At 38.7% G+C, this 72,089-nt stretch overlaps 3 protein-coding genes across 3 annotated transcripts; all 3 read right to left on the bottom strand.

Annotated features, from left to right (window-relative positions):
• Positions 1-6,438: 6,438 nt before the first annotated feature.
• LOC104214715 (protein PAM71, chloroplastic) lies at positions 6,439-14,557 on the bottom strand. The gene is made up of 12 exons (XM_009764429.2): positions 14,316-14,557; positions 13,018-13,075; positions 12,057-12,347; positions 11,272-11,325; positions 11,046-11,107; positions 10,718-10,786; positions 9,624-9,675; positions 9,455-9,529; positions 8,739-8,868; positions 8,409-8,479; positions 7,872-7,919; positions 6,439-6,693 (listed from the first exon to the last, which is right to left on the bottom strand). The coding sequence occupies exons 1-12, from the start codon at positions 14,417-14,419 to the stop codon at positions 6,622-6,624; spliced, it is 1,086 nt and encodes a 361-aa protein (XP_009762731.1). The 5' UTR covers positions 14,420-14,557; the 3' UTR covers positions 6,439-6,621.
• An 802-nt stretch (positions 14,558-15,359) lies between these two features.
• On the bottom strand, positions 15,360-16,174 carry LOC104214714 (dirigent protein-like). Its single transcript, XM_009764428.1, has one exon. It carries the CDS (start codon positions 16,130-16,132, stop codon positions 15,572-15,574), a length of 561 nt encoding a protein of 186 aa, XP_009762730.1. The 5' UTR covers positions 16,133-16,174; the 3' UTR covers positions 15,360-15,571.
• A 24,067-nt stretch (positions 16,175-40,241) lies between these two features.
• Positions 40,242-41,139, bottom strand: LOC104229941 (dirigent protein-like). Its single transcript, XM_009782674.2, has one exon. It carries the CDS (start codon positions 41,055-41,057, stop codon positions 40,482-40,484), a length of 576 nt encoding a protein of 191 aa, XP_009780976.1. The 5' UTR covers positions 41,058-41,139; the 3' UTR covers positions 40,242-40,481.
• Positions 41,140-72,089: the final 30,950 nt, after the last annotated feature.

Below are 72,089 nucleotides of genomic sequence, written 5' to 3' on the forward strand. Positions count from 1 at the left end.
ATATTTCCTACCCTGAACCAAAAGCCTTCACTATGTCTCCACAAAAGCCCTATATGATCTTGAGTTGGATGAAACTTTCATGAGTGGTGAGTTACATAAGGGGCAAGCATATGGTACTTAGAGCCGGACTTGTAACTTTTTCTTGAGAGAGATGAGTGTATTTATATTAACCTCGTTCTGAGTGCCACTATCCTAAAGGTGAGGTTTGCTTAGGGAGAGTTGAGGATGTGTGAGCTTGGGTTCCACAACGACCAAAGTAATAGAAAGAGTTTCTTTGATGTGTTGAGTCAACTCTAGATACTCTTGTGTCGCACAAAATCCATGGTGTTTAAAAGAGTGAATGTTGTTAATGATTCATTTGAATTGAGGACAATTGTTAGTCCCAATTGATGCTAGATGAGGTCACTTTAGGTCGACTGAATTTTCTTGGATTGACTCTTAAAGGGTGGGTCTTATTTTGTTTGCTTGAGGACAAGCAAAAGCTTAAGTTTGGGGGAGTTGATAAGTAGGGATTATGATGCATTTTACACTCCTTCTTGCTTAAATTTTGATTAGAAATGTGTACAAAATAATCCCAAAGGCTCACAAGTTGTATTTGATTGCAGGTTTGATCAACAGAGTGACAAGGTGTCAAAAACCAGCTCAAAAAGGAGTAAAACTTGCACAAGTACCAAGACCAAGACCAAGCTCAGTCAAACAGGGCCAATGTGGCCGCACACCATTTTGTGCGGTCCGCAAAGATGAAGATCAGAGAGTATGCCTCTCAGTTAGCCAAGCAATGTCGCCGCAAAGGACTTTGTGCGGTCCGCATTGATTCTACTACGGCCGCACTCGATTTCGTGCGGTCCGCAGAGCCAAAGTATAGAGAGGTAACATTTTGGGAAACCTGGTCAATGCGGTCCGCGGTCCATTCTGTGCATTTTGTGCGGTCTGTGGTGGCCAACTTCAGAGAGCAAAATAGTCAAGCCAATAGCCTTAGTGCGGCCGCACTTGATTTTGTGCGGTCCGCACTAGACCCGCAGGGATATTTTTGTCCAGAATTTTCAGCCTAGTATAAATAGCTTTTTTCCCATTTTTAGGTCATCAGATAGATTTTGGGACAGAGCTGCGGTCGTGACTTCTTCTCTTTTACCATTTTGAGTAATTTTAGCTTAGTTTCAACATTGAATCTTCAAGTTTTATTTAGTAATTAATTATTATGGGCGTTTCTTCATCTATTTCTTTGTTTTCTTCGATAATTAGGAGTAGCTAGACCCATTAGCTAGGGTTGTGGCTCAACCTAGTGTGAGTAATTGGTGGGTCTTGTGTTTTGATGCTTGATTGTCTATGGGTGTTTGGTATTTGGACTAATTTAGGGTTTTAATGTTGACTTAGTGGTTGCAAACACTAGTTTATGCCTAGTAGACTTTGGCTCTTCTTGAGAAAGAGAGCCTAAGTCCATGAAATTGGTCCAATAAGGAATTGGGGCGTATTCAAGAGATTGATAGCCCAAATTAAAGGGTTAAACCTAGAGATAGTAATACCCGACTTGAACCTCAATTGCTTGTACAAATTTGCATACCCAATTGATCTTGAGAAAGTCAATTCGGGCAAAATCACTCGAACTACCGAGAGATATAGAGTTAGTAAAATCGTGCAATGGTTATATCATATTCCCTAAATGTGACAATCTAGCCTTAGACTCAAGAATCCGTCAATTAACAACCTAGGAGAAAGTCACTATCCTAGTACCTTTTATCTATTTGATCAACTCTCAATAGTTTAATCTTAGCTTTACTTAGCTTGATTTAGCATCGTAGTAATATAAAATTAGAAGTAAAACCAAAACAAACAATGTTTAGAAGTGCAATTAGGAACAATTACACAACTCCCGTTTAGATAGAAACTCAACTCCAATATCTAGCTCCCTGTGGAAATCGATCCCGACTTTCTCGAGTAAAAGCTGCTTCGACCCCTCTTGCTACTTCATAGTAATACAGGGTTGGCCTTGATCAGCCAGCTATATAACATGTATATATAGCTACGTTTTTTTTATAGGTCAAAACCCTTTTCCAAAACCTGTTAGGTTTTCTTCTTCCATTAAGGAAAGGTTTCCTTTATTTCCTATTTTTTAGGCACAATATGGACCACAAAATTTATTTAACAAGGCTTCCTATTATGGAATTAATTTCAAAATTTTAAAATTAATTTCTACCATAATAAATTACAAATTATTCTACTAAAAATCGTAATTGCACTCCTTAGTTTAGTTTCGAAATTCTTGCATAACACCTTATTTAATTCCCCATGTTAAGATTCAGATGTTAACCAATCAAATTAAATTACTGACAATTTAATTTATTGATTACTTCCTTTAGACTTTCACTTAACTTATTTCATGTGTTGGATATAAAATCCACCAGCTGGGTTTACACATGAAAACTTATAAGCGTTCATAGAGGAGTATCATCAATCTCAAAAAACCGAGACATGGATTCTATCAACTAATTATTACTTCGCCAATGTATATCATTATTGTCCAACTTACCAGGCTTATTGACCCACGGAAGAATCTCGCATTTTAATAAATCAAAACAATAAATAATATACACAACTAATAATAATTATATCAAGATTAAGAGTATAAGTACATTGAATGGACTAGAGAAATTATTTTATTAAGTCAGTATAAAATACCTATCTCTACTTGATCCGTTCAATACATACAAAATGTACTAGCACAAGAAGTTGGAATTAGACCATTCCCATAATCAAGATAAATTATATTTAATCTTGTGCTACAACCATTCCAATGGCTTGTCCAATTTCATCATTAGGTTGTGAACATAAACTTTATGACTTATAAGAACCGATGATTTAATCTTTCGTGTATAAGATAAACTCTATACACTAAATTATTTATTATACAACCAATGGACACACAAACAAATACATGATCTATTTAAAATAAAGTTTTATTGAATTAAATAAATAAATAAACAATTATTACATAAAAAATACTGTAACAATATGCATAATTTATAGTATATCCTAACACATATATATTGATATATGTATACATATTTTTAATTGAAAGGAATGAATTCGGTTAAACCAGCAAAACTCGTTCTAAGTCAACCCTGTCTATAGAAATTACTTGTAGTTTCAATTTTTATTTTATTATTTTGATTTTAAAAAAAAAATCATTAAGGGTTGTGAGAGCAGTGGGAAACAGCTAAGCATATATTCCGTGTTTGTATGTTTAAAATATTTGTGGGCATGAAAGCTTTTTCTTGATCTTTTAATTTTGTCTATTCCTTCTTTTGCAACCTTTGATTTTCTTTTTCTAAATCTAGGATGAGAATTGGACAGGTTCCTTTTATGCTTTTTTATTACTATATATTTTCTTTGGGTTTTCAAACAAGAATATGCCATTAAGATTCTATGCTATAGAATGCACGTGTTCTTTTATCAAGTGCATGAGCCCATTTTCTTCAAACTTTCTGTGCTCCATTATTTCTTAATAATAGTGGTATATGGGCGCGGCGGAATGAATTCTTCTATCGTGTTATATTTTTTCTGGCAGAATCTCCAATTCATCGTACTAGAGTGGTTCGAAAAGAGTGATTAGGCCTAAATTATTGTTATTTTACAATACTTATAGACAAAGTGCTTCGTTTCAGATTAATTCTTAATAAAGGAGTTCTAGAGTCTAACTTTATCCTTTCTTTTATTTGTCGGGACCGTTATGAGCGTGGAAACCGATTTCGGCAAGATGATGAAGTCAATTTGTGCACATTTTAACTATTTTATCAAATACGGGCTATCTCCCATCATTGAATAACTCTTCTCAACAATTTTGGACAAATACGAAAAAATCGCTTAACCTTTTTTTATTTTATTTTACTGCTATTTTGAACTCTGAGCTACATTGATTTGCCACACTCCATTATTATGTACCAAAGTATTTGCTTATTTTTTCATAGTGTACAATGAAAATGAAATTTTTCTTTGATTACTGTGACGGCCAAAAGAAAAAATGTGACTTTACATTGTGCTGATAAGAAGAAAACAATATATATAATATGAGCTTATGCGGCATACTGATTTCTACTCAGCTTTGTGTGAGAAATAACACTATAATTACCAATTCTTGTTTGAACCAATAATTTTTATAGTTTAATGAATTTGTTTATAAGAATTTAAAGGTCGGCAGCCCGGTGCATTAAGCTCCCGCTATACACGGGGTCCGAAGAAGGGCCGGATCACAGGGTCTATTATACGCAACCTTACCCTGTATTTCTGCAAGAGGCTGTTTTCACGGCTTACACTCGTGACCTCCTGATCACATGACAACAACTTTACCAGTTACGCCAAGACTCCCCTTCAAGAATTTAAAGATCGAGTCCATCAAATTTAAACTTAAAACCACCTATGAACGTGTGGTATAAAAGGTAATACTTAAAGTTTTGCCTTAGTGGACAAGGGTATTAAGCTTGTGACCAAGCTCATCATTTTTTAAAATTTCAAATTGGGACAAAAAAAAAAGGTTTTAGGTCCTTCTTGGCGAATTAAATATATCGTTTATATAAAATTCTCTTTACTAAGATGATCTAACATCAAACGACTGTGGTGACGACTATTATCACAGTGACTATCAAGGTGTCAGGTGTATCGTCACCCTTAGTAAGAGATTTCGAGTTCAAATTGTGAGAGTAAAATATTTTTAGTAGAGAACGCTTCATCTTTTTGTCATGTTGTGTTCATACTATTATACTATTTTTCTTTGTGCCGGACCTTATCTACTGATTATTGTTAGTGCTTTGCATCTTTTCTCTGGTTCTTATTTTGCTGTCATTATTTCTATTGTTTTCTGTCGATAATACTGTATATTGTCTATCTTTTCGTGTTCTTGAACCGAGGGTCTTCCGAAAACAGCCTCTCTACTCCCTCGGGGTAGGGTAATGTTTGCGTATACTCTACCCTCCCCAGACCCCACTTGTAGGATTTTACTGGGTTGTTGTTGTTGTTGTTTGTTTGTTTGTTAACGCTTCATCTTTTAATAGCCTTACACACTAAATTCAGATTAGTCGGGGCTCCAAAACGGATACCAGATAGCGGACGGAAAAGCAAAAAAACAAAAAAGAAAAAAAAAACTGTAGTCATAGTGAGTGCAATTGTATTCTGGACCTATTGAAGTAAAGTAAAGCTATGTCCACCAATGGTGTTGGTAGCTGTACGTTATGCTAATGGGATTAAAAGAAAGTTATTTCAATAGAAAAAGTTAAAGAGGGAGAAAGATATTAGTACAACATTGTAGGAACTTAGAATGGTATGTCTTGTCTCTATATTTAGATTCGACTTTTGGGTTGTGTGTAAAGGCATATATTATATTTCAGACATGAAAAAACATTGTGGTTTATTAATGGATGTTAAAGGCTGAAAAGCTATTGGGTTTTAAATTCCTCTTTAACTCTAAACCATGATTCCCATCTTTGACACTTGTACTACACATTCAAAGGCTGTAAAGCTTCCTGGTAATGAAATAAGATAATTGCAAGTTGCACATATTATTTATGGATTTCATATAAATATACTGACAGTGTAAAAAAAAATTGATGGTATAAGCTCTGCGTACACACAACCGTCCCCAGACTCAATGGTGTGAGATAATACTGAGCCGATGGCCTATTGGAAACAACCTCTCTATCCTCACAAGGCAGGGATAAGGTCTGCGTACACTACCCTCCCCATATCCCACGGTATGGGATAATACTGGGTATGTTGTTATTGTAAATTCAATTTATAACCGAGTACATCAGTAATTACTTAATTTCTCTGTTGTTATAGGTCAACGTAATTTGATGGTGTTAAAATCTACACTACTCGTGTATAGAACCTAAACTCTGTAGTAGTCTTTGGTCCAGAGTTGGTAAAATCATATTTTTCTTTAAGGGTCGTTTGGTAGGATGTACAAGGGAAAATAGTACATGCATTAGCTTCGGTATTACTAATCCTTTATTTGGTAGTGTTTTTCTATTCTTATAGATAGCAATCTATGGCTCTAGTAATATTGTGGTCTTTAATACACAGAATAAGCATGTATATATATAAAAAAAAAAAAGAGAACTGCCTTTTCAAAATAAAAAAAAATCCAAATCCATATTCCTTTCCAATGTTTTTGTAGGATATTTTTGTAAACAAATAAAAAATTATGCAATGCATATTATTTTTAATAATTAGTAATTTTTTTAAAAAAAATTATGCAATGCATATTATTTTTAATACACCAAACCAAACAATCAATAAGAAATAATCCCAACATAACTAATCTCAGCATTGCTAATACAACCTATTCAATCCTATTCTTATACACCCTACCAAACGGCCCCTAAGTTTTTTATTTAGTTCTGCTGGAGGAGGGGGGGGGGGTTGGAGTAAGTTGACTAACAGAAAGAGTAATAAAGAAATGTTAGTTTCTTCTTTTGGACAAAGAAACACAAGTTATCAAACAATTATCCTAGCTAGAATGCTCTGATTTTCAAGATTTCTCCAACTGGTTGTAGCTATGGAAGTAAAATCAGGTCTAAATAACAAGTACAATTTTGCTACAAAAAAATATAACATGAAATAATTGTAGTTTCAACTCACTATCTCAATAACTGTCACTGCTGCAAATACTAGGAAGAGAGTACCACCTATGTATGCAATGGCCTGAAACAAGAGATTTGTTCTTTAACATGTGCAGAAAACATCAAACATATCAAATCTTAAACTTAGAATCTTTAGGTGCATTTGGAAGTGATACAACAGAAGTCGTTTTCACGGAAAATAATTTTCATGAGAAAGTCATAATTTCTCGAATTGGATAACTAGAAAATATTTTCCAAGTTTTCTATCAAAAGGGGGTTAAGAGCGATCGTCATTTTCCTTAGATTATCTTAACTTTTAACTTCATATTACTTGCTCTAGTTAGCAGTTCGACATTACTATGAATCTTTTGTACTCAAAACATTCATTGAAGCACTCTTGAATTTGCTAAATATTAGTATCAATCTTTAGCATATGTTTTCTTTAGAATTTTTTTCCATCCACCAACCAAAAATTAGAAAGCATTTTCCATAGACAGTGGCTTCCGTCATGCCAAACACACTAGCAATGTATAGAGTCAAAGTTTCTCTTTTCTCTCCTTTTCCGAGTAATAACATTATAAACAGCAGTGACGAAGATAGGAATTTTTCCAAGGGTATTCAAATTTAAAATAAGTGAAAAAAAATTCCAACAAAGGATGTTCAATATTTGTTATATAACCATGTGGCTTCGCCACTGATAAACAGGACGCGAATTGCTAAGGAAGGCATTTTTCATGACGGACCATTAAGTTGGACTTCTGCAGTCAACTGGAAGAATATAACTAATGCAGGTTGGTAATAGGATGACCAAGACAAGAAGTTGGCTTAAGCAGTGTTTGTTGCGTAAGCAGGAGATTATTTATAACTGGAAAGATCTGGTTTGCAGATTTGACATAAAATACAGCTACTGTTTTATTAATTATGTAGTAAATTATTCCAAAAACAACTCATTATATAATATTAGTATATGAACTCTCTTGGGTTTTAACAAAGGTTGTGCAAGTGGCAGAGGTTGTTAGTCAATATAAGTACAATAACAACACTGGAATTGAATCATTTGATATTATTTAAATGCTTAAAAAGAAATAAACAGACAGCATCATTGTGTACTTTTTCGGGTCAGCAATTTGAGAAGGAACATATTCTTGTTATAGTGGATTCCAGAGGAGAAATCTATAGGGTAAATTCGTTTCGAGCAGAAGATTCAGGGGATCAAATAAATGTGCCTTGTATTTAACTTATCAGATAGAGTGATCTCACCTTCTCAGACAAGAATGACCCCAGTAATGAACCTCCTAGAACAGCCAACTGCAGAGAAAATTTTACCACCAATCAATTTCCGATGCGTATAAAAATGCATTACAGACCAATACCAAAAGTAAGAAAAAGAACTAATGCACCAAATATCGATATGGTTACATTTCATTAGGAATCAGACCATGGTACTCTTATTTCCCGAAAAGGTCGAACTAATATGCTGAAGGTATCAAGTTAAAGGCCTTTTTTTCCTTTTCTTTTTTTAAAAAGTGCCGCCCGGTGCACAAAGCATCTTGCGTTCACGCAGGATCCGAGGAAGGGCCGCACCCTAATGGGGTGTGATGTATGCATCCTACCCTGAAGCAAACATCAGCGGCTTTTAATAATAATAAATATTTAGCATATCATGATGACATTTCCCTTGAAATGTTATACATAAATGATTTTCAGGTTGCTATTATTTGCAAAAGAAATCGCATTGTAGCTTGTACGTGATGGCTGCAAGCAGCAATAGTGTTTACACTAAAGGTTTGTATTTACCAAAGTTGCAACTCCATGACCGGCTAATGCGCCACCAATGACTCCAAGAGGTGAAGATGCAGCAGCAAGAGCTAAAAGTAGAATACTGTGTTAGTACTTAAACCGTATGTGAATTCATTTACCCAGACTAGGCCTCGACGATAAATTTATCCAAACAAAGATTGAGATTTATAAAAGGATTTTGGGCTTGCTTATTTAGCTTTCTGTGAATGTTTGCAGATTGTAATACCTCTGGCTGTTTGTAAAAGAATAGACTCCTGTACGAGTTGATTCATAATACGAACAAATAGTAAAAACAATAGTTTCTGCATCGACCTGAGTATGACTAACCTATTGTAGAAAAAAATGATTTGTCACCCCACTCAGCAACAAAGACCAACGCAAATGTGCTAACTATAGTGTTTGCAGCAGCCAATATTCCGGCACCATTTCCTGAAAATTCAGAAACTGCCAGCTCCGCCTGGTCTCAAAAACAAAGAGGCCCACAATTAGAATAAGCTCATTGCAGATGCCAGCAACGGTTTAAATAGCAGTAGACATCTTATAATAAAGCGTTGATCTCTTGATCCTCATAATTTTATGTAAATTTTAACCTTATAGATCCTCGGTAACTGTTTTAAGCAGTAGGTAAGTGCTTCAGAAATTGACTTGTTTTGAGTCCAAGAAAGTGAAATCGAAAATTATAGACGAAGGTTCCATTTTTTCAGCAAATATGTTGTTCCATGGATAAAAACATTCTATTAGACAGAAGAAAACCATAAACAATCTGTTATCTTGTGATAGATACGAAGTTCCAAAAATACGAAGAAATAGTTCCTATTTCATCTCTGCTTGATCATGAACCAAAAGTTCAAGTTTTTAAAGCTTTCTAGTGGAGACAAAAACACGAGAAACAAAAGAAGTTATTATAAGTGCTCATAGTGCTGATTTTAGCCTATAAGATATAAGATACTAAGTCAAAGATTATCATACATTTGCACTAATTCTATTTGTCATCTTAAAATTAGAACAGTACTTAATAGCAGAAGGGATGCTGATTGGATTACCTCTTTCTGTTCCTCTTCGGCTTTCATGCCATCGCTGGAGGAGGCATCAAGCAAGGTTGACACTCCAAAATAAACCTGTAACAAAATTGAATACGGGTCGGACACGTCAAATTTACATTGCACGTGGGTGCAAGTATTATCATGGCTTAAATTTCAGATTATGTGTTACCAGAAGGCAAACTGCAGCAATATCATCCACTGGCAAATCATTTTCACCAAACCTGCAGTTACGCAGCTGCATTAGGGTATAACAGATGAACCACCAATGATATTTCCTTTATTTGAAGATATGGAAGATGCTAACAAAGTCAATTAAATAAAATAGAGTGATCCAGCTATATTACCATGCTTCTTACAGCTGAATATCAATGAAAACTAAAGGTAGAGGAAAACACTATATCATGAAGGTTATTACACTTCCCAACGTAAAGAAAAAATGATCGAGATCCTCAACAATATCACAGCTACGTATCTTTTTTCCTTGCTCTAAAAGTGAAAAGAACATCTTATAATCTGTTATACCATCCAAAAACATAGGAGAAGTAGTATTTGCGGAAAAAGATTAGGTTGTGCCAGGGCCTATAGTAAGGGGTCCTTTCTTGCTCATTACGTTAAGACGGTTGCTGAACTTACCTTTCACACATTAATGAAAATGAGAATGAAAATCTATAGCAGTCTCCTTCGATTAAAAAAGTCTGATATAAGGATGGCTTGTAGGTTGAGATAATGGGCGGGAAATGTCAAACACAAATGAAGTTGATACGCCAGAAAACATAATAGTTTGGATAAACATGCAGAAGGACAAACCTCCTCACAGGCAGAAAGGTGGTTTCAGTCCAGTGGACGCAACCTAAGGTAAACAATTTGAACATAATTTACGGCAACATCATGGGCCTTTAACAGATCGGTTCCATTCTATAGTTACAGATATTGATTTATACTAATTTTGGTACATATTATCTAACTTCTGAAGTAGAGTGTAAAGTGTTCTGCTTGCTCAGATATCTAACAGAAAAATGAATTGGACAAAAACAACAAAAAAGACTTTTGGTTAAATCTACTCACATGATAAGGTTAGGGAGTTTGTAGCAGCATTAAACCAGAAAAACATTGTAAGTTATTTGCTTCTATAAGAACTAAGAAAGGAAAAAGTTTGAATCCTCCTGGTATGCATTGTCTGAAAATATTTCTCACAATTGCATCTTTAGAAGTTTATCTGTAATACTTAAAATGCATAATCATACGGAGAGAAAGGTTGTTAACCTGAAAGGAAGAACGTCATCGACATAGTGGAAAGTTCGTCCGAGAACCACTGATATGATCGTCATTACCCTGCAATGACACAGACACTATTAATATAAAGAGAATGAATTCCAGTTTTGTTTGCTTAGAGTGGTTAGATGGGTTTCTAAATAGAACATCTTCCAGGATATTAAAAAAGTTGTGCGGGATATGATAAGTTCAACATCAAAACACTTGTTTATTACATATTCTAGTTAGTGAGAATAACCAAACTACTGCGTTAAACTTAAATAATTGAGAACAAATGATAAAAACCATCTATATTACATGGTGCAGAAAGATAACGTACCCAAGTGCACCAAAAGTCCCCAAAAAAGTGACGGCAGCAGAGTTCCTAGCTGCTAAAAGAGCCTGCTCATATAAATGAATATTCAAATTAGTTGTGAGGGTATAATATAACAAATTAGAAGGAGCCTCTCTTTGATGACGCACATGTAAAAGCCTTTATATCATTATTTTATTCAGCCAGTAATGTCTCATCTACATATAGTTTTTGAATGATAAAGTCCCCTTACAGCAATAAAGAAGGTTTTGTCCCCAAGCTCTGAGAAAAATATCAACAAGAATGCCTGCAAAATTGGAACAAAGAAAAGTAGGTTTAATTACTCTCCGGTGGAACACTTTTCCTTCACAATCTCAAATAGAGTATAATATGGCGAGGGGAGGAGAAAAAGTGCAAAACAGATGATTGGTGATGCAGCTGGAAAAAGCAAGCAAAGTTTGAGAGAATTAAAGGTAAGGCTCTTCCTAATCACATTCACGTGCTATGTGCCAAAAACAACTGATGGAATACTTGTCCGAATGTATAAAACCAAAGAAGATAAAAGAGAAATAATATTCTGGTGAACACCTTTGCAATCAGGAACACATTAAACATGATATTTTCAACCATGGTTAAACCTCACTATATCAGAATACTCCAAATGCATATATTTCAATATAAGGCCAGATATCCTAGCAACAAAATTCTGGTCCTCCTTTCCGTTTGCAAAGAATCAAGTATCTGAATAACTCTGAAAGCAGTTCTAAAACAGTTCATATACGACACAATGGCGCCAGTCATTTTTTATTTATAGGAGCAAAAGAAGGAATAAGTCTCTCTTTGTTGGATACATGATGTACATTTGTGCTATGTGTTCCATGAAGGAGAATAGAATAGTTGGCAAGATACAAAAGACAACAGATGATGCATGAAATGCTTTCATTGTTATTTCGTTTCATCTATTATTTCCTTTTTCAGGATAAGGTAAAAACAGCAGCAAGATTTTAGAAATGGAAGTTGCTGGGAGATTTTCCTAACTGAAGCAAAACCTGTGCTTAAATCTCCGAGGTCCCCGAAGAAAGGAAACGACTGCAAGCCAGTGGCAACCTCTGAAACAGCACTTGCTTGTTGTGTGAACAAAAGAGTGAAAAGCCCAGAAATGACAACAGATTTCAGATTATTGATCTGTGGCATGTCTAAAACTTGAAGAACAGAAGTGTTTTCTTTTTTCCTCTTCGACAATGCTGATCTGTTTGTACTACTGCATTCTTCGGAACGACAAGCCGACCTTGCTATGTAGCAGCTTTTGTAATTCCTAGTCCTGACCACCTGAGAAGTATCCAGAATATCGGATCATGTATCTTCAAAGTGAGACTTACAACCTTTAACTACGACATAATGAAATGATCAGTCCACACAGAAGTTCTTATACAACAACGATAACCTGACTAATCACAAGGAACTAATGGAAGTGATCTGATTATATATCTCGTTGACTTAGATAAACAATTGATGGTTAAAGCAGTATGGGTGTTAAATCTGGGTCTATAATCTATGTGTACAACAACAACAACAACATACCCAGTATAATCCCACAAGTGGGGTCTGGGGAGGGTAATGTGTATGCAGACCTTACCCCTACCTTGGGAGATAGAGAGGCTATTTCTGATAGACCCTCGGCTCAAGAGAAGGTGGGTCTATAATCTATGAGTAAATATCAGAAATGGAATTTGGCTTATATGAAATGCTTTCCAGGGAAATGCATATCATAATTCTCTGCACAACTGGGGCTGAAATTTCAGTATCTCAACCTCCCATGTTTAGTTCTTTGAAGCCTTCTCCCACACATTACAATATCCCCTTATACTAATTTGATTTGCAGCTGATTTTTCACCCCTTACAACACAACAATTAATTAGGCTGAAACAATTCACCTTACAACCATGTTGGTTTTACGGAACGAAATATGAAACAATTCAATATGAAGAAAAGAAAAAACCTTGGACAAGTCCTCAAACCATCCATGATGGACGCTAAGGGAATGCCGCCTAGAAAACCTGTAAACAACCCAATCAATAGAAAAATAGAGTACAATCGTTAGATATCATAATTCCAAAACAGAATGTTGAATGTCCAAAAAAAATATAAATGCCCCGTTTAAACTCTAGATGAGGTGGTTTGCACAATTTTACATGGTACGTAGATGCTCATTGTTCAAGTTTTACTGCCACCTATTTACAAAGATATTTTTCACATCTTCTTCAAATCACATCATAGACAGAAAGCGATAGGTGATATCTTCTCATCTACATAAGCCTTGAAGTGGATAAGCGGGGATTCAGACAAGCAATATCTACCTATAGTCACAATTCGACTTGTAAAATAGCTTGGGTTTAGGCTATGGAATTCTTAGTTTTTACTACCTGTTGTCACAATTCGACTTGTAGAATAGTTTGGGTCTAGGGGCTGTGGGATTCTTAGGTTTTTCTTCCTATCCTCAAAATTGATGTTCACTTTACAATGTACTTCAAGCATTGTGGGCCTATTGTATGTATACACATTTTTTCGAAAGATATTATTTACATATGTAAATTTAATTAAATTTTCCAGTGAAGCAGAGACATACGATACCACCATTCGGTTGTAAGTGTTTTTGCCACTGGTTATGGCAGGCAGACATACAGGATTTAAATTTAAAGATGTTTAGCATCTAACGTATTGTACTGTTAAAATTTAATATGGATTAAAACATAATATTTATTGAGATTTTAGTAGGTTTTTACATACAATAGACCCTTGTGGTCCGGTCCTTCCCTGGACCCCGTGCATAGCGGAAGCTTAGTGCACCGGGTTGCCCTTTTTTAGTAGGTTTTTACGTAGAAATCTATATTCCGCGTCCAAGAACTACGAGATCATCCCTTTCATTCTGGGGTGACGGAGGGATCGTACCATTCGAGCCATTTTTTTCTTGACTCGAAATTCAAAGTTATGGGTTCAATTGAACCCGTAGTCGAAAGCCTACATCTGCCCCGGCGAGCAGAGTACGCATGTAAGCTGGACCGGACACATTGTTTATACGAGGCAGGTTGCATAAATCAAGACAGAGAAAAGGATTAACAAAAAGGCTAATAGCCTGTCCACAATTAAAATTGTGCGGACAACCTTCTAAATGCTGACCATAAACAAGAACACAACAACTTCAGATAATCAAGAAAAGAAAATATAACTTAAGACAGTAACAATTCATGCCCAATTTTAACAAAAGAATAAAAGGGTAGCTAAAGAAATCAAATTTACCTGGAAATAGCAATTAGAGGGGAGTTAGCAGAGGAGAAATTAGGGAAAGTAGCAGAAGACCTAAACAAAAAGCTGCTCTCAGAAGAGAGCGCTAGGCTTTGCATTTTTGAAAAATTTCACCAAAAGAGAAAGAGAGTGAATTTTGAGGGTTTTGATTGAGAAAGATAAGAATAAGAAAGAAGAAATGGGAGTGTGGACAGAACAAGGACACTTGAAGATAAGCTAATCAAAAAGGCGCGCCTGTTAGACCGTTACATGTTTCTTTGTTATTATCCATTCCCCGCCAAGATTTTACTTTATTACCATTTACCTCCACGTATTTTTCTTTCAGTTCAACTTTTATACGATGTAAAAAAAATTCACAATCAGGTATTCAGGTTAACTTAAAGGTAGTTAAATGTCATTATATGTAATCTTATGTACAAAAGATTAAATTACACGTAAATAGCATAAAAATATTTATACTTCATTTCACATATTTTATAAGCTGCAGTTTGAGGTTAATAAAAAAAGAACTTGGCTTCTTTGTTTTTTTTTTGTTGCTTGAAGGCGCTGGATTTATTATTAAAAAGTAAGTGCTAGAGATAGTTATTACAGTGCCAGAATGATCTTAACAAAATAGTCCCAAGTAAGCCTTTGCAGAAAGTAGAGAAAGCTAATAAAGGTGGTTCATGCAAGTTACAGTGGCTCCCATACTGTGCTAGTGTGTGCACCAATTGATTTCCTTCTCGGTAGACATGCCTAACATCCGGCTGGCCCTGTACGTCGAGTAGGAACCTGCAATCATGGAGAAAATTAGCATTAGCTTTGCTGTGGGATTTGTCGTTTAAAAGGTTCAGTAATACCTGTCAGTTTGTTTTCACTACGATCGAAATTCGATTTTTTGTGAAAGCAAATTCCAATCCTTTTAGCAGGGCAAGATTTCTGCTTGGATGGGCGACGAGGTCATTATTGAAGCAATTGTATCTAGAGTTGCTGGGAATTAGTTTGAAACAGTTTTTAACAAAACAAATGACAGATTATTTTGCTACCGTACGTGACATATATTATAAAGTCTGAAAGCTTATTTTAAATCGAAACCTCCGTACAGAAACAGAAGGCTGAAACAGTACAATCAATGACCACACATATATATGCAACTCATGAAAATAAAAAGGAAATTGAAGTCAAGAAACAGTTCTTGACCCTCAAATTGAGGTTATACATCTTTTCAACAAGCACATAAATGCAAATGATCAAGAAAACAAAACGCGGAACTAGAGTAATTTCCAACACTCGTACAACTTAATGTGGACGCGAAGTCGAAAATAAACACTTCCTTCAAATGCATCAGTGCTCAAAGTGGCTATTCCTCTAGCCATGAAAAAATCACCAGTTCCACCAATTATTGAAATGTCCCTAGTTTTGTTCATCAAAGGGTCATGGCCAGCAAAATTCAAGCTTCCTTTATAATCTGTATTATTAAACACAAAAGAGAAACCAAGCCAAGAACTAAAAGTGTCCATTTGATCGTAAAAATACATGCCTTGTGCCCTTCCAACTGGGGTTGAGTGTAAATTGTTGTCGAGTGTAATTGGATCATCAAATACAATCAAGTCCCCAAAATTGTTAGGACTTGCCATTATGGTCCTATTGCCCCATTCTGGTGCGCCAATTATGGTTGAAGTCGCATTTTTATAATTTTCACCATTGTAAACAATGTCATGAAAGTAAAACACCATTTCTTTGCAAGGAGCGCGAACACGACGGGTGTAGCTCTGAGCAGAAATGGAGAGAAGAAGAATGCAGATAAATGCAAATAATAATTTAGAGGCCATTGATCGTAACTAGACAAAATTTCAGAGAGAAATTAAATTAAATTAAATTAGCTCTTTATTTTTTGAGTAGTGGGAAGGACTGGTTACTCTTAGTCTCTTTATATAGAGTTCTAAGCATGTGTTTGATAAAATAAATTAAAATTAAAGTACCATGCATTTAATTTGGAGTTAGGAAAGTGATGTTTCAACGTGATATTTCTTGGTTTAATATAATTAGCCGTGTATATTGATCAAGTTTTTGACATTTAGGACTTGTTTCTATTTGTTGAACCTGCCTTTCGCTAACGCATAGGTAAAATACTGTAATTACTAGTGGATCTAAACAATAGGCTTTAATCATTCATATTATAGGGATGATGCAAGAATAAAGATCAAGTAAAGTCAAGATTCTTTGGTCACACTGTTATAAGTAATTATTTGTCACAAAATCGTTGGATTAGGAGAGGAAAATTATCATTTACTTAAGTAAATGTAGCCCAGTTGGTTTGGAGAGCAGATGACATGGGATCGATCCCCCTTAATGCCTTTTGGATCGTCGAGCCTGTCGCACGGAGCTTGCATGGTGCAGTTTACATTCTCTGTGTGGTTTGCAGGCTATTTACACGGTGGAAGGGTTTACCCAGTGCGCACAGAGTGTTCACCCGAAGGACAGAGGTTTTGGCAAAGGTTGTGATGACCCGCGAGTTTTCCTGGAGTTCCAACAACAACAACAACAACAACCCAGTGTAATCCCACAAGTGGGGTCTGGGGAGGGTAATATGTACGCAGATCTTACCTCTACCCCGAGGGGCAGAGAGGCTGTTTCCAGGAGACCCTCGGCTCAAAGAGGCAACAAGATACACTATATTAGTACTATTAATAGACTCATAATAAAACAACATAAAGTACCATAAAATCCATAACATAACATAAATACCATACAAAACAAAGTACCAGCAATATAAGAGGTATAGGAAATACGAGAAAGATGTAAGGTATTAATACACAGAAGATAAAGCCCATCATCAGTAGTTGATCAATAGCATCCTAAGACTAATTCCTAACTGGCTAGTCTCACTCTAGTGCGCTGTAAAAAAGACATCACAATTTCCCCTAACCTACAACCTTAATGCTCGATCTCCACAATTCCCTGTTTAGGGCCATGTCCTCAGTAACCCTAAGTCGCGCCATATCCTGCCTGATCACCTCTCCCCAATACTTCTTAGGTCTCCCTCTACCTCTCCTCGTACCCACCACCGCCAGTCGTTCACACCTTCTCACCGGTGCATCAGTGTTCCTCCTCTGAATGTGCCCGAACCATCTGAGTCTTGCTTCCCGCATCTTGTCCTCCATGGGGGCCACACCCACCTTCTCTCGAATATCTTCATTTCTAATCTTATCCTTCCTTGTATGCCCGCACATCCACCTCAACATCCTCATCTCTGCAACTTTCATCCTCTGGATGTGTGAGATCTTCACCGGCCAACACTCGGTCCCATACAACATAGCAGGCCTAACCACTGCCCTATAAAATTTACCTTTCAGTAACAGTGGCACTTTCTTGTCACACAGGACTCCCGTCGCTAACCTCCATTTCATCCACCCCACCCCTATACGGTGTGTGACATCCTCGTCGATCTCCCCGGACCCCTGAATAAACGACCCCAGGTACTTGAAACTACCCCTCTTAGGGATGACTTGAGAATCAAGCCTCACTTCCACTCCCGCTTCCGTCGGCTCTGCCCCAAATTTGCACTCAAGGTATTCCGTCTTCGTCCTGCTCAACCTGAAACCTTTGGACTCAAGGGTATGTCTCCAAACCTCTAACCTCTCGCTGACGCCGCGTCGTGTCTCGTCGATTAGGACTATGTCATCAGCAAATAGCATGCACCATGGCACCTCCCCCTGAATATGATGCGTTATAGCATCCATCACCAGGGCAAATAGGAAAGGGCTGAACGCAGACCCTTGGTGCAACCCCGTAATAACCGGAAAATAATCTGAATCGCCTCCTGCTGTCCTAACCCGAGTCTTAGCTCCATCATACATGTCCTTAATCGCCCTAATGTAGGCAACCGGGACCCCTTTAGCCTCTAAGCATCTCCATAAGACCTCCCTAGGAACCCTGTCGTACGCTTTCTCTAGATCGATAAACACCATGTGGAGATCCTTCTTCTTATCCCTGTATTGTTCCACCGTCCTACTAATAAGGTGGATAGCTTCTGTGGTAGATCGCCCCGGCATAAACCCGAACTGGTTGTCTGAAATAGACACTGTCCTTCGCACTCTCATTTCTGCCACTCTCTCCCAGACTTTCATGGTATGACTTAGTAATTTAATACCCCTATAGTTGTTACAGATCTGGATATTGCCTTTGTTCTTATACAACGGGACCATTGTACTCCACCTCCACTCTTCGGGCATCCTATTAGTCTTGGATATAACATTAAGCAACTTAGTAAGCCATTCCAAGCCTGCTCTACCCACACACCTCCAAAGCTCAACCGGAATTTCATCTGGTCCGGTAGCTCTGCCCCTTCTCATCTTACGCATTGCCTCCATGACCTCATCGACCTCAATGTCCCGACAATCACTTAGTTCATGGGGGCTGTCGTCGTTCCTCAATTCACCTAATACAATATCCTGATCCCCTTCCTCATTTAGAAATTTATGAAAGTAGGTCTGTCATCTCCTCTTTATCTGGTCATCCCCCAACAAAACTTTGCCGTCCTCATCTTTTATGCACCTCACTAGGTCCAAATCCCGAGCCGTCCTCTCTCTCACCTTAGTGAGTCGGAGTAACTTCTTCTCCCCACCTTTGTTCCCTAGTTCCTCATACAAACGAGCAAAAGCTGTCGTCTTTGCCTCCGTCACTGTCATCTTTGCCTCCTTCCTAGCTACCTTATATCTCGCAATGTTCGCTCTCTTCTCCTCCTCTCCAGTGCTCCCCACTAACCGCAGGTAAGCCACCTTCTTCGCTTCCACTTTACCTTGTACAACTGCATTCCACCACCAGTCTCCTTTGTGGCCACAAGTGCGGCCTGAAGATACCCCTAACACCTCTCTCGCCGCCTTCCTTATATAGTCCGCCGTCGTCGACCACATAGTGTTTGCGTCCCCACTACTTCTCCAAGCTCCCATTGCCGACAACCTTCCTTCCAACTCCTGGGCTTTAACCTTAGTCAAGGCGCCCCACCTAATCCTCGGGCGGCCTCGTACTGACCTCTGTTTCCTTCTTATCATAATACTAACATCCATCACCAAGAGCCTATGTTGCGTTGCAAGGGTCTCACCTGGGATAACTTTGCAATCCTCGCACAACCTTCTGTCGCATCTCCTAAGGAGGAGATAGTCAATTTGAGTCTTCGCCACCGAACTTTGGTAAGTAACCAAATGCTCCTCTCGCTTCGGAAAACTCGAGTTTACAATCACTAGATCGAATGCCTTGGCAAAATCCAGCAGTGAGATGCCCCCTCCGTTCCGTTCCCCGAAACCAAAGCCGCCATGCACCTCAGTATAACCACCTGCAGACGACCCAATATGACCATTGAAATCCCCTCTTATGAATAACCTCTCGAAAGGCGGAATACTACGAATAATGTCATCCAACCCTTCCCAAAAACGCCTTTTAATCTCCTCATCACAACCTACTTGCGGTGCGTACGCGCTAACGACGTTTAAAGTACACTCACCCACCACCAATTTAATAGTCATTAGTCTATCATTCACACGCCTAACCTCTACCACCGACTCCCTAAGATGGCTATCTACTAGGATACCCACTCCATTCTTACCCCTCACGACTCCAGAGTACCACAACTTATACCCATCCGCGTTTCTCGCCCTCGATCCGACCCACCTAGTATCCTGGACACACGCTATATTAATCTTCCTCTTCTGAAGGATCTTCGCCAACTCTATAGACTTACTTGTTAGCGAACCTATGTTCCATGACCCGATTCTCAACCTATAGGCGCCCTTGCCCCCTCTACCTCCCCTGCCTCCCGACCCACCCCCTGACCCCGAGCCCACTCTTTGCCCCACACTCTGCCCCACCTGAGGACATGCCTTTAATCTATCATCCCAGACTGCCGCCACTACACCTACGACAGATCTACAAAAGACTTGCTAGTGCACCACAGACAACGAATCAAACTAGAAGGAAAAAAGTGACTACCTGTACACCTATTGAATGATTTAACTATTGTGAACTAAAGTAACATCAATTTAGCTAACACCAAAAGGAAAACAGTAGAACGGGAGGTACCAATTCCCGAGAACTAAATCTGTGTTGATTTGCAGCCCTCGATATACTTGCAAGCTCACGCACTGCTTCCCACCGCCCTTTGCTGACGCTCGTCCAGGTTGCTCTCCTTTGCTAGTGCTCGTGCGCCCAACTTGTCTCCAACCACTTTGAGACTTTCCCTGAAAACACAAAAAACACCACGACCCAAAAACCAACAAGGGCTATCACCGCTACCACTGGTGTAGCACCGAAAGTAACTAGCAGCCGAAATTAACTGAAGAAAACCAACAAGCAAGCTTCTGAAATAGGCGAGGAGATCCGGCAACATAACAGCAACAAACCGATGACCAAACGAGAGCAACTCGATAGCAATGGACAACAATTCAATCCGCCAAATTCCAGAAATTCTTAAGCTAAAATCAGAAATCAAATTAGCAAAGAAACAAATTGGGTATGAAAAATTGAAGATTTACATGGACATAATTTTGCCCTCGATCATTATTATTATTATTTTTTTTACTTGATTTTTTCTTTCAATTGGGATAATTGCTAGTACAAGATTTCAAATTCTAGACCAATTCTTTAAAAAGGATTTTTCAGTTAAGGAAAATGAAAAGTATTAGTACAACTAATCACTACCAATAAATGTTTAAATTTAAGCTGCTATGATGTGAAATTGTGAAGTAATGTACAGAAGTTTAGGTTTGCTTTCGCATATAATTTCCCGACAAAGAAAAAGAAAAAGAAAGTTGACCAGACCAGAGAGGGTAACAAAAACGTAAAATTTAATACATAAAATACGCAGCATTTTCTGAATATTAGATGTGCGTAATTAGCATTTTTTTTAAATACCAAACGAGGTTGAACTGAGAAACAAAATAAATTAGTACTCCAACAAGTAAGTAGGTTGGCTTATTCGTTACACCATGGAACGTATATATAATATAGTGTCTATACACAGGGCCAGAGCTAGAATTTGACCCTTGCGGGTTCAAGATTTTAGTCATTTTAAGTTACTAAATTTTAAATTATTAATTTATATATATTTAATGAATTTCTTAAGATAATTATAAGATATGGATTAAAATTACTGGATTCCGTCGAACCTGTAATGTAAAAGCTAGCTTCACCTGTCTAACCGAACAATTTCCTGCAGGAAACAAGTGGTATACATTTTTTGAAATTTAATTTAATATAACTTTCTTACATATTTTAAGAAAAAATTAATTTATGTACACTAACAATCATTATAATTTAACTTGAGATCCTCACATTTCACTAAATTTCGATGACAAAACAATATGTTTGTCACATGCCAGCCTACTAGTGATATTGTTCATTTTGGGCCTAGGCCTGCGCAACTTTAAAATGCATTATTAGAGTCTAAGGTCTGTTTATTTATATATCCAACATATCTATCGTATTTTTTCTTAGTGTCCTTGTTGAGGTTTTCCCTACTACTGTTCAAGGTTGCACGCGGAGTGACTCTACTACCATATGCAACAATCCAGCCCACTGATGATATTATCTGCTTTGGACCTAGGCCCGCACGACTTTAAAACGCGTCACTAAAATTTAACAATTATCTAGTTATATTAATGTCAAATTTGCCTAGGGTGTCACAATGCTAAAGCCTTTCCGTAGAATATAATATTGGGTTAGGAATATGGAGCTTTCTTCAAATGTACTTATCATGCTTTTGCTGATGCAAGTCACGTTTATCATCTGAGTTATTTTTTCAATTACTATCGATTAAGCATTAGCAGCTTGCTAATTAAGGTCATAAAACTACGTACTGATTGATTAATTCAAATAATAAAAAGAAAATATCAAACGTCATTGAAAAACCAGAAAATTTCGTTTTTATCACCAGAAGAAAATTAAAAATTCCAGTTCTTGATATTCTGAGGTGGGATTACAGTAAAGTCATATAACTAATTTTGTCACATTTAAGTAACTGTCTTTTACAATTATAACAGTAAAATCATAAATTTTACCCATTATAACAGTAAATTAGTCACTCTGACGGCTTGGCGGGTAGGTTTTGTTCTTTTATAATATGTAAAATATGGTGTACTTTGAGATTATATATAGTAAGTCAAAAATTCAGTTAACTCTAATGTAATAAAAAATTAATTTTGTGTCGATTTTATTGTTATAGTGAGTAAAATTTAATAATTTTAAAATAATTTTACCCTTTGCATTCTTCTCCAGCTCTTCTTTTCTCTTTTTGTTATATTTACTGTCTCGTACTTAATCTCCATGTTTTTCCTTAAGAGCCCTTCTTTTTCCTTATTTGCTTCATCAGCTTTACCCAATAATTGAGTGGTAAGCTCAAATTATTTGCTAAATTTGCTGTTATTTTTTTTGCGAATGATCTTTTAATTTATAGTTGGCTTTTCAAGCAGAAAAGGAAGTTAACTTTTTATATAAATTTGCCATTCTATAAACCAAATCCCCCTCTCTTTTTTCTTTCTTTCTTTCTTCTGGTATTAAGATTAATCACTTTGTGGAACTTGATTTGCTTTACCTAAATCTGCACATCTAATTCTCTTAAGTTCTTCTCAGAGTGTCAGTCTTAATATTGGATATATTTTCTTAATTGATGTCAACTTTTGTTTATTAGAACATTTTAATAGTATCAAGTCATGCAAATCCATCATAACGTGGGAACAATTGAATATAATAGATAGAATGAAGATAGTAGGGGATCTGTCATGACATGTTAACAATTGAACAAGATATGTAGAATAAAGACAGTGACAGTCATGTCAATTCGTTATGACTCGTAAACAATTGAATAAGATAGGTAGAACAAAAATAATACTAAGTTATTGTGATATTTTATACTTCAATATCATACAAGAAGGGTGTAATTTGTGCGGTGCCTAATTTTTGTGTGCACTAGATTATAGAAAGACCTGATTCTTCTATGCGTTCCTTACACTACAGTTGCGGAATAAATAATGCAGAAAGTAAAGACACAAGGATTTTTACGTGGAAAACACCTAGCTCAAAAGGTGAAAAAATCACGACCTACTACGCAGTAGGATTTTTCCAAATACTTCAATACAACTATGAGCTAACAACAAAGTTTACAAACTCTTGCAAACCTAAGGATTACCTCTAACCCTTGTAGCAACCAGTCCCACATAGGACAGTTCTTGACCATGTGGTTCTTTTTACAACATTTGAAGCATCCATTAGTCATCTGTAAACGATCTCTTCTCCTATCCTACCATAAGATATAGTAGTGATCATTGGATAGTGGTGGCCTAATGGTGAATTGCTCTTTATAGTTTTCAGGTAGTGCATTCATCTTGATCTATTTCTAAGGTGTTAGCCTCTTCAAAGATAATCTGCTCTGATACCAATTGATGTTTTATACTTCAAAATCACACAAGAGGGGGGGGGATTGATTTGTGTGGTGCCTGATTTTCGCATGTACTGGATTATCAAAGGACCTGGTTCTTCTAAGTTTTTCTTAAACTACAGTTGCGAAATAAATAATGCAGAAAGTAAAGAACACAAGGATGTTTACGTGGAAAACACGTGGCTCAAAAGATGAAAAAACCACGACCTACTACCCAGTACGATTTTCCCCAAACACGTCACTACAACTCTGAGCCAACAACAAAGTTTACAAACTCTTGCAAACCTAAGGATTACCTCTAACCCTTGTAGCAACCAGCCACAGGCTGTTGCGACTGCTTCAAGTTAATTCTAACTTGAACAATACAATTAGAGTTTACAACCTCTTGCAAACCTAAGGATTAACTCTAACCCGTATAGCAACACGACACATGTTATTGTGACTACTTCAAGTTAACTTTAACTTGAAAAATACAATTCAGGTACCTAGTACAATTTGCTTTTTAGAAAGCTTAAAGGTACAATTTAAAACGCCTACTACACTTTGAATTAGAAATAAATAAAGACACATAAAACTCTATGGAGCTGGTTCTTCAATCTGGTTCGTGTAGCTTCAGGATCACACTCTTAAATCTCATAAGAATTGCTCACAAAATACCTTGCTATTTTACTCTCAATTCGTGCTTAGCTTCAATATGTGTGCATTACCTGTAAAAGAGAATAAAACTGATATTTATAGAGTTAGTATAATAAGGATTAACTAGAAATCTAATGCTTTACTCTTACTTGGTGGAAGAGTTCTAGTTATCTTCAACTTCTAACTCTTTCCTTATCTTGGATAGAGTTTTCTTCAAGTAAGGAGTCCTGCTCCTTATCAAATATGCAGCCTTTTCATTCAGGGATTATCAGGAATAACCACTTATACTTATTCCTTTCACGTGCATGCCTTTTGCTTGATTCTGCCGGTCACCTGTGTACACTGTCCATAGACCTGATTCATGCATGTGTTCCTTTGTCAATCATCAAAACCAAAACCGTTCAAGTCAATATATTGCCAATTTGTCATGATTCGTGAACAAGATCATTGAACAAAATAGGTAGAATGAAGATAGTATCAAGCTATGTCAGTCGATATAACTTGTGAACAATTGAACAAAACAAGTGCAATGAAGACAGTGACAGTCATGTCAATATGTCATGACTTATAAACAATGAAACTAAATAGATAGGATAAATATAATACTAAATCATCGTCAATTTGTGATGACTTGTGATAATTTAAGAAGCGGACTTTGATCATGAGAAGAGTGTACATTAGCTTTTCGATACGGCTGTTGCACTTCAATCTTTTTTGAATGAGATCTGCTTACCATTTACTTATATTAAAAAAAATGCTCTCCTTTTGTCTGGTTCATTAAGCTAACAAAATAAGGAGAAGGATTCAGAAGTTTGTTCTCAATCTTGAATGTTGCCAAAGTTGACGACTCCAACCAAGATGGGTTGACGGAAGATATCGAATACAATCAAATCTCTCTATAATAGACGTATTTGTTTCGATATTTTTTGGATGCTATAGTGAAGTATTGTTAGAGAGGACATATATTATAACAGAATATTAAAGATCAGTTTCGAGGAAAAATTAGTTTTTATAGTGAATGGTAAAGATGCAATTATAAAGAGGCCCAACGGTATATGTTGATATTCCAGCAGCTTAAGGCTATTATTTTAGCTCAAAATTTCATTAAACTTAAAACGATCATTTTGGAAGGAGTCTCGGAGCAATGGTAAAGTTGTCTCGTATGACTTATAGGTCACGGGTTCGAGCCGTGGAAGAAGATGCTAATGCTTGCATTGGGGTACGCTATTTACATCACACTCCTTGGGATGCAGCTCTTCCCCGGACCCTACATAAACGTGGGATACTTTGTCCACCGAACTACTCCTAAATTGATCTTTCTGCACAAATTTCTAAAGAGGGAACAGAATAATTAGCGACGCAAAATGATCCTATTTGTGCAAATCTCCCTAAGTTAAACAGCAAGTGAAACAAATTTGTTTGCTGAAACAATAATAAAGTTGCTCATCAAACCATCTATATATCGTACTCCTTACATAGGAAACCTTATTACGTACTAAAGAAAAGAAGCGAAAGAAAACATAAGATTAGGCGGCATTAGTTTAATGGTTTACCTCAAAACTAAAATAAAACAAAATATAATGAGGACAAATTAATTTGCCAAAAGCAAAAAATTATTCCAACGATTTTATATCATGCACTATGAAGGCTTATCTTAAATTGAAACTTCCGTGCAAAAATAGAAGGCTGAAAAACAATCAAAAACCACACAAATACAACTCATCAAAAAACACAACAAAATAAAAGTCGAGAAACAGCTCTTGACCCTCAAGTTGAGGTTATCTTTCAACAAAGGACTGCAAATATAAATGATCAAGAAAATGAGACGCGAACTAGAGTAATTTCCAACACTCTACAACTTAATGTGAACGCGAAGTCGAAAATAAACACTTCCTTCAAATGCATCAGTGCTCAAAGTGGCTATTGTGGGGTCCAGCCCCATTTCAAGGAAGAAATTTTTTTCCTTCCTCACTTTTGTCAAAGTTGGTAATAGCACCGGCCCACATTTTTGTTTTCTGTAAAAAATGGCACGCTGCAGAGATGAAACTGTCAAATGAGATAGGTTGTATTCTGCCTATAAAATGAGAGCTCTCATTTTTATCATCACAATCTCAGAAGAAAATATATCTGAGAGCTAGAAAGAAAGAGTGAGGTTTCACAGATATGGTATAAGAAAATAGTCTGTGAAGAAAATAGAGAGTGTGAGCAATATTGTAGTGAGGTGAAATATCAAAAGAGGGTTATCTCTTTTGAGTATTGTAGTGGTCTTTGTAGTATTTTACTCGGGCCTACAAAGTGTAAATTCCTTACTATAGTGATATCAGTTGCTCCTCTCGGGGTCGTGGTTTTTCCCTTATTCAGAAGGGTTTTCCACGTAAAAATCTTGGTGTCATTGTTACTCTTTTATTCTTGTTAATTACCGTATCTTGGTGCTACATTATTATTCCGCTTTTATTACTGTGAATATTATTTTGGTAGGGGGTTTATTCCCAACAACTGGTATCAGAGCACAGGTTCTGCTCGTTCACTGAAATACTATTCACTGTCGGTAGTACTATACTTGGTGAAAAATAAAAATGTCCGGAGTAAAGTACGAGGTAGCAAAATTCAACGGAGATAACGGTTTCTCAACATGGCAAAGAAGGATGAGAGATCTGCTCATCCAACAAGGATTACACAAGGTTCTAGATGTTGATTCCAAAAAGCCTGATACCATGAAAGCTGAGGATTGGGCTGACTTGGATGAAAGAGCTGCTAGTGCAATCAGGTTGCACTTATCAGATGATGTGGTAAATAACATCATTGATGAAGACACTGCACGTGGAATTTGGACAAGGTTGGAAAGCCTATACATGTCCAAAACGCTGACAAATAAATTGTACCTGAAGAAGCAGTTATACGCCCTACACATGAGTGAAGGTACGAATTTTTTGTCACATTTAAATGTGTTTAACGGACTAATCACACAGCTTGCCAACCTCGGAGTGAAAATCGAGGAAGAAGATAAAGCCATCTTGCTATTGAACTCGTTGCCATCTTCGTACGATAATTTGGCAACAACCATCTTGCACGGTAAGACTACTATTGAGTTGAAAGATGTCACATCGGCTCTTCTACTCAATGAGAAGATGAGAAAGAAGCCTGAAAATCAAGGACAGGCTCTCATCACAGAAGGTAGAGGCATGAGTTATCAAAGGAGTTCGAACAACTATGGTAGATCCGGAGCTCGTGGGAAGTCAAAGAACCGATCCAAATCAAGAGTCAGAAATTGCTACAACTGTAATCAACCAGGTCACTTCAAAAGAGATTGCCCAAATCCAAGGAAGGGCAAAGGTGAAACCAGTGGCCAGAAGAATGACGACAACACAGCCGCCATGGTGCAAAATAATGATAATGTTGTCCTCTTTATAAATGAGGAAGAGGAATGCATGCACCTGTCAGGTCCAGAGTCGGAATGGGTGGTTGACACAGCGGCATCTCACCATGCCACACCGGTAAGAGATCTTTTTTGCAGATATGTAGCAGGTGATTTCGGCACAGTGAAAATGGGTAACACAAGTTACTCAAAGATTGCGGGGATTGGTGACATTTGTATCAAGACAAATGTCGGATGCACATTGGTTCTAAAGGATGTGCGGCATGTACCTGATTTGCGGATGAACTTGATCTCGGGAATTGCTTTAGACCGAGATGGATACGAGAACTATTTTGCGAATCAAAAGTAGAGACTCACTAAGGGATCATTGGTGATTGCAAAGGGAGTTGATCGTGGCACGTTGTACAGGACAAATGCAGAAATATGCCAAGGTGAATTGAATGCAGTACAGGATGAGATTTCTGCAGATTTGTAGCACAAAAGAATGGGTCATATGAGCGAGAAGGGATTGCAGATTCTTGCCAAGAAATCACTCATTTCTTATGCCAAAGGTACAACGGTAAAAACTTGTGACTACTGTTTATTTGGTAAGCAGCATAGAGTCTCATTTCAGACATCGTCTGAAAGAAAATTGAATATACTTGATTTAGTATATTATGATGTTTGCGGCCCAATGGAAATTGAATCAATGGGCGGTAACAAATATTTTGTTACTTTTATTGATGATGCTTCACGAAAATTATGGGTTTATATTTTGAAAACCAAAGATCAGGTGTTTCAAGTTTTCCAGAAGTTTCATGCTCTAGTAGAAAGGGAGACGGGTCGAAAGCTAAAGCGTCTCCGAAGTGACAATGGAGGTGAGTACACTTCAAGGGAATTTGAAGAGTATTGTTCAAGTCATGGGATCAGACATGAAAAGACAGTTCCTGGAACCCCACAGCACAATGGCGTAGCCGAGAGGATGAACCGCACCATTGTGGAGAAGGTGAGAAGCATGCTCAGAATGGCTAAACTGCCTAAGTCATTCTGGGGTGAAGCAGTTCAGACAGCCTGTTACCTGATCAATAGGAGTCCATCAGTTCCGTTGGCGTTTGAAATCCCAGAGAGAGTTTGGACCAACAAGGAGGTGTCCTACTCGCATCTGAAGGTGTTCGGTTGCAGAGCTTTTGCACATGTACCAAAAGAGCAGAGAACAAAGCTGGATGATAAATCTGTTCCCTGCATATTTATCGGATATGGAGATGAAGAGTTCGGGTACAGACTGTGGGATCCTGTAAAGAAGAAGGTCATCAGAAGCAGAGATGTAGTCTTCCGAGAAAGTGAAGTTGGAACTGCTGCTGATATGTCAGAAAAGGCGAAGAATGGTATAATTCCTAACTTTGTTACTATTCCTTCTACTTCTAACAATCCCACAAGTGCAGAAAGTACGACCGACGAGGTTGCCGAGCAGGGGGAGCAACCTGGTGAGGTTATTGAGCAGGGGGAGCAACTTGATGAAGGTGTCGAGGAAGTGGAGCACCCCACTCAGGGAGAAGAACAACCTCAACCTCTGAGGAGATCAGAGAGGCCAAGGGTAGAGTCATGCAGGTACCCTTCCACAGAGTATGTCCTCATCAGTGATGAGGGGGAGCCAGAAAGTCTTAAGGAGGTGTTGTCCCATCCAGAAAAGAACCAGTGGATGAAAGCTATGCAAGAAGAGATGGAATCTCTACAGAAAAATGGCACATACAAGCTGGTTGAACTTCCAAAGGGTAAAAGACCACTCAAATGCAAATGGGTCTTTAAACTCAAGAAAGATGGAAATGGCAAGCTGGTCAGATACAAAGCTCGATTGGTGGTTAAAGGCTTCGAACAAAAGAAAGGTATTGATTTTGACGAAATTTTCTCACCTGTTGTCAAAATGACTTCTATTCGAACAATTTTGAGCTTAGCAGCTAGCCTAGATCTTGAAGTGGAGCAGTTGGATGTGAAAACTGCATTTCTTCATGGAGATTTGGAAGAGGAGATTTATATGGAGCAGCCAGAAGGATTTGAAGTAGCTGGAAAGAAACACATGGTGTGCAAATTGAATAAGAGTCTTTATGGATTGAAGCAGGCACCAAGGCAGTGGTACATGAAGTTTGACTCATTCATGAAAAGTCAAACATACCTAAAGACCTATTCTGATCCATGTGTATACTTCAAAAGATTTTCTGAGAATAACTTTATTATATTGTTGTTGTATGTGGATGACATGTTAATTGTAGGAAAAGACAAGGGGTTGATAGCAAAGTTGAAAGGAGATCTGTCCAAGTCATTTGATATGAAGGACTTGGGCCCAGCACAACAAATTCTAGGGATGAAGATAGTTCGAGAGAGAACAAGTAGAAAGTTGTGGCTATCTCAGGAGAAGTACATTGAACGTGTACTAGAACGCTTCAACATGAAGAATGCTAAGCCAGTCAGCACACCTCTTGCTGGTCATCTAAAGTTGAGTAAGAAGATGTGTCCTACAACAGTGGAGGAGAAAGGGAACATGGCTAAAGTTCCTTATTCTTCAGCAGTCGGAAGCTTGATGTATGCAATGGTATGTACTAGACCTGATATTGCTCACGCAGTTGGTGTTGTCAGCAGGTTTCTTGAAAATCCTGGAAAGGAACATTGGGAAGCAGTCAAGTGGATACTCAGGTACCTGAGAGGTACCACGGGAGATTGTTTGTGCTTTGGAGGATCTGATCCAATCTTGAAGGGCTATACAGATGCTGATATGGCAGGTGACATTGACAACAGAAAATCTACTACTGGATATTTATTTACATTTTCAGGGGGAGCTATATCATGGCAGTCTAAGTTGCAGAAGTGCGTTGCACTTTCAACAACTGAAGCAGAGTACATTGCCGCTACAGAAACTGGCAAGGAGATGATATGGCTCAAGCGATTCCTTCAAGAGCTTGGATTGCATCAGAAGGAGTATGTCGTCTATTGTGACAGTCAAAGTGCAATAGACCTTAGCAAGAACTCTATGTACCATGCAAGGACCAAACACATTGATGTGAGATATCATTGGATTCGAGAAATGGTAGATGATGAATCTCTAAAAGTCTTGAAGATTTCTACAAGTGAGAATCCCGCAGATATGCTGACCAAGGTGGTACCAAGGAACAAGTTCGAGCTATGCAAAGAACTTGTCGGCATGCACTCAAACTAGAAGACAGTGCTACCTCCTCTAGATGAATGAGACTGGAGGGGGAGATTGATGATGTCCATCTCATTGAAGAAGTATTAGGCATGTGCCTAATAAGAGTTTTCTTTGGTTTGGTAGCCAACCTTGTTGACTTGGTTTGGTTGGTAGCCAACCTTGTTGAATTTCTTTGGTTTGGTAGCCAACTTTGTTGAATTGTGAAAAGTGTGTGTAAATTGTCAAATATTGTAGGCTTTAGAGGGTGAAGCTTTGGCTATAAAAGGAGAGCTTCAACTCTCATTTCTACACACCAACAAAGAGAGAAAGAAAGAGTGAGGTTTCACAGACAAGGTATAAGAAAATAGTCTGTGAGGAAAATAGAGAGTGAGCGATATTGTAGTGAGGTGGGAATATCAAAAGAGGGTTATTTCTTTTGAGTGTTGTAGTGGTCTTTGGAGTATTTACCTCCGACCTACAAAGTGTAAAATTCCTTACTATAGTGATATCAGTTGTTCCTCTCGGGGTCGTGGTTTTTCCCTTATTCAGAAGGGTTTTCCACGTAAAAATCTTGGTGTCATTGTTACTCTTTTATTCTTATTAATTACCGTATCTCGGTGCTACATTATTATTCCGCTTTTATTACCGTGAATATTATTTTAATAGGGGGTTTATTCCCAACAACTATTCCTCTAGCCATAAAAAATCACCAGTTCCACCAATTACTGAAATGTCCCTAGTTTTGTTCATCAAAAGGTCATGGCCAGCAAAATTCAAGCTTCCTTTATAATCTGTATTATTAAACACAAAAGAGAAACCAAGCCAAGAACTAAAAGTGTCCATTTGATCGTAAAAATACATGCCTTGTGCCCTTCCAACTGGGGTTGAGTGTAAATTATTGTCTAGTGTAATTGGATCATCAAACACAATTAAGTCCCCAAAATTGTTAGGACTTGCCATTATGGTCCTATTGCCCCATTCTGGCGCGCCAATTATGGTTGAAGTCGCATTTTTATAATTTTTGCCATTATAAACAATGTCGTGAAAATAAAATACCATTTCCTTACAAGGAGCGCGAGCACGACGAGTGTAGCTCTGTGCAGAAATGGAGAGAAGAAGAATGCATAGAATTATAAATAATGACTTAGAAACTATTGTTATACAAAATTTGGGAGAGAAAAAGAGCTCTAATTGGCTTTGTGAGTAGTGGGAAGGACTTGCTATTCTTGGTCTCTTTATATAGAAGAGTGTGTGTGTGTTTTGATAAAATAAATTAAAAAATACTAAGGTTTTGGATTATTAAACACCATGCTTCCAGAATAAGGATAGTGATGTCTCAACATTAATTAATTTGTTTTATTAATTAACCCTACATTTAATAAAAATATTCATCATTTCCGACCTTTGAAATGCTTTCCATCTGTTGAACCTGCTTTCAGCTAATACAGAGCTAAAATATTGTAACTAGTGTATATTAATTATAGGTTTGATGATTAATTACAGTATTACATGGAGTAACGTTGAAGTAAACAGAGTCAAGGTTTCTTGTGTTGCGGAAGCCAAATGTATATAGTGTGAATGAGTCACAACTACTATACCAAAAATTATAACAGCAACTAAATAATAAATAAGACAACAATAAAAGGAACACCAGAATTTACGAAATTCGGCCAATTTTGCATACTTCTTCGGACACAACCAATATTTTATTCCACTCCAAAATTACAAGTGAAATAATACTAAAAAGAGAAGATACAAATGCCTTAAGAAGATGGGGAGGCAAATGAGAGGTGTGTTTAAATCCTAAACATTAGGCCTCCTTTTATAGGGAAAAATTCCCAACCAAATATGTCAAGCCACCGATGTGGGTCTTTGACATTCAACAAATCTCCACATTGGCAAAATTCCACATCTTCAATTTTCTCTCCATAACAAATTTTGATTGTGTCTTCATCTTCAATCTTTAGTGTTAAATAATATTGATCAAATCCAAACAATGTTGAAACTTGACTGCAGTCACCACTTTTGTTAGCATATTGGCAGGATTCTCCATAATATGAATTTTCTTCACCGTTGCTCCATCTTCATCTATGATTTCTCGTGCGAAATGATACCGAACATCAATGTGATTCGTCCTTTCATGATAAACTTAGTTCTTCGCTAATTGAATAGCACTTTGACTATCACAAAAAATTGTGATACTTTTTTGTCCAATACCAAGCTATTTAAGCAACCCCTGAAACCAAATTGCCTCCTTCAAGCCTCTGTAATAGCCATGTACTCTGCCTCTGTTGTAGACAAAGCAACTGTTGACTGTAAAGTAGACTTCCAACTAACTGGTGTCTTTGCAAAAGTAAACACATAACCAGTAGTTGATCTTCGTTTGTCCAGGTCACCCGCAAAATCTGAGTCACAATATCCAACTACAGACTGATTGCATTCCTACTCAAAAAATAACCCAACATCTACAATATTATGAATATACCGTAGAATCCACTTCACAGCTTGCCAATGCTCCTTTCTTGGATTATGTATATATCTGCTAATAACTCCAACAGCTTGTGAAATGTCAGGTCTCGTACAGACCATTGCATACATCAAGCTACCTACATCATTTGCGTATGGTACCTTTGACATATACTCTCGTTCAGCTTCTTCTTTTGGCAACATAGTAGTACTTAGCTTGAAATGGGGAGCAAGTGGAGTACTAACTGGCTTAGTCTTTTCATCTATGCCAAAACGTTGTAGTAATCTTTTCAAATATTCTTTCTGAGATAAACAAAGTTTCTTTGAACGTCTATCTCTTATTATCTCTATGCCAAGAATTTTCTTTGCCTCACCCAGATCCTTCATCTCGAACTCCTTCTTCAGTTGAATCTTCAACTTATCAATTTCTTTCGAATTCTTGGAAGCTATCAATATATCATCAACATATAGGAGAAGGTATATAAAGGAACCATCTTTAAGCTTGCGCAAATACATACAATGATCGTACTTGTTTCTCTTGTACCCTTGCCGCAACATAAACTTGTCAAATAATTTGTACCATTATCTAGAAGATTGTTTCAATCCGTACAACAATTTTTCAAGTTTGCACACCATATTTTCCTTTCCAGCAACTTTGAATCCTTCTGGCTGAGTCATGTAGATTTCTTCCTCTAAGTTTCCATGTAAAAATGCAGTTTTTACATCCATTTGAAATAGTTCTAAATCCAAATGTGCTACCAAAGCCAACATAATTCTAATGGAGGAATGTTTTATAATTGGAGAAAATACTTCATTGTAATCAATTCCCTCTTTTTGAGCATATCCTTTGGCCACCAATCTTGCTTTGTAGCGAACATCTTCTTGGTTAGGAAATCCTTCTTTCTTTGCAAATACCCATTTGCACCCAATTCCTTTCTTTCCCTTCGGGAAATTGGCCAATCTCCATGTATGATTCTGATAAAGGGACTATATTTTATCATTCATGGCAATCTTCCACTTATCTTCTTCTGAACTTTGGACTGCGTCTTTATAAGTGGTAGGAATATCATCAGTTACAATTGAGGCGGCACAAGCAACCATCTTTATAAGACGAACATGTTTTGTTATTGTCCTTTTTAGCCTACTGGTTGCTATTGATTCAAGTTGTTGTTGAGGTTCCTGAGTTGGAATCTCCCTCTCTACTGGCTCTTCTTCCAGAGGATAATCTTCATTTGTTTCCTCCTCTGCTTCTTGTGTAGGAATAATAAATTTTTCCTCAAACTCCACCTACTTAGAAGCACCCACATTTTGTTTGGTATCTTCTGTTACCTTATTTACCACAACATATTAATCAAAGGTAACATCCCTGCTGAATATTACTTTCTTTGTCATAGGACACCATACGCGATATCCTTTGACTCCAGAAGTAATCCGCATAAAAATAGCCTTCTTTGCCTTTGAATTAAATTTTGACTCTGTCACATGATAATATGCAGTTGAGCCAAATACGTGCAAAGAGTCATAATCTACAACAGGCTTTCCATACCATTTTTCAAATGGTGTCTTGCCATCAATAACAACAGATGGTAAGCGATTAATGAGGTGACATGTATATGTAATTGCCTCAGCCCAAATTCTTTGCCCAAGCCAGTATTGGACAACATACACAGTACCTTCTCCAGCAAGGTCCAGTTCATACGTTCTGGCACTCCATTCTGTTGTGGTGTATGTCTGACAGTAAAGTGTCAGATGATGCCATTATTTTCACAGACCTTATTGAAATGATTATTTTTGTATTCACCTCCATTGTCTGTGCAATACACTTGATCCTCCTGCCTGTTTGATTCTCCACCATCGTCTTCCATTTGAGAAAAATTCCCAACACTTCATCTTTTCTCTTCATTGTATACACCCACACTCTTCGGGAAAAATCATCAACAAAGGTTACAAAATAGTGCTTCCTACCCAATGAAGGTGTTTTGGAAGGACCCTAAACATCAGAATGTACATAATCCAAAATGCCTTTAGTATTATGGATCGCTGTACCAAATTTAATCCTTATTTGTTTTTCTTTGACACAATGCTCGCAAAACTCCAAGTTGCAAACCTTTACTCCCTTTAACAATCTTTGATCTGATAGAGTTTTCAAGGATTTTCCTCCAGCATGTCCCAAACACATATTCCATAGTCTGGTTGCTTCTGCCTCTTTTTCGTCACTGGATGTTACTGTCGTTATCCCAATAACTGTACCACTGCGATAACGGTACATGTTATTATTCTTCCGATTGGCCTTCATTACCACTAGTGCACCAGAGCATACTCTCATCACCCCATTTTCTGCAATGATTTTGAACCCTTTTGATTCTAGGGCTCCCACAGAGATGAGATTCTTCTTCAAATCCGGTACATATCGAACATCTGTTAATGTTCTGATCATTCCATCATGGTTCCTTAATCGTATTGAACCAATGCCATATGAGGTAAGAGGGCTGTTATCCGCTGTGTGGATGACTCCATATTCTCCTTCTTGAAATTCCACGAACCAGTCCCTGTTGGGACACATATGATAGCTACAAGCCGAGTCCATCAACCATATGTCTGATGATGTTGATGACTCTGTTGTAACTAATGAGAAGTCTGAATCATCACAATCAGCTACATTTGAATCCATAATGGCCTTTCCATTGTTATGTTTGGCCTTATTCTTCAACTTCGGACAGTCTTTCTTCCAGTGCCCCTTTTCTCGACAAAAGGCACATTCATCTTTGTTGGTTCTAGATATTGACTTGGATTTTCCCTTCTTTGTCCTCATTTGGTTTTGAGAACGACTCCTCACAACCAGTGCTTCTCCTTCTCCGTCCTTTTGTTTTTCTCCCTTTCTTTGTTCATAGATGTACAAAGCCGAATAAACTTCTCTGAGAGAAATTTCGTCATTCCCATGGAGTAGAGTAGTTTCAAGGTGCTCGTACTCATCAGGAAGTGACCCCAACAACATCAAGGCCAAGTCACCATCATCAAAAGTTACATCCTTCTTTTGCAAATTTGTGACCAACTTATTGAAACTGGTGATATGTTCATTCATCGTGATAACAGGAACATAAGTGAAGCGAAACAATCTCTTCTTCATGTACAATTTATTTTGACTGTTTTTCTTCAAAAATTTATCCTTAAGTGCTTTTCATAATTTACTTGCAGAAGTTTCCTTTGTGTATGGATATTTTTGCTCTCTAGCAAGGTAGGATATAATGGTACCGCAAGCAACACGGTTGATAATTCTCCAATCTTCTTCTCCAATAACATCTGGTCTCTTTTCTTCAATAGCAAGATCTAGCCCTTATTGAAAAAGGATATCTAGAACCTCGCCTTGCCACATCCCAAAATGTCCTGACCCGTCAAAAATTTCTACCGCAAATTTCGCATTTGACACAATTCTATAAGCGAAGATGCCAATGATGACGTATTATTGACACTTGATGTAGATTCTTCTTATTTATTGTCTCCCATCTTTGACACAAATATTATTTAATAGCTGATGACACAAATCAAGATTATATCCTTTTTAGCGTGGAAGATCAGAATAAGCTGGAACCACAGAGCATACTCAGACAGAACCTTGACTCAGTTACCAAGATAAATCTTTTCTGATGTGGAAGATCGGACTATGCTGCAACCACAGAGCATACTTAGGCAGTACCTTGGCTCTGATACCAATTGTTGCGGAAGCCAAATGTATATAATGTGAATGAGTCACAACTACTATACCAAAAATTATGGCAGCCACTAAATAATAAATAAGACAATAAGACAACAATAAAAGGAACACCAGAATTTACGAGGTTCGGCCAATTTTGCCTACTTCCTCAGACACAACCAATATTTTATTCAACTCCAAAATTACAAGTGAAATAATACTAAAGAGAGAAGATACAAATGCCTTAAAAAAATGAGGAAACAAATAAGAGGTATATTTAAATCCTAAACATTAGGCCTCCTTTTACGGGACTTTGACATTCAACACCTTGATCACACTAGTAATGTCACAAATTCGTTGGATTAGGAGAGGAAACTTTGAAATATTCCTTAATTCAAGTAAATGTACGTATTTTACTTCCATAAACAGTATTTCAAGTAGTAATTGTTATAGACTTGGGTTAACATTCAGTCCAGTACACTTCCATCCAATATGTTTAGGCGGAATATTGGATTTTTGACAAGCGTTACAGTATAATTTTAGTGGACGAGATTTATCTGACTTGAACTATAATTAACTTTCGTCTCTCACTTGTCCACGAATATTCAAAGTAACAACAATAACAACTCAGTGGAATCACATAGGTGGAGTCTGGGAAGGATAGTACGTAGGGATATTCCTACAAATTTAATTTGTGGCTTAAAGCCAAACTTTATGAGATCCCTTAACTTTTTTTTGAAAAAATATTTTTATTTATTTAAAGTCTATTTTTCTAGTTTTTTCATATGCAAGGTTATTAATAATTTTTTTATAATCAATTTCTCCTAATAAGTTTTTCTCAATTGACAATGTAGCCAATTAATTTAATCTCTCTTGAGACATTATTGATCTTAGATAAGATTTTATCAAGTTTAATTTTGAAAAACTTCTTTCTGCTATAGCAACAATAGCAAGAATTATTAACATTATTCTATAAGCAATATATGTATTTGGAAAAGAAGCAAATCTTTTCATTTGATTGAGTATATCAATTAAAATATTTTTTTTCTAATTGTACTATTTTTCCTAACACTTTTAATTTAGAAAATAAATCTAAACCATCAATATCAAATTGATTATTATGCTTTAAGGAATATTCAAGATTAATTAAGGCAATATTTTTTTCAAATTTTCATCATCTAGTGATCTTAATATTTTACCGCTAAATAGAAAATCAAAAATATTTTTATATGCTTCGAATTGTTCAAATCTATTTTGAAGTAAAAAAATAATAGATTTGTCTATTATATATAAAAAGTAATCAACTCTAAAGGACTCTTCGAGAGATTTTGAGATTTCATTAACAACATTCTCATCAAATTGTTTCTACCTATATATCACACGTTTCTTACAAAATTCGGATTCAATATTCATTTCAAATGAAATTTCTTTGACAGAAATTATAGGAGTTGCAAATCCTTATTATCTATACATGTTAAAAAAAGAAATCAAACCTTTTCACCTTGCAGAAGCTTTTTTTAAACGTATATGTAGCCTTTTAGGTGTAAAATAATGGGCCCCCACAAATGTGGGGTTTAAAGCAGTTGCTATATATACTTTAGGGAAGGGTCACCCCTGTATGTACGCAGACCTTATTTCTACCATGAAAAAGAAGAGAGGCAGTTTTGGATAGACCCTCGGCTCAGGTAAAATAAAAAGAACCAGTAGATCCATGAATATTCAAAGCCAATGAAGGAAATCATTCCGTAACGTGATCTTGGATAAATGATAATGCTACAGCAAAGTATGAAATATATAGTGTCCTAATGATAGCAGGGTGTTCTGTGTACATAATGTCATCTACATATAGATTAAAAATCTTTAATTTACAAGCCTGAAATTGTAAAACATTTTTCAAATTCTTTAGAGAAATGAAGTTAGGAAGTAAAACAGAAGCGAGCCATTATTTAAAGTGACAAAAGAGAAAATGAAAACTGATAGATGAAAGGAAAAAAAAAAAACATTAGGAAGCTAAGTATTGACTTTGCATTAGGAAGTTGATTAGCTAAAATTCGGGTATGAAGTTGATTAATAAGTGTGTTAGGCAGTTAAGATGTCAATTTAACAGAATATCAGGTTAGCCTATAATTTAACAAAGAAAAAGTTGACCAACAAAAAAAAGAGAGAAGTTAAATCTTGTCTAAGCCAATAACAAAACCTTAATATTAAAGCAAATACTATAAAATTCCCCTTTTTTTCTTCTTGTGAAGATTCGACGTAGGTAAGCAAGCAGGTTTTTCTGATTACCCAATATGTTTGAAACTAAAGTAATCAGCTAATAAGCAGGAATTTTGTGACACCCTGGGCGAATTCCATATCGATAAAACACGGGAGAGATATTAGATATATAAGTAGACAAACTTTAAATTCTAGTAACGTATTTTAAAACCGTACGGGCCTAAGTCCAAAGCGGACAATATGATCTGGGCTGTCACAAATTTTGACTTATTTTATTACAGTACCATATGTCTAAGCTTGGACACTGGTGGGAAAACAAGAAAAGAGGAGATTCTATGAGCATGGAAAGTTAAATCAACTATTTATAATTTAACATTTTATAGTGGGTCAATTGTACATTTTCATTAGCCTATTAATCAATTTTATCATAAAAATTATCTACAAATACTTTATAAGTGACATGATTGTATTAAGGAAAAAAGTCCAAAATTTCCTTGAATTTTGTGTAATAGTTCAAATTTGTTCTTAATTTAAAGTTGGGATCAAATATAATCCCGCTGTTACAAAATTAATCAAAATATGCCTTAATTACTAAAGGAAGAAGCTTTCCAACACATGAGACTTTGTAAAAGTATAGATTTTCTTTTTTATTTTTCACCCGTTATTTGGTATCTGTATTGGAACCCGATTATATTCGGGTTCGCGCCGCGTAAGGCTCCATTCAGAGGAAAGCGCTCCCTACCAAGGATTTTTCCATATCCTAGGCTTAAACCCGAGATCTCTGGTTAAGGGAAGATCAGTCACATCCACTAAACCACATCCTTTGATGGTAAAACAACAACAACAACAACAACAACAACAACAATAACCCAGTAAAATTCTACAAGTGGGATCTGGCTAGTTCAATATAATTCGGAAGATAGGGGTATATTTTACCTTAACTATTAACAAAGGGTAAATTTGAACCATTTCGCAAACCTCAGGATAAATGTGTATTTAATACTTTTACACTATCAATACAAAAAAACTTAAATTGAAAATTAAATGTTGCATCTTATTTGACAAAATTCTTGGATGTTTTAACCAACAATAAACCCTCCAAAATAAAGACAAAAACAACCAACCTCTTCTCTTTCTCCCACATAAAAAAGAAAAAAACAAAAAAAGAATGCCAACAATAATAACAACAATAATAACGTCTAAAATTATTACCAGCACTCATAAAGTTTAATATCAACACGAAGTCGAAAATAAACTTCACCCTCAAAGGCATCAGTCCTGAGAGTAGCAATTCCTCTTGTCATGAAAAAATCACCAGTTCCACCAATTACCGAAATATCCCTAGTTTTGTTCATTAATGGATCAGCTCCGGCAAAATTAATACTACCCTTATGTTCAGTAGAATTGAAAACAAATGAAAACCCTAACCATGAAGTGAATATTTCTTTTTTATCATAAAAATAAAAACCTTGTGCTCTTCCAACTGGAGTTGAATGAAGGTTGTTATCCAAAGTAATTGGATCATCAAAAATAACTAAATCTCCAAAATGGTTTTGTCCTCCCAATTTTGTAAAATTTCCCCATGCTGGAGCTCCAACTATAGCTGAAGTTGCATTTTTGGCATTTTCACCATTGTAGATTATGTCATGGAAATAAAACATTAGGGTTTTACACGGGTGGCGAGCGCGTATTTTATTGGCTGATTCTACTATAGAGAAGTTTATGTGACAAAGAAGGAAAAGGAAAATTAAAATGGCCATAGAATTAGATTTCTTGGTTGCCATATTTGAGAGAATTATCCAAGAATTGGTTGGAAATGAAGAATTTGAAGGTTGAATTTTTAATCTTGAGTTATATATAGGGGGATTTCTTTTTTAATTTCTTCCAAGGGTTGTCTTGTAACAGAAAATGGTCCAAAATATTAACAAGCTTGGCTTTTAAGGGATCTAAAATGCCCATTTAGTAGACGTAAAAACTAAGGCAAATTTCATGGATATTGTTTTTTTTCTTATATTTAAGTCTATATCAGATGAATATTTTCTTGGTAGCTATAATCATTTTTTATATGCAACAGAAACATAAAGGTATGTCTTATTTCCATGGCAATATCGGATTGGATTTCAAGCCATGTCTACGAAATCAACCACAACAGTTTTTCCTTTCGTTTTCCAACAAATTAGTGTAAAATTGCAGTGCTGAAATATCACGCAATTACATTGAAGTTAGTATAAAGGATTTTTACTTTAATCGTGTATAATTTATTTTTGGTCTATTCGAATTTTCAGGTTATCATATCTTGTTTATTATAAACAGTTCGGATAATTTGACGTGATATTATATTATATTATATTATATGTAGTTTGATGGTAGGCTATTACTATGTATTTTGGCCACTATTTACACTCTAATTTGCTGTACTTTACTGATATTTGAGTGTTAAATGGTACTTCCTCCGTTTCAATTTATGTGAACATGTTTGACTACGCACGGAGTTTGAGAAAAAATGAAGACTTTTGGAATTTGTGGTCCTAAACAAGTCAAAAAAGGGTCCAGAATATTTGTGTGATTATAAAAGCTTCTCATTAAGAGTAGAATTATAAGTTTAAGCTAAATTGTTTCCAAATTTAGAAAGGGGTCATTCTTTTTGGAACGGACAAAAAGGAAATAGGTTCACATAAATTGGAACAGAGGGAGTATGTAAATTTCTCTAACTGAGCACTTTATGCTTTGCTGGAGCAATACGTGGCTACAATGAGGTTAGGGAGCTTTTTTTGAGCTAATGTGGAGCATTGAAGGCCAAGTAAAAACTTATGGAGTAAATTGAGAGTTCGTTCGAGGATCAAAGGAGGTTAGTGTACTTAAAAAGAAGAAAAAAAGAAGAACGAAGAAGAGTGAAAAAAATTGCCTAGGTGCGCGGCCGCGCACTAGGCCACGCCAGTCAAGCAGAAACTGGCCAAAGTGCGCGGCCAGATGCGCGGTCACCTGCCCAGGTGCGCGTTCGCGCAAAGAAAATATATTCCAAGGCTAAAATTGTGATTCCTGAGGCGACTTCCCTTGACCTATATGAAGCCCAGCTCGTCCAAAAAGAGGGTATCTTGGATTATAGGAGAACTTTGAAGGCAAGAACAAGCAAGGAGCAAGACGGAAGATTCGGAAACAAGTTTTTATCTTTTTTCTTTCCTTTTTCTATTATTGGTGATGAATTCTTATATTGTAGTTTTGAAAACAATTATGAATAGCTAAACTCTTTATTCTAGGGTTTGATGGAACCTCTTGGAGGAAGAATTTTTGTTGCGTTTAATATAAATTTGCCATTGAATTTTATCTACTTGTTCAACTACGTGATTATTGTGGTTGATTGAAGGGCCATCAATCGGCTATGCCTATTTAGTGTGTACTACTTGGAAAATGGTACATATTTAGGTAGTTGTTGAACAACATCACTCCTAACACATATGGGGATCAATACGGAGGGTTTAAAGGTGGGATTAGGAATAACGAAACATTGGTGCGATCTTAGCGAGCAGTAAACTAGTGCTAGCTAGCGTAGTTCGGATGAATACATTTAGTAAATTGTTGTATTTGCTCGGAAGAGAATTACGAAACCTAAAGTGCTCACGATCGGTAGAGAGTATCTAGGCAAATTTATAAGAGACGTAACAGAGAGGATTCCGATAAGAGGGGAAATCATAACCCTAGACCTTTCCAATCTTGTCTACAACATTTGCTTTGTTAGTAATAAAATTACAACTTTTTAATTACCTTGTTGTTAGTTAGTAAATACTCAACTCATTATTCAATATTTTTGGAAGTTGAGTACGTGAATTCTTCCGCAACTAGCAGTTGTGATTAGTACGTTAATTCCCTGTGGGATTCGACTTTGGACTTGTAAACCGGATTATATTTGCAATGATCGCTTAGTCCTTTTTATAAGGCATAGTTGGGCGTGATCATAGTTTCAGTACACTTAACATAAACTCCTTATTAGCTAGTGTCAAGCTCATGAAAAATTGTAGAAACCGACACATAGAGATATACTACTAGAAATTCGGCAAAAATCGACCGTGGTCAAAAACTGATTTTTAAAAAAAAATTTATTTTTTTTATACGAAACCGACTAACTTTGGTTGGTTTTCTTTGGCGCAATAATGCGGGAAACTATTTTTGAGTCCCGTGAAATTTATTTTTGAAGAAACCAACCAACTTTGGTCGGTTTTTCATTTAAAATAAATTAAAATAAATATTAAAAAAACTGACTGAAATCGGCCGGTTAATTCGGTTGGTCATTTTAAAAAATCGACCGAATTCGGTCGGTAATTTTGTTTTTTAATAAAACCTACCGACATTGGTCGGTTGTTTTCGTGCGAAAATACAATTAAAGAGTATAAATGAAATAAAAGACAGTCTTAAAACAAAATGTACCAATGGTCTAGTGGTAAAATACAATTAAAGAGTATAAATAAAATAAAAGACAGTCTTAAAACAAAATGTACCAATGGTCTAGTGGTAAATAAGTATCCTGCCACAGTACAGACCCCAGTTCGATTCCCAGATGGTGCATTTTTTAATTACATAATTAAAATACCGACAGACTTTAGTCGGAAAAAATTGACCGACTTTGGTTTTTTTCGGCAATTTTTTTGTTTTGAATTTAATTGACCGACCAAAGTTGGTCGATAGGCCCTTCCGACCTTCAAAATATCGATCGCATGTTAATGATCGCGTTTTGGATAGTTATTGGCCTTTACCGACCTACTTTGGTCGATTTTTTTAGACATTTTTTTTTTCGAATTCCTAGTAGTGATAGAATTGTTAAATAGGACTTAACCATAAGGATTGTGATACAATGATTAGAATATCGTCATTCTTTTGAGATCGAACCAGACTTGGACCTTGCGCGATATTATCACGACCCTAAACCTGGACCCGATCATGATGGCGCCTCTCGTGAACACAAGACCAGCCGACACTTCCCATATCCAATTATTAACAATTAAACCATAAGAAATAAATCTAAAGCATGATAATATAATCCAAAGTTAACAGATAATAGCATAATTCGCGAAAAATAACCCAACACAGCCCGATACCGGGGTGTCACTAGTCATGAGTATCTACAAGTTCTAATACAAGTTTAAGAAGTCTATAAACTATTACAAACTGTCTGATAAAGCGATAGAAATGATAAGGGGGAGAAACACGGGACTGCGGATGCCAAACAGCTACCTCGTGGACTCCAAAATCTGTCGGGAGCTCTCAACTCGCACTAGCAGGATCCGCAACGCCTGAATCTGCACACGGGGTACAGGGAGTAAAGTGAGTACTCTAACTCAGTGAGTAATAATCATAAATAAAGACTGAAAGCAGGAAATCACTTAAGGCACAAAAGCATGCTATAATGAACCAGTAAAACCATTTAAAACAGTAAACCAGTGAAAGATAGGTAAAATCCTTTAACCCAAAATTTACTTCATGAAAAGCCATTTTCAACAATTAAGCAGGTAATGTTACAGGCAAATAAGAAAAAGATAAACACATAAGGGTTCGACCCTCGGGCACCATGTCAACAAATCTGCCCCTCGGGCAACATTTCAGAACAGTACCAATCCCTCGAGCAAACACATAGAACAGTACCAGCCCCTCGGGCAATCACATAGAATAATACCAGCTCCTCGGGCTCAATCTCGCATCACAATGGGTACCCGCACTCATTGGGGGTGTAAAGACTCTTGGAGGGGCTCCTTACGGCCCAAGCGCAATATCAAGCCACCTCGTGGCATCATCGCGAGGCCCTCGACCTCATATCAATCAAGCCACCTCGTGGCATACATATCTCAAGCCCTCGCCCTCATAATCAGTATCAAATATTTCCTCACAACATAGGCCCTCGGCCTTACTCAGTCAAAATCCTCACAAGCCACTCGGGCAATAGTAAAACATGATTCTTAGCCTAAAAATATCATTAAAAAGGTCATGCAAGTGTCAAAACAAAGTAAACATGGCTGACTACGAAAAATAGTGAAATATAACATGACTGAGTTCAGTAAAAAGTCAAAACAGTGAGGAAATACCAGTAAAAATCCCCGAAGGGTTTAAATAGTTGGCACAAGGCCCAAATATGGCAGTCAGCCTAAATCATGATGATAGCAAATAGGTTTCAGTCAAATACGCGGTAAAATAGTCATTCGGGACGGACCAAGTCACAATCCCCTAATAGTGCACGACCCCACGCTCGTCATCAAGCGTGTGCGTCACCTCAATATAGCTTTACGATGTACAATCCGGGGTCTCAAACCCTCAGAACATTATTTACAATCATTACTCACCTCGAACCGGTTAAATCTCTAGCTCACGATGCCTTTACCCCTCGAATCGACCTCCACTCACGTCGAATCTATCCAAAATCAGAACGAGGACATCAAAATATGCTAAGGGAACGAAGCCCAAGCAAAAATAATCAAAATACGACACAAAATCCCGAATACCAAAACACGACCCCCGGGCCCACGTCTCGGAATGCGATAATTTTTACATCAATAGATTTCTTATCTCCCCACGAGTTCATACATATCAAAAGTTCTGAAATCCGACCTCAAATTGTCCTTCAAATCCTCAATCAAAGGTATGAATTTCCAAGCCCTAGTTCTTCAATTTTTGGCTTAATTTCCATGATTATTTAGGTGGAATTCACATTAGAATCGAGTTTTAAGTCCAAGAATCTTACCTCCAAGTGATTCCCCTTGAATCCCTCTTCAATCCCCTTCAAAAACAACCAGCAATGGAAGAAATAAACCCCACATTTCCGGACAAGATGACCTTTTAAACCTTCTGCCCAGGTCTTAATTTCCTTCTTCGCGAACGCGGTCAGCGCCTCGCGTTCGCGAAGCAAAAAAATTCCGTTGACCAAAACTCTTCTTCGCGAACGCGATGCCTCAGCTTCACCAACCTACACGAACGCGACCAGGCCTCTCGCGAACGTGATGCTTACCATTCCGGCCCTTCGCGAGCACGAAGGACAAACCTAACGCCTCCCTTCCTGACCCTTCGCAAATGCACGGGTCCACTCGCGAACGCAAAGACCAAAATGCATGCAACAGCTAAAACCAAAATCTGCAATTTTTTTAACTTAAAAATGATCCGTTCAACCCCTCGAAACTTACCCGAGGCCCCCAGTGTGAGCACATGATTTTTGTCCTATATGAGAATTACTCCCAAAAAATTCAAAATAAAACAATTTTCCTTTGTGTGCAATTTTGAGAATTTTCGTGGCATTTTGGATAGTTATTTGTATTTGTCTGTGCATGTTTATTTTTTTAATTAATAAGAAAATACAAAAAAATATGTCGCATTTGCATTTAGGATTTAATTCTACAATTAGGAGTAATTAAGTTTGTTTTACAAAAATAAAAAAATCACAAAAATAATGTATTTTGCATTTTTAGCATTTAATGTCTAAGTTGTGTGATTTTATTTAATTGTGTGTGTATTAATTGTTATTAAAAGTTAATTAGTACTTTTATAAACTAATCTAGTCCTATAAGTTAATTTAAGATTTTTGGAATTTTTTGTTTTATTAGTTTCAGAAAAAGAAAAGCAAAATAAAAGAGTGTTAAGTCATATTTGGGCCAAATCAATTTAAAGTCCATTATCCCAAACAATTTTCTTCCCCTTGAAATTGAAACCCATCCAAGATAGCCCAGATACCCAGCCCATACCCCATCCCCGACCCGGTCTGCCCCATAGCCCAAACGACCACCCCCTTTCTCCATTTTCATTTTCATTTCCAATCCCTAACAAAAAAACCCTAAACCACCCGCCCCTCTTCTATTCATCTTCTCCAAACGACCCCTCCTTCTCCCTCGACATCCATGGCTGCCCTTCTTCTTCTTCTTCTTCAAACCAACGACCACCGACGACTCCATCAACTCGTCGACAACCCGCCTCACGTCCACCACGACCACGTCCAGCAGCCACCACCAGCTTCGTCCAAACGACCACCTCCCTTCACGCCAACCCTGCTACCAACGACCACCGTCGACTCCATCAACCCGTCGACAACCTACAGCCCAACGACCCTCCAGTCGTGAGCTCCAGCCAGTTCGCCCGTCACTGCACTGCTGATCACTGGCCAGCCTTCTCAATCGACGTCCAACGCCACCAACAGACCCAACATCATCACTCGTCAACCAGTCACCAACAGTCCGCCACTCCAGCTCCACAGTCGTCGACCAGCAGCCTTCACAGAAATGACCACACACTCCGTCAGTCATCATGCTCGAGCAGCCATGAAACTTTGGCTCAAAACCTTCAAAACCCTCCATTAAAAAATGACTCATTTTCAGTCTGCGAGTTCGAGTTTCCGACGGGGTCTTGGTTCTAGATTTGCTCGAATTTCTTGGAACATTAGCTTGAAGCTTTTGTTCGGTATTTGCCTTTGCTGTACAGCTCTGCTCAAAGAGTTTTCTGTATTCAATCACTTGGGAAATCCATTTTGGCAACAATGAAGGTCTATTTCCTTTTTATTTTCATCTTGTCTTTTGGTTAAACGGATATCAATGAGCTGCGTATTTCCATGATCGAACGTAGTGAGCAGTAGTACAAGTTCATGAATCTGTAGTTCTTCTTGCTTGTTTTAATTATCTTTCCTCGTTCTAGTTTCTATCTTTTCTTAGTTATGTTATGTTGTTTCTTTTCTTGTCGTTGTTCATCCTTTCTTGCATATGAAGTCAGTTTGTTTTCATTCAGTATGTTGACAGTGTTCATTTGTTCTTGTTTAGGTTTAATCTAGAAGTGTGTTAGTTTAATCACTGAATCTTTATTTTGATGATATTTGGTCTGAATTGAGTTTCAAGTTTAAATTGTGATTTGAGTTTGATGAATCTTAATGTTGTTATGATATGAATCTGATCTTGATAGTTGATATGAATCTGACCATGATGAACTGATTCCTAAGTGTTGTCAATTGGGAGTTAGTCTCATATGATTTGATTAGTCAATTGTTAGGATTTCTCACTTAGATTGGTTATAGCTGCTATAGTTTGGTTAATTGATTAGGAGGATTGGATATAGCTGATGGGATAGAATAGCAATTTCAATAGTTTCAGGGGTATTTTGGGATTTAAAGTTTTAAAAAATGATTAATTTGAGTGCTCTGTCTACTAAGCACTAATAATATTAAAATAAGGCATTGTTTAATACATAGTGGGGAACAAGGCATGCAAGTATGGGGAACAAAATAACTTCAAACAAGAAGACATTAAGTAATGGGACTCAAAGGGGGATGGGCAGTTAGAATCTGATAGTTTCAAGGCAGAAATAGCAGGCTTGTTTTTGGGTTATAAATAGAGTCATTTAAGACAGATTTGGGGCTGGTTTTTTGGGGGGAGAAAAATCAGTTCTCTTTCAGTTTTTTTAGAGAGTCTAGGTTGGATTTTTAACATTTAAAAGTTTAGTAATTTGAGAGTAAAAAACAGGCTGGTTTTAAATCCTAAAAGGTTCAGTGTTTGAGAGCTAAGAAACTGAAAAGTGAGGTCTTTTCTTTTACTGCTGAATATCAGAACTAGTACTGTTGTTGTTTCATTGGTGTTGTTGGTTGGTATTTCTGGGGTTTCAATTGGTTCTTCCTGAGTTTGCTATTGGTTATTTGCTACTGTTTCATTGGGTGTTGCTGGAATTCTGCTGGTTTCTTTTTAAATCTGTTACTAGGTTGTTCTGTCACTATGTTACTGGTTGTTGCTATTGTTGTTTGCTACTGCTCTGCTGATCCTCCTCTTCTTCTTCTATTGTCTATTACTAGGTACACTTTCGAATCACACTGTGATGTAGCTGTGAGATGTAAAAGTGAAAAGAAAATGCTCGAGTAGTAGAGTACTTAGTGCATCTGTAATTTAGTAGATAAATAATAAGTTGTATAGTCTATCTTTATAACTCAATGAAGAATGTGGACTGTGGAGTTTGTATCTGATAAGGACTGTATTGGACCATTAATTTGCCTTTTGTAGTTGTAAATTTAGTAGTTTAATACCAACTTTAGTAGCATAGAATTGAAAAATCAAACTTCCAAGTTAATTGTGCTTTTCCCGAATAGTTAAGCATGCCCATTATTGTCAAAACTGTTTAGCTAAATAAGTGGGATAAGATGAAGATAATATGAGTTTGTTCTATTGAACCCGCCTGTTTAAACTTGTTAGTTCATTAGCTATGAAGGTTTTAATATTGTCAACAGTAGGTGGATAATGATTGTTGGCAGTCCATTTGCTCAAAAGTTGAAATACTGGGTTTGGCTTCATCATGTAAAGTGATTGGAAATAGCTTGTGTATGTTAGATCAGACTCGAATCCACTTCTGTGAGCAGAATGCTGAACGTGGCTCGAATAACACATGAAATCTGGTCGTAGGAAACGGGCTCGATCACAAGACCATCCTTAAAAATCATACAATAGAGTTAAGTAACAATTGGTCGGGACCTTTATTTTGTGTTTAGAGACGAACTTAATAGAAAAGATGTAGTCACTTTAGGATCGTCCTTTTAAAATAAACGAGATGAGCCTCGCCAAATAAAATGCATAGATTGCGGGGCCCTCGATAATTGTATATATTAAAATACTTAGATTTCGGGACGGGTCGTTTAGCGAATTTCACGGCCATTTCCCAAAAATAACCCCGCGTTAGTCTCTTTAGGCGCGTACTTTAAATAACGTTACCTTCTTAAACCCAGGTGCACATTTATGTGACCCAAATCCAAATCTCAACGAAAGTCGAAATGTGTCGCTACTCACGGGTACATTGATTGTGACGTGGTTCGAGATGCATTTCCACGACGTTGCAAATTCCTTTTAAAAATAATGAATGAGATGAGCCTCGACAAACAAAAGTACACAAGCTGCGGGGCCCTCTATACGTGTTGGTAAAATTACTTAGATTTCGGGATGGGCCGTTTAGCAAAATTTTACGGTTTTACCCAAAATAATAATACGCTAGTCGCTTTAGGCGCGCCTTTAATAATTTACTTTCTTGAACTCGGGTGCACATTTATGTGACCCAAATCCAAATCTCAATAGAGTTGAAATGTGTCAATAACCACGGGTGCATTGATGTGATGTGGTTCGAGATGTATTTTCACGACGTTGCAATTCTCGTTAAAAATAATAATAATAATAAAAGCGGTAAACAATTAAAATTTGCACATAGGTTCAACATGTATTAAAATCAGATAAATAAGCCAAATATGACAGTTGAGCGACCGTTCTAGAACCACGGAACTCGGGAATGCCTAACACCTTCTCCCGGGTTAACAGAATTCCTTACCCGGATTTTTGGTTCGCGGACTGTAATACAGAGTCAATCCTTTCCTCGATTCGGGATTCAACCAGTGACTTGGGACACCATAAATCTCTCAAGTGGAGACTCTGAAATAAATAAATAAATCCCGTTTTGATTGTCCTTTAATTGGAAAAACTCCCCCTACGCCCCTGCGGGCGCAGGTGAAAAAGGAGGTGTGACAGCTCTGGCGACTCTGCTGGGGAGCGAACCCAGAATCTCTGGTTCAGGGTTCAGAATTCGAGCTTTAAATAATTCTTTTAATTGGCTTGTTTTATCTTATTTTTTTACTTGTTTGGGCCTAATGTGCTAAATGATGCTTTTACCGCTTTGATATTATCTGAATTGTATATAAACTGTGCCAAAACCCTTCTCTTCTTACCTCCGGGGATGTGCTTACTGGTTGAGACTCCCTATTCTGTTAGTGTCATACCCTGAAATAAGAAAGAGGCCGGACAAGTTACAAAGCCGGACGATCTCGCGGGTCCCCGGTACGTAGCCCCCTCCTCGACTCGAGTTGTCCGCTCGGGTACATAGTCTAGAACAAATACCCAGGTTACGAACCTAGAATAAGTCAGCTTCATGTCGGATCCCTAGTAGGAACGTTTGTTTGCATCATGTGCATTTGACTTTGGAGGCTCAACACAGGGGTTGGGTCTGTCTAGGACAGGTGTACCAAAATGACAAAAGACCATCCTGATGCATCCAACTTGCTACCTGTGCATTTGTTTGCTTCGGACTTGCATGCTGACCGACTTTTGAATACTTTGAGGAAAGAGAGATAGAGGTAGTTAATCGCCTGTTTTGAAAAAAAATCAATGTCCAAATAGCGTCGAAACTCTGTCGAATTTTTGAGAAAATGAAAAAAGGGGTTTTGTTTATGAAAAATGGTTTTATTTGCCATTGAAAAGAGTCTTGTTTTCAAAAGAAGTTTGTTTTATCAACCCGAACTACGCCGGTTTGATTCTCACAGGGTGCGGGATACGTAGGCAACCCTCATCGTGTCCAACCTCCCCTTTACAAAAATGTCAAAATTTTAATTTTCGTCATAAATAAGTCGGGTGACGCCGTTTTTGTCAAAATAGCCGAATGTTCCCAAAAGGGACGCCGGAAGACTGACTTTGCATAAACGGCCACTTGTAGTCATTTTTTGGATTTTTGACCGGTTGACTCACCCAACCTCAAAATCTTCATTCCCGAAGTGATGAAAGGCCGTGTTCGGAACCGGATCTTTCTTTTAGTCTGTGAAAACTTAAAAAATAGCCAATTGGTTGAGTCAAATAAATTTTATTTTTCGCTTAATCACCTTAATAAATGTGCAGGATGAGCACGATGCAAAATGAACCCTTTTTAATAATGACTAAAATCCCTTTCAAGTTGCGGCTATGGTGGGATGATTTAAGTGGTGAAGGGCAAGATGAGGTCAAGAAATATCTAAAAGGTCTTACGGGTTTTTTGGAAATCCAGCTTCGGGGGGATATCATAAGATCTTTGGTCACCTGCTGGGACCCGGCACACAATGTCTTCCACTTCTTCGATTTTGAACTCACCCCGACTTTGGAGGAAATAGCCGGGTACATCTGAAATGCTGAAGTTCCGTTGAGGCAAAAATACCTGGTTGCTCCAAGAGCTGTCATTGTGCATCAGTTTTTAGATTCGTTAAAGATACCTAGGACGGTCTATAACCCAGATTTGGCCGCAGGGTTTTGTAATCCGCGCTTCATATACAACAGATACGGTCATGTCGAAGGATTCAACAACCCGGGTAACAAGTTATGCAGCAAAAGTAACCGTCAGAAATGGGACGAGCATAGACGGGTGGCTTTTATGATAACCTTTTTGGGCCTTTTGGTATTTCCAAGGAAAGACGGAAACATTGATCTGAAAATAGCCGGGGTCGTCAGTACCTTGATCACTCAAGATGAAAGCACTCTTGCGCCTATGATAGTATCTCATATCTTCCGAGCTCTCACAGCCTGCATTGCCAGAGGGAACTTTTTTGAGGGGTGTAACTTGTTGCTACAAATATGGATGACTGAGCATCTCTACCACCGTTCCCAGCTCTTGAGTTATGGTTCCTCAAAAAAAACTTGCATAGAAGAGTTCTACACAAGAATCAAGGGGGTCAGTCTACCCGAGAGAGTTATGACATGGACATCATTCTTTCGGACCCTCACCGCCAGCCAAATACAGTGGACACTAGGATGGTTGCCCGTTGACGAGGTCATCCATATGCCGGCAGCTAGGACCCACTTTCTATTGATGGGGCTCAAGAGCATTCAGCCTTACGTGGCATAACGGGTTTTGAGACAACTCGGGAGATGCCAAACAGTGCCACAGGAGGAAGATCTTATTGCTCAAGTAATTGAGATTAGCCCTGACGGACAGTTCCCTGAAGCAAGAGTCCGTCAGATCTGGAGTGAATGCCAATATTTAAAGGCAGATACTTGCGTGCAGGATCAGGCCAAAGGCGAAGTGGCGCCAGGATACCTTGCTTGGTACATGAGAGAACTTGAGCACAAAAGGCCGGCTAAAAGACCCCATCTCTAGGAATTCGTCAAGGCGTCGCAAGAACAGTGGGATTGGTTGGCTAAAGAGCACGAGTACAGGGTTACAATAGGCAAGTTGGAGAAGCAAGTTATAGATTTGAAATTTGAGAAAGATTTGCCTATCACTGCAGATGAGAGAGAAAAGAGAGAACTTGCTCAGGAAAACGAGGTCCTCAAAGCTCAAATCCAGGAAATGAGAATAGCCAGCAGAAACCCAAAGAGAAGCTGGGCTGATGAAAGGCTCATAAACGGTCTAAAGAAGAAAGTCCTCGAGTATCAAGAACACCTGGAAAAATCTAAAGCTGGTCTAGCGAGAATCCAGGTGAAACGGATAAAGAAGGCAGAAGAGCGAGCACGGTCTATGCAAAAAATGAAGAGGGACCACGAAAGGAACATCACTATATTGAGAGAAACAATATCCACTCTCAAAGAGCGGATCTTCAGACAAGCCCGAGATGCCAGAGCAGATAGGAAGCGCTACTATGATCTAATGGCCCTAATGGAGAAACAGATGAATGAGTTTCAGGATCAACTCCTTTACAACGCTCAAGTGTTGGGGACGCAGAATCAACAAATAGAGCGATTGCTTATGGAAAGGGACAGAATCAAGGGAAGAATCGACGATATCGGGAACTACATCACCATAAAGTGCCTAGCTTGTGAGGATATGTCCCGTACCACCTTCTTTGCTTCAATAATGATTTATGTCCACCAGATCATGGAAGATTTGAAAGATCTGCAAAGGGGCCTTGCACCAAAGCCCGCGGCGAGGCCGAACGACGCCCCGCGGGCGCCAAAATTCAAAACTCTGAAACATTCATAGTTTAAGTCTGTATCTTCCTTGTCTTAAAAGTCTGTTGTCCGTCGGAGTTTGTATTTCCCTTTTTTGGCATAAAGTCTGTAGTCTGTATCAAGTCTGTCAATTTCCTTTAAAAAATGTTTTGCCTTGTAATAAAGCGTTTTGCTAGTAAAGGTTGAAAAATCCAAAAATGGTGTCTTTATTTTCTGCACTTATGGCAGAACTACCCGCAGTCTGATTCATGCGGGAACATGATACGTAGGCAATCCACATAAGATTCGACCACCACTAAAAAGAAAAGAGAAAAGGCAAAGTGAATAAAAGAAAGGAAAAGAAAGAAATAAAAAAGAGAGATAAAGAAAGTTTCAGAAACACTTAAACGAGACACAAACAAAGTAAGCCGGAATGACGCATGCGGTCGAAGCAAAGACATGTTAGAAATGGTTAAACTGCCTAGGAACATTGCATCCCCCAACGTGAAATTACAATATGTGTTAAACTCTAACAAGTTTGTTGTTAATCCAGAGATTTCGAACCAGTTAGTTTGTTAGAACGTTCTGGCAGATTACCATTACCAAACAAGATCCAAAGGGCCCATAATAAAATGCATGACTAGTTCAAACCAAAGTGTCGAGGATGAAAGGACGGAGAATCAAATGCTGAAGGAGGAAATGGATAAGATGAGACAGGAGATGAAAGAAATGCAGTTGGCCTTAGCTAGGGTACAAAAAGTGCCCAACCCTCCCGTTACTCCCACTCTCCCACCAGGACACACGCCGGAATACCTTCCCCCCGGCCCTTCGATAAGCTTCCCCAGTCACCAATACTATCAGGGAAGGAATGCCTATGATCCCCAAGCTTCACAACCCAATCAGAACCCTCCTCCACCAAATGTACCTGTTTTTGTGGCACCCCCACTAGCCAAGCTGCAAAGATCATCCAACGAGCCATTGTTTCAGGCTCACGATAACCAATATTACCCCCATGAACCAACCTTCAAAGCACCCGAGCCTCATACTTATAATACTCACTTCAAAATCCCGGTAGAGACTGAAAAGCCGGCTAAGATCCCAGAGTAAGACGAGGTGCTTCGAAAGTTTAAAAGCCTAGAGAAGTCCTTCAGGAATATCCATGGGTTAGGAAACCAAGTCAGTGTGGCCTACAAAGATCTGTGCCCATTCCCCGACATTCAATTGCCGGCAGGGTTCAAGATGCCAAAGTTTGATCTATACGAGGGGCACGGTGATCCAATGACACATTTGCGTGGTTTTTGCAATAAGATGAGAGGGGCCAGGGGAAAAGACGAGTTATTGATAGCTCATTTTGGTCAAAGTCTAAGCGGATCTGCACTGGAATGGTCCACAAGACAGGATCCTAGCAGGTGGTACACCTGGGACGATCTGGCATAAGCCTTTGCAGGCCACTTCCAGTACAACCTTGAGATCATCCCTGACCGTCTCACATTGCTGAAACTTGAGAAGAAGCCCGGGGAAAGCTTTCGAGAATTTGGGTTCCGCTGGAGAGAGCAGGCGGCAAGAGTTGATCCTCCGATGAGAGAGGGGGAAATGGTGGACTACTTTCTGCAGACTCTGGAGCCAACTTACTTCGGTCACCTGGTGACGTCAGTTGGCAAATCTTTCAACGAAGTAGTAAAAATGGGCGGTATGATTGAAGAGGGACTTAAGTACAATAAAATCCTGAGCTATTCGGCGATTAAAGCAACCACTTAGGCCATCCAGAGCGGCACGGGAGGTGCGCTCGGAAAGAGGAAAAGGGAAGATGTCGCAACAGTCGAGGCAGGTACTTGGTCCAGATCCAGAGGTCCCCCCCTCACTAACAACCTAGACCCCATCACTCAAATTACCCACACATTCCATATGGCCCTCCACAGCCCTACTACCCACCACAAGAGCCACATTTCTCTGTCCATCATGCCCAAACTTACACCCATCCTTCGGCTCACCCGCAATGGCGTGTGCTGGATCCCCAGAATACATATCTACCTCCACAAAATACATATCCACTCCCACAAACACATATCCACCTCCATAAAACACATATCCACCACCAAAGGCCTACAGGAATCCTTCGGGACCCGGTTTCCGTGGGAATCATACTTTCAGGAATGAAAGGGTGCAGAGGCAGAGAACATTCACTCTGCTGGGAGAATCCTATACTACTCTGTTCCACAAATTGAGGCAGTTAGGCCTATTGAGTCCTGTGGAGCCCAAATTGCCAAATCCCCTTCCCAAAAATCTGGACCACTCGGTAAGCTGTGAATATTGTTCGGGGGCTCCCGGGCATGATACTGAGAAATGTTGGAAGTTGAAGACTGCCGTACAAGATCTTATTGACACAAATAGGATCGAGGTCCAGGAGCTAGAGGCACCTAACATCAATCAGAACCTGTTACCGGCACACCATGGAGCCCACATGGTCGAACTAGTGCATGAAGGAGGGAAGCTCAAGAAGCCCTCACAAACGGTAATGATGATCCGTGCCAGTCCGAAAGAAAAGTCGATCAGTGGAAAAGCGGTAGTACAGTCAGAAAGGGTAGAAGACAAGCCAGTGGTGGTGATGGGGAAGAGTTCGTCTGATGTTTCCAAGAATCCAGAGCCGGTCAAAGTAACGGTGCAAGGGATATCAAGCAAGCCAGTAGCCGTGAAGGGGTCATGCATAGGACCAGTTGTTATCAGGCCAGTAATGCAGTTGCCGATAATTAGCGAGAAAGCTGTGCCATGGAGCTACAGTCAAGTAATTGTAATGCATAAGCAGAAGGAAGTTGTGGAGGAAATATGTGAGGCATAGGGGTTAACTCGTTCGGGAAGGTGTTTTTCTCCCGCAGAGTTAAGAAGGGCCAATCCAGTAGCGACAAAGAATCCAGTTACCAAGGAAGAGGCTGAAGAATTTTTAAAGAAAATGAAGGCGCAAGATTACTCCATTATCGAGCAGTTGAGGAAGACCCCGGCACAGATCTCATTGTTATCCTTGTTGATCCATTCAGATGAGCACCCTCGGGTATTAATGAAAATTCTGAACGAAGCCCATGTTCCGGATAAGATCTCTATGAACCATCTGGAGGAAATAGCAAACAAGATTTTCGAGGTCAACAAAGTCACTTTTTTAGACGACGAGTTTCCCTTGGAGAGTACAGAACATAATAGAGCCCTTTATTTGACCGTGAAGTGCGAAGACTCGGTAGTCACTCGAGTGTTGATTGATAATGGGTCCAGTGCCAATATCTGTCCTTTGACCACATTGAACAAAATGAAGGTCGATGGTGACAGGATTCACAAGAACAACATCTATGTTCGAGGGTTTGATGGTGGTGGTACAGACACAGTGGGTGACATCATACTTGAATTAACAATTGGTCTAGTCGAGTTCACCATGGAGTTTCAAGTGTTAGACGTGACAGTGTCATATAATCTTCTGTTGGGGCGACCCTGGATCCACGCCGCCAAAACAGTGCCCTCTACATTACATCAGATGGTCAAATTCGAGTGGGATAGGCAAGAGATTGTAGTACATGGGGAAGACAATACAAGCGTCGTAAGTAATGCCATCGTACCCTTCATAGAGACTGGCGATGACAAGGGGGCATGGGTTTACCAAGTTTTCGATAGGTTTTAGTGGACAAAGTTCCCGAGGGTGAAAGTATCCCACTTCCCAAAGTAGCAGCTGCAACTGTCATGGTAGCCTCGGAGATGTTGAAAAATGGATTTGTGCCAGGCAAAGGTTTAGGAGCTGATCTTCAGGGTATTGTTCAGCCGGTTTCGTTGCCCAAAAATCTGGATACCTTTGGGTTGGGGTTTAAGCCTACAACGGCAGATGTGAGACAGGCCCGCAAGTTGAAGAAAAGAGTCTGGGTCCTTCCCAAGCCAATCCCGCGCCTATCCAGATCATTTGTCAGAGCATGTATCAGAAAGTTGTCGGTCCCGAAAGTTCTCGGACCACTGATTGGGCCAGATAAAGATTTGAATGAGGGCTTTGAAAGGCTGTTCGTCGATGTCAACATGATAGAAGCTGGAGAAGGGTCCAGTAGGTTAGATGTACAGTTTGTGGGGCTTAGGGCAAATATCAACAATTGGATGGCTACTCCCCTTCCTACCCGGAGGGAGTCTTGGTAGTGGGCTCTGATTTTTCTTTCTTATTTTTTGGATTATGATGATAAATCGGAATACGATGAGGATGAAGCCGTCGAAGAGATAAACAAAGAGTTAAGCCAGTTTGAAGAGAAATCCAAGCCCAACTTAAATGACACAGAAGCCATCAATTTAGGGGATGCGGATGATATCAGGGAAACTAAAATAAGCATCCACATTGCACCGAATATCAGGGAAGAACTAATCAAAGCACTTATTGAGTTCGAAGACGTTTTTGCATGGTCGTATGATGATATGCCGGGGTTAAGCACAGATTTAGTGGTTCACAAATTGCCCATTAACCCGGTATGCCCTCCCGTCAAGCAGAAATTGAGGAAGTTCAAAACAGACATGAGTGTGAAGATTAAAGAGGAAGTAACCAAGCAGCTGCAAGTAAAGGTTATTCGGGTCACTCGATATCCTTATTGGTTGGCTAATGTGGTGCCGGTGCTGAAGAAAGATGGGAAGATCAGGGTGTGTGTCGATTATCGCAATTTGAATAGGGCAAGCCAAAATGATAACTTTCCATTACCCAACATCCATATCTTGATCGATAATTGTGCTAGATATGAGATCGGGTCTTTTGTGGATTGCTATGCTGGGTATCATCACATTTTAATGGATGAAGAAGATGCGGAAAAAATGACTTTCATTACGCCGTGGGGGACTTATTGCTACCGGTTAATGCTATTTGGTTTGAAGAATGCTGGGGCGACGTATATGAGAGCAATGACTACTGTGTTTCATGACATGATACACAAAAAGATTGAGGTATACGTGGACGATGTGATCATAAAATCCAAGCATTAGGAAGACCACGTAGCAGACCTAAGGAAGTTTTTCCAAAGACTTCGAAGGTACGATATTAAGCTCAACCCGGCCAAATGTGCATTTGGTGTTCCATCTGGAAAGTTGTTGGGATTCATCGTCAGTCGGCGAGGCATTGAGTTGGACCCGTCAAAGATCAAATCCATCCAAGATTTGCCACCGCCGAAGAATAAGACAAAAGTAATGAGTCTGTTGGGAAGGTTGAATTATATCAGCAGGTTTATTGCGCAACTCACAGCAACTTGTGAACCCATTTTTCGGCTACTGAAGAAAGATGCTGCAGTAGAATGGACGGCAGAATGTCAGGAAGCATTTGACCAAATTAAAGGATATTTATCAAATCCACCTGTGTTGGTTCCACCTGAGTCGGGAAGACCGTTAATTCTTTATCTAACGGTCCTGGAGAATTCGTTTGGCTGCGTACTGGGGCAACACGACATTACAGGCAGGAAGGATCAAGCCATCTATTATCTCAGCAAGAAGTTTACAGGCTATGAGGTTAAGTACACTCAACTCGAGAAGACATGTTGCGCCCTAACTTGGGTGGCCCAGAAATTGAAGCATTATCTGTCATCATATACTACTTATCTCATTTCACGCTTGGACCCACTGAAGTATATTTCCCAGAAGCCTATGCCCACAGGGAGATTGGCGAAATGGCAGATATTACTCACAGAATTCGACATCGTCTATGTGACGAGGACGGCCATGAAGGCCCAAGCATTGGTTGATCACTTGGTTGAGAATCCTGTTGATGAAGAATACGAGCCTTTGATGACGTATTTTCCTGATGAAGAAGTGATGCATATAGATGAGTTGGAAATGACCAAGGAACCGGGATGGAAGCTTTTTTTCAATGGAGCCGGAAATGCGAAGAGAGTTGGAATAGGAGCGGTACTTATTTCTGAAACAGGACATCATTATCCTGTTACGGCTCGGCTGCGTTTCTATTGTACCAACAACATGGCTGAGTATGAGGCATGCATTTTGGGTCTATGGCTAGCTGCAGACATGGATGTCTAGGACGTCTTGGTCTTGGGAGACTCGGACCTCCTGGTGCATCAGATTCAGGGTGAATGGGAAACAAGGGATTTGAAGCTCATACCATATCGACAATGTTTGCACGATCTGAGCAAGCGATTTCGATCAGTGGAGTTCAGACACATCCCAAGAGTTCATAATGAGATTGTCGATGCTTTGGCCACCTTAGCATCAATGTTGCACCACCCAGACAAAATTCATGTTGACCCGTTGCGTATTCAGGTTCGTGATCAGCATGCTTATTGCAATATTAGAGGAAGAACTGGATGGCGAACCATGGTTCTATGATGTCAAGGGATACCTCAAGATGGGGATATACCCGGAGCAGGCCATCGGAGATCAAAAGAGAGCCATTCGGCGACTGGCAAATGGATATTTCCTCAGTGGAGGAGTGTTGTACAAAAGAACACCAGATTTGGGATTGTTGAGATGTATAGATGCTAGTCAAGCCACGACAGTTATGATAGAGGTACATGCGAGAGTTTGTGGGCCACATATGAGCGGATATGTATTGGCGAAGAAGATTCTTCGAGCAGGATACTATTGGCTCACTATGGAGCATGATTTTATCAGTTTCGTGCGAAAATGCCATCAGTGTCAGATACACGGAGATCTGATTCACTCTCCGCTGACAGAATTGCATACAATGTCAGCACCATGGCCATTTGTTTCCTGGGGCATGGATGTCATTGGACCCATTGAGCCGAAAACTACTAGCGGTCATAGGTTCATTCTGGTGACTATCGATTATTTCACTAAGTGGGTTGAAGCTAAAACTTTCAAGTCGGTAACCAAGAAGGCAGTGATAGATTTTGTTCTTTCCCATATCATCTGTAGATTTGGGATCCCAAAAGTGATCATCACGGACAATGGTGCTAATCTTAACAGCGGGTTGATGAAAGAAGTATGTCAACAGTTCAAGATTACACACCGTAATTCCACACCATATCGTCCCAAGGCGAATGGAGCGGTCGAGGCGGCCAACAAGAACATAAAGAAGATACTGAGGAAGATGGTAAAAGGATCCAGACAATGGCATGAGAAGTTATCATTGGCATTGTTCGGTTATTGCATTACTATTCGTACTTAGGTAAGTGCAACTCCGTATTTGTTGGTATACGGAACTGAAGCAGTGATACCGACAGAAGTTGAAATTGCATCCCTTCGGATTGTCGCTGAGGCTGAGATTGATGATGACGAGTGGGTCAAAACCCGTTTGGACCAGTTGAACTTGATTGATGAAAAGAGATTGGCAGCTGTGTGTCATGGCCAGTTATATCAAACGAGAATGGCAAGAGCATACAACAAAAAGGTGTGTCCTCGGAGGTTTGAAGTGGGCCAGCACGTGCTGAAACGCATCCTTCCACATTAGGCTGAGGCAAAGGGCAAGTTCGCCCCGAATTGGCAAGGTCCATTCCTTGTAACCAGAGTGTTGTCCAATGGCGCTTTATGTTTAACAGATATCTAAGGGAAATGCGTCGACATGGCTATCAATTGTGACGTAGTTAAGAGATATTTTGTATGATTTCTTTTAATTGTAATTGTTGTTTGTTTGCATTTGGCATGGTATCAGAGAATGAAATGACGGAGGCAATTTATTCTTCCATCCAAATACTTCAACCTTTGCTTCCCCTTTTAAGCCTTATTTATTCTTTCATATCCCTCTTTTGGAATCAGTAATGAAAATAAAAGAAAATAGGAGAGAAAAATAATTATAATAAAGACAAAAGAAAAGTCACAAGAAGAACAAAGGAGCTGGGAACTACGTTTGACCTGATTCCTCAAAAAGGATACGTAGGCGCCTCACGGCTCGGTCATAGTGTAACAAAAATAAAAATCCCCCAAGCAAGAAACTGGTGCAGAAGTTGTGTTTGTAATTTTGGGAAGAAAGTTTGATTCCAAGAGTTGTAATGTTTTACCCATCAAAATTATTTTGAACCTTTTGATACCCCTTTTCTTTTAGCCATACACAAAAACCCACATTGGTGTCCAAAAAAGACCTCCCGATTAGTATCCGAGAAGTGCCAAGTCATGCAAATGGAAGTCACTCTGAGCCCCAACAGAGAAGAGGACCATAAGCTGGGAATGAATTGATAGCCGAAAGAATCCCCAGCAGAGAGAGTCATATCGGTAACACTCTAATCCCCAGCTGAAAAAATAAAATAAAATGAGAGTCTTATCGGTGAAAACCTCCACAGGCACCATAAGGCGACGGAAGTTGAGAGAAATAAAATGAGAGAGTCTTATCTGTGAAAACCTCTACAGGCACCATAAGGCGACGGAAGTTGAGAGAAATAAAATGAGAAAGTCTTATCGGTGAAAACCTTCACAAGCTCCATAAGGCGACGAGAGTTGAGGGAAATGAGAGAGTCTTATTAGTGAAAACCCCTCGAAGGGCACTATGAGGCGACAAGGGGTCAAAAGTGGCAAACAAGATAAGATTGACGGAAAGGATCCGTCGAGGCATCAAGCAGTGCAAAGATGTTGAGTCGACAAAAGAATTGGGCACTTACATATCCCCAACAAAGTAAGGCTATCAAAAAGATTGATTTATATAAATAGACTAGGTTGGTTAATCCTAAATGCACGACGTGATCAATGGGATCGGTTGTACCATTCAGATAAGCTCTTTTCTTTTTCTTCTCCCCAATATTTTCCAAAAAACTATTCTTCTCTTATTTTCTTGAATTCATCATTTTTTATTTTTAAAGACTTTATCTCCCCAGCAGTTTGTTTTTGAAAAGGATTTTTAGAGCTTATTACCAGTTGCCAAGATGGTGCAAAAACACAATGTGGATAGGACGGGCCAAAGATAATGCAATGGAACGAGAAAGACGTTCGTTGCAAGACCAAATGATTGATTGGTCTAGGATTTCGGGGAGAGTATGGAGAAAAGTGGGAAACAATAATTGGTGAATAAAGAATCGTCAAGAAATAAGAGCATCCCTGGCAGATTATCGACCAAGTTCCAAAAGGGTCGGATAACACGGAGCAGGGAAAGAAGAGGGGGAAAACCATCCCCAGCAGGAATATGATCGCCAACAGGAATATCATCACCAACAAATAATCTCATCCTCAGCAAGCTTTGGGACATGAAATGTTATAGATGATGAAAAGACATCATGATACAAGAAAGATTGTCAAACTGGGGCAGAAAATTTTCTTTCATTTTGAAAATTTTCTGGAGGTCCGGTACCCACTTGGGGAAGAAGCAAGATAACACAAGTTCGGGGAAAAATGGTATCCCCAACAGTTTTCGGAAGAAGGCCAAACAAGTTTTAAAGGAAGCAATTTCGGAAGGAAGATAACACAAGTCTTAAGGGAAGTAGTTCCAGTGGAAGGAAAGCACCAGCTTTAAGGAAAGTAGTCTTTGAAGGAGGAAAATAACATATTTTTGAATAAAACACCGGTGTTATCCCCAGCAGTTTTCAGAGGAATGAAACACCAGTGTTGAGGGAAGCAATTCTGAAAGAAGATAATTTCAAGTTAGAAGGAAAATGGTTCAGGAGGCAGGAAGGAGCAACAACAATAAAATGCATTTTTAAGAAGTAGTTGAAGTCAGGAGCCCGCCTGAAGAATGGAGGTGTTATGTTTTTAAGAAATTGTTGAGGTCAGGAACCCTCCTGGAGAATGGAGGTGTTATATTTTCAAGTTGAAGTTGAAGTCAAGAGCCTGCCTGAAAAATGGAGGTGTTATATTTTTTAAGTTGTAGTCAAAGTCAGGAGCCCGCCGGGAGAATAGAGGTGTTATATTTTTAAGAAGTTGTTGAAGTCAGGAGCCCGCCTGGAGAATGGAGGTGTTATATTTTTAAGTTGTAGTTGAAATCAGGAGCCCGCCTGGAGAATGGAGGTGTTATATCTTTAAGTTGTAGTTGGAGTCAGGAGCCCACCTGGAGAATGGAGGTGTTATATTTTAAGTTGTAGTCGAAGACAGGAGCCCGCCTGGAGAATGGAGGTTGTTATATTTTCAAGTTGTAGTCGAAGTCAGGAGCCCGCCTGGAGAATGGAGGTATTATCTTTAAATTGTTTATTGAAGTCAGGAGCCCGCTTGGAGGGAGGTATTATCTTTTATGTCATAGTAGAAGTCAGGAGCCCGCCCAGAGAGAGGAAGGTTGCAACAAAGATCCCCAACATGAATTAAAATTCAGAAGTCGGAAGGAAGACAACCCGAGTCAGAAGAAGGCAGTTCAAGCTTCGAAGAAAAAATAATTCGAAGCTCACAAGAAGGAAATAAGCAATTCAAATGCGGAGATCAAGAGAAGACTACGAGTCAAGACAGAAAGAAAGAAACATCAGAGGAAACACCAAGACATCAAAGCAACAAGAGACACAAGAGCAAGTCTGAAGATCTAGATAAGATTTTGTAAATTCATAGACTACAGTTTAGTCTAGATTCTTGTTTTCTTTTAGCATGGTGTAATAATGAGGTCAGAAAGCAATAGTAACAGCATGCAGCAGTAGTAACAGTAAATCCACAGTTCCATGGTAGTCCCAGTTACGAAAACTTCCCGAACTACATTGACCTGATTCCCTTTTAGCCAGGGATATGTAGGAAACCTTTGAAGCAGAGGTTCAGTCAAATCTTTCGAAAATGCTTCACACGGAGTAGCCGGATGGGCAAACATTGCTCGTATCCGCTCACTTTATCTTTGCACAAAAACTCTTTGTGTTTCCGGACAAAGAGGGGAAGTTGTGAGCACATGATTTTTTCCCTATATGAGAATTACTCCCAAAAAATTCAAAATAAAACAATTTTCCTTTGTGTGCAATTTTGAGAATTTTCGTGGCATTTTTGGATAGTTATTTGTATTTGTCTGTGCATGTTTATTTTTTTTAATTAATAAGAAAATACAAAAAATATGTCGCATTTGCATTTAGGATTTAATTCTACAATTAGGAGTAATTAAGTTTGTTTTACAAAAATGAAAAAATCACAAAAATAATGTATTTTGCATTTTTAGCGTTTAATGTCCAAGTTGTGTGATTTTATTTAATTGTGTGTGTTAATTGTTATTAAAAATTAATTAGTACTTTTATAAATTAATCTAGTCCTATAATTTAATTTAGGATTTTGGAATTTTTAGTTTTATTAGTTTCAGAAAAAGAAAAGCAAAATAAAAGAGTGTTAAGTCATATTTGGGTCAAATCAATTTAAAGTTCATCATCCCAAACAATTTTCTTCCCCTTGAAATTGAAACCCGTCCAAGACAGCCCAGATACCCAGCCCATACCCCATCCCCGACCCGGTCTGCCCCATAGCCCAAATGACCACCCCTTTCTCCATTTTCATTTTCATTTCCAATCCCTAACAAAAAAACCCTAAACCACCCGCCCCTCTTCTATTCATCTTCTCCAAACGACCCCTCCTTCTCCCTCGACATCCATAGCTGCCCTCCTTCTTCTTCTTCGAACCAATGACCACCGGCGACTACATCAACTCGTCGACAGCCCGCCTCACGTCCACCACGACCACGTCCAGCAACCACCACCAGCTTCGTCCAAACGACCACCTCCCTTCATGCTAGCCCTACTACCAACGACCACCGTCGACTCCATCAACCTGTCGACAACCTACAGCCCAACAACCCTCCAGTCGCGAGCTCCAGCCAGTCCGCCCGTCGCTGCACTGCTGACCACTGGCCAACCTTCTCCATCGACATCCAACGCCACCAACAGACCCAACGTCGTCACTCGTCAACCAGTCACCAATAGTCCGCCACTCCAGCTCCACAGTCGTCGACCAGCAGCCTTCACAGAAACGACCACACACTCCGTCAATCATCATGCTCGAGCAGCCATGAAACTCTGGCTCAAAACCTTCAAAACCCTCTATTAAAAAATGACTCATTTTCAGTCTGCGAGTTCGAGTTTCCGACGGGGTCTTGGTTCCAGGTTTGCTCTAATTTCTTGGAACATTAGCTTGAAACTTTTGTTCGGTATTTGCCTTTGCTGTACAGCTCTGCTCAAAGAGTTTTCTGTATTCAATCACTAGGGACATCCATTTTGGCAACAATGAAGGTCCATTTCCTTTTTATTTTCATCTTGTCTTTTGGTTAAACTGATATCAATGAGCTGCGTATTTCCATGATCGAACATAGTGAGCAGCAGTACAAGTTCATGAATCTGTAGTTCTTCTTGCTTGTTTTAATTATCTTGCCTCGTTCTAGTTTCTATATTTTCTTAGTTATGTTATGTTGTTTCTTTTCAGGTCGTTGTTCATCCTTTCTTGCATATGAAGTCAGTTTGTTTTCATTCAGTATGTTGACAGTGTTCATTTGTTCTTGTTTAGGTTTAATCTAGAAGTGTGTTAGTTTAATCACTGAATCTTTATTTTGATGATATTTGGTTTGAATTGAGTTTCAAGCTTAAATTGTGATTTGATTTTGATGAATCTTAATGTTGTTCTGATATGAATCTGATCTTGATAGTTGATATGAATCTGACCATGATGAACTGATTCCTAGGTGTTGTCAATTGGGAGTTAGTCTCATATGATTTGATTAGTCAATTGTTAGGATTTCTCACTTAGATTGGTTATAGCTGCTATAGTTTGGTTAATTGATTAGGAGGATTGGATATAGCTGATGGGGTAGAATGGTAATTTCAATAGTTTCAGGGGTATTTTGAGATTTAAAGTTTTAAAAAATGATTAATTTGAGTGCTTTGTCCACTAAGCACTAATAATATTAAAATAAGGCATTGTTTAATACATAGTGAGGAACAAGGCATGCAAGTGTGGGGAACAAAATAACTTCAAACAAGAAGACACTAAGTAATGGGATTCAAAGGGGGATGGGCAGTTAGAATCTGATAGTTTCAAGGCAGAAATAGCTGGCTTGTTTTTGGGTTATAAATAGAGTCATTTAAGACAGATTTGGGGCTGGTTTTTTGGGGGGAGAAAAATCAGTTCTCTTTCAGTTTTTTTCCAGAGAGTCTAGGCTGGATTTTTAACATTTAAAAGTTTAGTAATTTGAGAGTAAAAAACATGCTGGTTTTTAATCCTAAAAGGTTCAGTGTTTGAGAGCTAAGAAACTGAAAAGTGAGGTCTTTTCTTTTACTGCTGAATATCAGAACTAGTACTGTTGTTGTTTCATTGGTGTTGCTGGTTGGTATTTCTGGGGTTTCAATTGGTTCTTCCTGAGTTTGCTATTGGTTATTTGCTACTGTTTCATTGGGTGTTGCTGGAATTCTGCTGGTTCCTTTTTAAATCTGTTACTGGGTTGTTCTGTCACTGTGTTACTGGTTGTTGTTGTTGCTATTTGCTACTGCTCTGCTGATCCTCCTCTTCTTCTTCTATTGTCTATTACCAGGTACACTTTCGAATCACACTGTGATGTAGCTGTGAGATGTAAAAGTGAAAAGAAAATGCTCGAGTAGTGGAGTACTTAGTGCATCTGTAATTTAGTAGATAAATAATAAGTTGTATAGTCTATCTTTATAACTCAATGAAGAATGTGGACTGTGGAGTTTGTATCTTATAAGGACTGTATTGGACCATTAATTTGCCTTTTGTAGTTGTAAATTTAGTAGTTTAATACCAACTTTAGTAGCATAGAATTGAAAAATCAAACTTCCAAGTTAATTGTGCTTTTCCCGAATAGTTAAACATGCCCATTATTGTCAAAACTGTTTAGCTAAATAAGTGGGATAAGATGAAGATAGCATGAGTTTGTTCTATTGAACCTGCCTGTTTAAACTTGTTAGTTCATTAGCTATGAAGGTTTTAATGTTGTCAACAGTACGTGGATAATGATTGTTGGCAGTCCACTTGCTCAAAAGTTGAAATATTGGGTTTGGCTTCATCATGTAAAGCGATTGGCAATAGCATGTGTATGTTAGATCAGACTCGAATCCGCTTCTATGAGCAGAATGCTGAACGTGGCTCGAATAACGCATGAAATCTAGTCGTAGGAAATGGGCTTGATCACAAGACCATCCTTGAAAATCATACAATAGAGTTAATTAACAATTGGTTGGGACCTTCATTTTGTGTTTAGAGACGAACTTAATAGAAAAGATGTAGTCACTTTAGGATCGTCCTTTTAAAATAAACGAGATGAGCCTCGCCAAATAAAATGCACAGATTGCGGGGCCCTCGATAATTGTATATATTAAAATACTTAGATTTCGGGATGAGCCGTTTAGAGAATTTCACGGCCATTTCCCAAAAATAACCCCGCGTTAGTCTCTTTAGGCACGTACTTTAAATAACGTTACCTTCTTAAACCCGGGTGCCCATTTATGTGACCCAAATCCAAATCTCAACGAAAGTCGAAATGTATCGCTAATCACGGGTACATTGATTGTGATGTGGTTCGAGATGCATTTCCACGACGTTGCAAATTCCATTTAAAAATAATGAATGAGATGAGCCTCGAAAAACAAAAGTACACAAGCTGCGGGGCCCTCTATACGTGTTGGTAAAATTACTTAGATTTCGGGATGGGCCGTTTTGCAAAATTTCACGGTTTTACCCAAAATAATAATACGCTATCGCTTTAGGCGCGCCTTTAATAATTTACTTTCTTGAACTCGGGTGCACATTTATGTGATCCAAATCCAAAACTCAACAGAGTTGAAATGTGTCAATAACCACGGGTGCATTGATGTGACGTGGTTCGAGATGTATTTTCACGACGTTGCAATTCTCGTTAAAAATAATAATAATAAAAGCGGTAAACAGTTAAAATTTGCACATAGGTTCAACATGTATTAAAATCAGATAAATAAGCCAAATATGACAGTTGAGCGACCGTGCTAGAACCACGGAACTCGGGAATGTCTAACACCTTCTCCCGGGTTAACAAAATTCCTTACCCGGATTTCTGGTTCGCGGACGGTAATACAGAGTCAATTCTTTCCTCGATTCGGGATTCAACCGGTGACTTGGGATACTATTAATCTCCCAAGTGGCGACTCTGAAATAAATAAATAAATCCCGTTTCGATTGTCCTTTAATTGGAAAAGCTCCCCCTACGCCCCTGCGGGCGCAAGTGAAAAAGGAGGTGTGACACCCGGGACCTCAACAAAAGGCACCAACATATGCTAAAACCTTATTCAAACTTGTACCGATCTTCAAAACAGTCAAACAACATCAAATCAACCAAAACACATCGGATTCAAGCCTAAGTTTCCAAAATCTTTCAAATTCCGCTTTTGATAATAAACCCAACCAAACCACGTCCGAATGACCTGAAATTTTACACACACATTCCAAATGACACCACAGAACTTCTGCAACCTCAGAATTCCATTCTGACCCCTACATCAAAATCTCGCCTACCAACCGAAAATCGCCAAAATATCAACTTTGCTAATTCAAGCCTAAATCTACTCCGAACCTCCAAAACTCATTCCGATCGCGCTCCTAAGTCCCAAAACACCTCCCAAAGCTATCCGAACCATCGGAACTCACATCCAAGCCCTCTAACACATAAGTCAACATCTTGTTGACTTTTCCAACTCAAGCTTCCTCATAAGAAACTAAGTGTCTCAAACCTTACCAAAATCATTGCGAATTCGATTCAACCAACCCGATACCACATAACACGGATAAACAAGGAATAAAGAAGCAGAAATGGGAAAACCCGAGCAGTAACTCATGAGACGACTGGTCGGGTCGTCACATCCTTCCCAACTTAAATGAACGTTTATCCTCGAACGAGTCAAGAAACATACCTGAAGCCTCAAACATGTGAGGATATCTGCTCCACATATCCCTCTCGGTCTCCCAAGTAGCCTCCGCAACACGCCGACCTCTCTACTACACTTTCAGTGAAGCTATATCCTTTGACCTTAACTTTCGAACCTAACGAACCAAAATAGCTACTGGCTCCATATCATATGTCAAATCATCATCCAACTGAACCGTGCTAAAATCCAAAACATGAGACGGATTCCCAATATACTTTCGGAGCATAGAAACATGAAATACCGGATGCACACTCGACAAGCTGGGTGGAAAAACAAGCTCATAAGCCACCTCCCCAATCTTCCGAAGCACCTCAAAAGGCCCAATGAACCGATGACTCAATTTACCTTTCTTCCCAAATCTCATAACACCCTTTATGGGCGAAACCTTTAACAGAACCTTTTCATCAACCATGTAGGACATGTAGGACACCCTTCCCAGTCGAGGCATAACTCTTTTGCCTCGACTGTGCTGTATGAAGCCTCTCCTGAATCACCTTCACCTTTTCTAAGGCATCTTGTACCAAGTCTGTCCCCAATAGTCTGGCCTCACCGGGCTCGAACCAACCAACTGGAGATCTACACCGCTTCCCATACAATGCCTCATATGGAGCCATCTGAATACTCGAATAGTAGTTGTTGTTATGAGCAAACTCTGCAAGCAGTAGAAACTGATCCCATGACCCTACGAAATCAATGATACAAGCACATAACATGTCCTCTAATATCTAAATAGTGCGCTCGGACTTCCCGTCCTTCTGAGGGTGAAAAACTGTGCTCAACTCAACCTGAGTACCCAACTTTCGCTGCACAGACCTCCAAAACTGCGATGTAAACTGAGTGCCCCTATCTGAAATGATGGAAACTGGGACACTATGCAAACGAACAATCTCCCGGATATAGATCTCTGCCAACCGCTCTGAAGAATAGGTAGTACACAAAGAAATGAAATGTGCAGACTCGGTCAGCCGATCCACAATCACCCAAATAGCATCAAACTTCCTCAAAGTCCATGGAAGTCCAACAACAAAGTCCATAGTGACCCTCTCCCACTTCCACTATGGAATATCTATCCGCTAAAGCAAGCCACCCGGTCTCTGATGCTCATATTTCACCTGCTGATAATTGAGACACCGAGCTACAAATCCTACAATATCTTTCTTCATTCTTCTCCACCAATAGTGCTGCCTCAAATCCTGATACATCTTCGCGGCACCCAGATAAATGAATACCGTGAGCTATGGGCCTCCTCTAGAATCAACTCGCGAAGCCCATCCACATTGGGCACACAAATCCGACCCTGCATCCTCAACACCCCATCATTACCAATGGTCACACCTCTGGCATCATCGTGTTGAACTCTGTCCTTAAGGACAAGCAAATATGGATCATCATACTGGCGCTCTCTGATGCGATCATATAAGGAAGACCGAGAAACCACACAAGCCAATACCTGACTAGGCTCCGAAATATCTAACCTCACGAACTGATTGGCCAAGGCCTGAACATCAACTGTAAGAGGTCTCTCCCCAACTGGAATATATGCCAAACTCCCCATATTCACTGCCTTTTGGCTCAAGGCATCGGTCACCATATTGGCCTTTCCCGGATGGTACAATATAGTGATATCATAATCTTTAAGCAACTCCAACCACCTCCGCTGCCTCAAATTGAAATCCTTCTATTTGAACAAGTGCTGGAGGCTACGATGATCAGTAAACACCTCACAAGACACACCATAAAAGTAATGCCTCCAAATCTTCAACGCGTGAACAATGGCAAACAACTCCAAATCATGAATGAGGTAGTTCTTCTCATGGGGATTCAATTGACGAGAAACATAAGCAATAACTCTACCCTCCTGCATCAATACATACCCAATGCCAACTCTCGAAGCATCACAATACATGGTATATGAACTTGAAGCTGATGGCAAAACTAACACTAGAGCTGTGGTCAAAGTTGTCTTGAGCTTCTGAAAGCTCTCCTCGAACTCGTCCGACCATACAAATGGAGTACTCTTCTAAGTCAACTTAGTCAAGGGCGATGCGAAATATGAGAATCCCTGAATAAACCGGCGATAATAACCCGCCAAACCAAGAAAGATGCGAATCTCTGTGGCTGAGGATGGTCTAGGCCAACTCTGAACCACCTCTATCTTCTTTGGATCAACCTAAATACCCTCGTTGGACACCACGTGCCCCAAGAAAACCACTGAACCGAGCCAAAACTCACACTTGGAGAATTTTGCATAAATCTTCTCCTCTCTGAATCTCTGCAACACAACTCTCAAAGGCTCCGCGTGCTCCTCCTAACTACGTGAATATACCAGAATATCATCAATGAAGACTATGACAAACAAGTCAAGATAAGGCCGAAATACACTGTTCATCAAATGCATGAACGCTGCTGGGGCATTGGTCAGCCCAAAAGACATCACCAAGAA

Source organism: Nicotiana sylvestris, chromosome 8, assembly GCF_000393655.2.
Source record: "Nicotiana sylvestris chromosome 8, ASM39365v2, whole genome shotgun sequence".
NCBI lineage: Eukaryota > Viridiplantae > Streptophyta > Magnoliopsida > Solanales > Solanaceae > Nicotiana > Nicotiana sylvestris.

Excerpts from the sequence above, each read along its gene's own strand:
- LOC104214715 (XM_009764429.2), bottom strand. The coding sequence starts at position 14,419 with ATGCAAAGCCTAGCGCTCTCTTCTGAGAGCAGCTTTTTGTTTAGGTCT. Across the intron at positions 13,076-14,315 it reads CCTCTAATTGCTATTTCCAG|GTTTTCTAGGCGGCATTCCC; the intron begins GTAAATTTGATT and ends GGTTGTTTACAG. Across the intron at positions 11,326-12,056 it reads TAAGCACAGGTTTTGCTTCA|GCATTCTTGTTGATATTTTT; the intron begins GTTAGGAAAATC and ends CCAATTTTGCAG.
- LOC104229941 (XM_009782674.2), bottom strand. The coding sequence starts at position 41,057 with ATGGCAACCAAGAAATCTAATTCTATGGCCATTTTAATTTTCCTTTTC.
- LOC104214714 (XM_009764428.1), bottom strand. The coding sequence starts at position 16,132 with ATGGCCTCTAAATTATTATTTGCATTTATCTGCATTCTTCTTCTCTCC.